This window comes from Xenopus tropicalis, chromosome 2 (genome assembly GCF_000004195.4).
Source record: "Xenopus tropicalis strain Nigerian chromosome 2, UCB_Xtro_10.0, whole genome shotgun sequence".
In the NCBI taxonomy this organism is placed as follows: domain Eukaryota; kingdom Metazoa; phylum Chordata; class Amphibia; order Anura; family Pipidae; genus Xenopus; species Xenopus tropicalis.
Window position 1 is genome coordinate 142,121,988 of NC_030678.2, and position 59,317 is coordinate 142,181,304.

The 59,317-nt window shown below is 40.6% G+C and overlaps 2 protein-coding genes across 2 annotated transcripts; one reads left to right on the forward strand and one right to left on the reverse strand.

Annotated features, from left to right (window-relative positions):
* The first annotated feature begins 3,323 nt into the window (after nucleotides 1–3,323).
* letmd1 (LETM1 domain containing 1) lies at nucleotides 3,324–14,915 on the forward strand. Its single transcript, NM_001016022.2, has 9 exons — nucleotides 3,324–3,460; nucleotides 4,885–5,036; nucleotides 6,381–6,496; nucleotides 10,545–10,627; nucleotides 11,011–11,197; nucleotides 11,833–11,934; nucleotides 12,651–12,803; nucleotides 12,962–13,058; nucleotides 14,117–14,915. Exons 1-9 carry the CDS (start codon nucleotides 3,381–3,383, stop codon nucleotides 14,188–14,190), a joined length of 1,044 nt encoding a protein of 347 aa, NP_001016022.1. The 5' UTR covers nucleotides 3,324–3,380; the 3' UTR covers nucleotides 14,191–14,915.
* A 9,502-nt stretch (nucleotides 14,916–24,417) lies between these two features.
* Nucleotides 24,418–55,154, reverse strand: csrnp2 (cysteine-serine-rich nuclear protein 2; the record flags this gene model as incomplete). Its single annotated transcript, NM_001126767.1, is given in 5 exon segments — nucleotides 24,418–25,877; nucleotides 27,627–27,923; nucleotides 31,983–32,242; nucleotides 33,971–34,145; nucleotides 54,660–55,154. Coding segments are annotated over 4 exon segments (1,563 nt in total). The 5' UTR covers nucleotides 34,131–34,145; nucleotides 54,660–55,154.
* Nucleotides 55,155–59,317: the final 4,163 nt, after the last annotated feature.

Sequence of the window (59,317 nt, forward strand, 5' to 3'; positions counted from 1 at the left end):
GCACCGTACTGTAGTGGGCAATCATCATGAAATATGTAAGAACGCACAAAGCAAGAAGTATATTACTCAGAAAGGGAATCCACAAGAGAATGTTGGGTCCTTGAGTTCAGATACTTCCCCTGTAAGCTCAACATGGCAGGGATCTCCTTCATCTTGTCTATTTGACACTTAGCACTTAATATTTAGCGTAACCGTACTGCGTATTTATTTGTATTAATTATTGTATTGATCCCTGTGTTTTTTCTGTTAATGTATTGTTGTGCTGTATAGTAGCATTATAAAAATAAAAATATATACAAGCCCTGTTCATTGATCTCATGTTGAAAAGGTAGTAAACTGCCCCCATTAAGAATTTCTCTTTAAAGGGGAACTCCACCCAAATACATCTTAAGCTTTTTAAAAAGTAAACATAATTTTAAGCAACTTTGCAATATACATCAATTAAAAAATATGCAGCTTTTTCATGAGTTTTAGGGCTCTGGCACACGGGGAGATTAGTCGCCCGCAACAAAACTCCCTGTTCGCGGGCGACTAATGTCCCCGAGTTGCCGCCAGTTGCCATCCCACCGGCGACAATGTAAGTCGCCGGTGGGATGGCACACGCGGTGGTGCAATTTCGGGAAATTGCTGAAGTTGCCTCGCAAGGCTTTTTCGGTGATTTCCCGAAATCGCGCCGCCGCGTGTGACATCCCACCGGCGACTTACATTGTCGCCGGTGGGATGGCAACTGGCGGCAACTCGGGGAGATTAGTCGCCCGCGAACAGGGAGTTTTGTCCCGGGCGACTAATCTCCCCGTGTGCCAGAGCCCTTAATGTTTGGAGCAATTACCTAAGCCCATTGTTCTCCTGCTGATCTGGCTGACTACTTTGAAACTCAGAAAAAAATGCCTGCATCCTCCCAATCCCACAAATCTCTGCATACATGATGTCAATAAAGAAAGGAACATCATAATGCAATGCATTGTAGCTTATGTAGTTCCTGCCTGCTGTCTGTAAGCTGCGAAGTAGTTACATTACAGTAGTTAATTACAGAGATAGGTATATTAGGACTTATGTGTTGTGTGGGGCTATTTAACAGATTTTGGTTTAGAAGAGTTCCCCTTTAGCAAAAAGTTAAGCGCTATGTTAGTGTATAACATAAAAGAGGGTAAACCACTTTATAATCTGAACATAATACCAATAAAATACAGAGTACCTAATATTATTGTCAATTCAGACTATGTAACCTTCTTAGGGTATCAAGTGGAATAAACAAAGTGAATTCATTTTTCAAACAAAATAGAAATTAGCTTCATGCACATTTAGGCTAAAACTACAGGGCCAACACTACATGGCCCACCACACTCAGGCAACTGATACAATACAAGTTGACTGCTTTACATCCATCCGAAGTCTGTTTACATTGAATATATTACAAGAGTGGAGAACTCCCCATGCTCAACCAAATCTTTAAGAAAGTACCACGAAGCCACTTACCCCAATTGTTGACTGTCACAGAGATCCTGCAGGTACATAAAACATTTGTTGGATTTGAAATGATCTCAATGGAGTGGTAAGATAAAACACTCTACAGCAGCAATCACTGATATTTTTAATTAAAACACCTTTTACAACTCAAATATCTTCTACGTGTGGGATGCTGGTCCATACTGTAATGTCCATACCCACTAATATGTATGTTATGTTTATCACATAGTTCAGAAACAGTAATCTATATTTATCATACAAGAACTTATCTTGCAGGAATATTGTCCTACTAAAGTTAACATTTTTAAAAGCTTAATGCTAGTGTTAATCATAATATTCTAGCATAATAATTCCTGAAGCTGTCCTGTTGATCCACTACTACCTATATATATACTGCTTTAGCGGCCTGTGTGTTTCTACATGTAGCTTGCACTTCATTACAACAACAATCTCTTTATCTTATTAGGTCTCAATGGAAATCTAGTTTAGCACTGACCTAAAGAATTTCATTTAGTTCTAAGAAATTAAGTTGAAAGCAGTCCTGCCATCTGGTGGCAGCTATGATTGTTTTCTTATTCCCGCTGATAGTTTCTAATGTAGCCAAAGAGGCAAAACAGCAGTTGTTCTCAAAATGTGGAACTGGCCTACAGCAGTGGCTGAAGTAATACAGTGAAAAGGCCAGCTATATTAAGATTGGAGAGAATGCATACTGAGGGGCAGCTTTATAAAAAAATTCTATTAATTCCTATGGGATTTTTAGAAGCATATTTATCAATGGGTGAAAGTTAGAACTTAGCATTTGAAAAAAAACACTTCTAAAAATCCCATAGGAATGAACAGAATGTGGGGTTTTATGCATTAAGCCCTAAACTCACATTCTGATAAATCTGTCCCTTGTGGGCACATTCATTAAAGCACAAATTTTCACTAGTTAAAAGTGGAATAACCACAATAATTTCCGCTGTGCGAAAACTGCTCGAAAATTCTTTTCTTTGGTCATACAAAAATATTGTGGTTGCAGACCCGAACGACCCTGGTGCAACACCCTGGTGTCTGTATTAAAGGGGACCTGTCACCCTAAGAAATAATTCCAAATTGTTTTCTATTGTGTTTGTCAAGTAAAATAACCTTCTCTTACACTATAAAACATATATAAATACACATATTTTTTCTTTTCTTTTGCATTTAAACTTTGTTATACGCTTTCCCTAAATGGCTCTAAGGGCTCTGGCACACAGGGAGATTAGTCGCCCGCGGCAAAACTCCCTGTTCGCGGGCGACTAATCTCCCCGAGTTGCCTTCCCCCTGCCATCCCATCGGCGACAATGTAAGTCGCCGGTGGGATGGCAGACGCGGCGGGGCGATTTTGGGAAATTGGCGAAAAAGACTCACGAGTCTTTTTCGCCGATTTGCGCGAAATCGCGCCGCCGCGTGTGCCATCCCACTGGCGACTTACATGTTCGCCGGTGGGATGGCGGGTCATGGCAACTCGGGGAGATTAGTCGCCTGTGACAAGGGAGATTTGTCGCGGGCGACTAATCTCCCCGTGTGCCAGAGCCCTAAGGGGTAAGTGGGTAATTTCAAGAGTATCTACGGTTGCAAAGGAAATAAATCATTCTACCCTGACCTATATAAGGTTTGTCCAACCCGCCCCTTTAGAGAATAACCCCACCCCCTTTCGCGCCAGCAGGCCACTGACTGTATTCCTGCCTGTCCTACCGTGATGGCAAACCTGGAAATGTATAACACACAGTACAATTAAAATGTAGCTCGCCTCATTCTCACTGACTTGAGACAGTCTCTTTAGTGCCCTTATCCAAAATGGCCGCTCAGCTCTTGCATTGACGTTCCGTATCCCCATGTGACCTCTGCTTCCTTGCCCTTGCCGCTGTGTCGGGAAGATGCTGTCAGGCATGGCGCTGTGCAGGACAAGAAATTGCCGGTTTATGATGGGCGAGGATGGCAGGCGTATGAGGAAGTGTGTCCTCCTGTTGTGAGTAGCTACACGCCCCAGTTAGCTTTAGCTCAGTAATGTGAGCAGTGCAGGGATTCTCTGTGAGCCTACTTAGAATGACTAGGTCTGTCTCTCTGCTTCACTGACTGCCGGCTAATAAGCCCCATACTGTGACAGGCACACTGCAAGTGTCAGTGCGTATTTGAGCTAAAGCGCAGTGACCTTTTATTGTATGGAATAGGCTTTCTGGTGAACTGTAGGGCCTGGTGTTTCCCCTATAGACTCACTAATTTGTTCTTATATGGAGCTTTCCCCTTACACACTGTTCTACATGTGAGCCGATACACTGAGCCGCTGCGACATCTGATAAGGTGCTTTCTGCCGCCAGGCCTTGTGTTTATGGTAGATACGTCATTTTCCTGCACCGAGCAAGCAATACAGAGCCCTATAAAAGTATCCAGACCCATGATCAATTCTAATACGCTGTATCCCAGCGTGGGATATCAGTGTAATCACTGGAGGTTGCCTAACATTTGGGTCCCCCAGTGATTGTACCATTCTTTCTCCTATGATGTAGAGAGTGTTAATCTAAAGGTCCCCATACACGGGCCAATCCTACTGGTGGGCGATATCGGTAGAATCCAGGATAATTCGAATTAAAATGACGGGTATAGGAAAAGTCGGTCAGGGGACCGCATCAATGAGCCAAAGCAGTCCCCGATCCGACTAGATTTTCTAACCTGTCTGATCAAGATCTGGCTGATTTCAGGCCAGATATCGGTCGGGCAGGCCCGTCGGTAGTGCCCATACACGGGCCGATTAGCTGCCGAAACGGTCTAAGGGACCAATATCGGCAGCTAGAATTGGCCTGTGTATGGGGACCTTAAGATAATATGCAATTGGTCTTTTTTTTTTTCATATGTCCTCTAGCTACTGCTTGGCCTTAATTTTATCCTTGCACTGCTTGAGCAACAGTATTCCTGGCACAGCTTGTTTTTATATCCATTAGGACTAAACTACATGGGAGACTTTGATCAGACACAAATTTTGATGCCGCACCTGTAAAGTAAAGTTTAATCAGATAGTTGGATGGTGAGTTTTGTTCATGCGTCTACATCCGACAGTCGATGTATTTCCTATAGAAAAACAAGTCTGTCAGATACCATCAGTTTTTATCTCATTGAATGAAGACGCAGCATGCAGCACTCCCTTCCAACAGGCGTGTCACATCAAACAGCAATGCTTCCATGTACTTTACACATACCTGTCATTCCTACTGTCTTAAACTATGCAACTACAAACAGCTACACTTTACACTTGTAGGATGTGTTCTCTCGATCCAACACCATCTTACAAAAAGCTCCAATGTAGTTTAGCTCTAAGGCAACAAATACCTGTTAATTTCATTCATGATGGTTTTTAACTTTATCATTGCACTTGTATATATCGTTTTTTGTTTATAGGTACCAGCCATGCCATTTATCGACAAACTCCAAGCCGAAGAGCATGCTCTCCTTAATAGCTTCCAAGGCCAAATATGCCAATGAAAAATACGAGCATTTCTTGGAAAGAAAGTTCCCAAATTTTTATCTTTTGTATTCCACCTTCATGAAGGGTAAGTGATCCACACTTTTATGAATGCACATCCTGTCTTGTATCTACAATATAATCTGAAAAAAAAGAACCATCTCAATTAATGTGATATCTACTTTTGTGCTTCACTAGAAACCAAAGTCTGTTTGGTGCAGCTTTTTTAGCGCTGGGTATAGTTGCACCGGGGCAGTCAACTCATAGCAGCCAATGAATCTTTTGCTTGGTTATCTTTGGGTTACTGCCCCAGTGCAAATTAGCCCAGTGTTATCAAATATTTTGATATAAGTTTGTGAAGCTTTCAGTGCAAGGTAATAATTATACATTAAATCCAAAAAAAACGGGTGTTCAATGAGCAGCTTAAAGAGATACTGACACAAGAAATTAAACCCTTTTTTTTTTTTTTTTTTTTTTTTTTTTACATCTATCATAACATTGTCTTTGTATGACCTTAATAATTTTGCCATAAATGTATTTGCCTGATGCTTTTACATTGTCTGTCTGACCCCCATGATCCTCTATGAGGGGGCTGCAATATTTGTGCAGCAGTAGGCCGTTAGCATTAGAAGCTATAACTGACAGGCTGAGAAGGGACAGTCATGTTTAGGGACTCCAAGTAACCATTGCTTACAAAAGCAGCCCTATCAGCAAAAACAACATGACCTATAGGCAACTTTTTATGTACATTCATATTTTAAAGAGTTGTTTTTTAGTGTCAGTATCACTTAAGTGGCCACATGCTGAAATTATGTTTCCAAACTCCTGTTTGCTATATATACTGCAAAGTGTATGAGTATGTAAGTGTATGCATACACACAGACATTGGGAAGTGTAAAAGAAAATAAACACTTGACCTTAAAGGGGTGGTTCAACTTCAGATAAACTGTCTGTTAAGTACTTTTAAGAATGTGCAGTTCTTCGCAGGTCTCCAGTTGGTCTTCCCTGAATTATTTGCCTTTTTCTTCCAACACTTTTCAGCCTTTGAATGAGGGTCACTGACCCCAAAAAGCCAAAATGATTGCTCTTTGAGGCTACAATTCTGTTGTTATATTTTATGACATATGTTTCTATTTAGGCCTCTCCTATACATTTTTCAAACTATTACTCACACCACTGCTTGGTTGCAAAGGTAATTAGGACACTAGCAACCAGATAGCCCCTGAAATTCTGATCTGGAGATCCTTTGAACAAAAAGCTAAATAATTCAAAAACTACATATAATAAAAATGAAAGACCCATTATGAATCAGAATATCCCTCTCTGCATCATCCTAAAAGTTAATTTAAAGGTGAACAACCCTTTTAAACTCAAAGAACTGACCATGCAGGTAATTGTAAAATCCAACCAATTTGTTCTGAATAATGTCCAGGCTTTAGGATGCTTATGACAGAAGCAAAAGAAGTAGGCCGCATTAAGCAAAGAATGAACCACCAAGGAATACCGTTCCACCAGCTGCCTTATCGGGAAATGGAGAAATTAAGGCAGGTATGTTTTGAGAGGGGCTACAACTGTTGCTTAGTTAAAATGCCTTTGTTACGGTGCTCTGTTTTTCTTAACTCAATGTGTGCAGGCGAAGAGTGAACAATTTAAAAATTTCCAGGTAATGCTACAACTTGATGTAGAGCTCATAATACCTGCATGAAAGGGACCCGTTATAGCTGGGTGTTACTGGAGGGAAGGAATTGAGAATAAAGCATGGAGCAAGCCCATAAATAATGCATATACAATTAACAAAGTTGGATGTATTAAACAACCTGCTTTTCTCTGTGGCCTCAGTCAGGGTAAAGCATCAAATTGTACAATAATACCTTGTCTGTTTTCTGGCCTGATATTATTCTCTAACCTCGGGCATTTTTATTATTATAGCATGTCCCAAGGCAGCTGTTACATAGTATGCTACTGGCTAAGTTTGAAAAAAGACATTCAGGATGTGTGGGGGATGGTGGGGGTTCTGTTCAGTTTGGTATTTGACCTGATATGTTTTTACACTTGGTTACACATTTATTATTCACATGATTTTACAACATGGTGTAAAGTGGTGATTTTTGCTGTAAATTAACACCACTGGACCCATGGCATCAAGACTGGCTTTATCAGGGGCTATTTTATTGCCACAACACACTTTGTAAAACTGTTGCATAAAAAGAGGCTATTGCTTTAGGCTAATGCCAGGCTGATTAAGCCTTTCCCGTGCCTGCACTTGAAACCATTGCGTTGGCCTGGGTGCGGGTATACGGAGGGGATTTCAGGACCAAAATGCATACCTGTGTGTTTCAGAGCTGAAATCCACTGTGGGTGCAGGCACAGGGAAAGGCTCATGCCAGCATAGGGGCTGATTCTCTATTTGTGTTTATCCGCAGGGTGAGAATCAGCCCTGTCTGGCATTAGCCTCAGAAAACACATATTAAATACTGTGATAAGTGGTGCCATATTTTACACCACTTTTCAAACCAGAAATTATTTACTGCCAAGGTTCATCTGGTAGACTTGGGGGGGACAATATGCCCTCTCATGCAAGTAGGAATGGAAAAAAATTGTAAGTGAAATAGTGAAAATTAAATGACCACTTGCTTTGGCAAGTTGTGTTAAAGGAACAGTAACACCAAAAAATCAAAGTGTATAAAAGGAACTACAGTATAATGTACTGTTGCCCTGCACTGGTGCAACTGGTGTATTTGCTTTAGAAACATTACTATAGTTTAGTAAATGAAGCTGCTGTGTATCCATGGGGGCAGCCATTTAAAAGAGAAAAGACACAGGTTACATAGCAGATAACAGATAAGTTCTGTACAATACAATGGTGTTTTATCTGTTATCTGCTATGTAACCTGTGCCTTTTCTCCTTTTTCCAGCTTGAATGGCTGCCCCCATGGCTACACAGCAACTTTTTATAGAAACTATAGAAGTGTTTCTGAAGCAAATGTGCAAATTTTACCAGTGCAGGGCAACAGTGCATTGTATTATGATTACTTAAAAACATTTTCATTTTTTGGTGTTACTGTTCCTTTAATGATACAGATAGAGGCAAAATAAATATACAGCATCCTCTTAATATTTCTATTAGTAAAGAGTAAATAAAAAGATAAAGTGCCCCTTTAAAGTGGACCTGTCACCCAGACATAAAAAGCTGTATAATAAAAGCCCTTTTCAAATTAAACAAGAAACCCAAAACCATTTTTTTATTACCACATTCATACCCATTATATAAGCATTTAAAAATCCCAGCTGTCAATCATAAATTGCCTGCCCCGCCTCTATGCCTTAGGCAGAGAGTTACTTTCACTTTCAATTCAGAATTTCTTAGATGTTGCTGCACTTCTCACATTCCCCCTCCCTCCTCACCATGTAATTGTGTAACCAGCGCATGTACATGGGTATCAGGTCCCCTCATACTGGCACAGAAACAAGAATTTGGCAGGATGCACAGCTTGCCTTAATAACAGTGTCCACAAAATGGTGCCTGCCTACTTGCTACAATTGTGAATTCCAAGGCTGAAGAAAATAAGATTAAAATCAATTATATAGTGTAATTAAAGTTTATTTTGCTTGATAAACACAATAGAAAACAATTTGGAATTATTTCTTAAGGTGACAGGTCCCCTTTAAGAACCTGCAGTCTTGTAAACTAAAATTAGCCAACCTTTCTGGGTCACCTGACAGGTGTTTTTTTCTTAGGGTCAGTAAGAATAATCCACCCCTCCCCACTGGAGGCTATGTGTGCCTTCTCTAGATCACCATGCAGATAGAGATTTTCTCCACTCCAGCTTACTGTTGCTTTGAGTGAAATCCTAAAGGGAAATCATCTTTTGGCTTAGTTATACAGTGGTGTGAAAAACTATTTGCCCCCTTCCTGATTTCTTATTCTTTTGCATGTTTGTCACACTTAAATGTTTCTGCTCATCAAAAACCGTTAACTATTAGTCAAAGATAACATAATTGAACACAAAATGCAGTTTTTAAATGAAGGTTTACGTTATTAAGGGAGAAAAAAAACTCCAAATCTACATGGCCCTGTGTGAAAAAGTGATTGCCCCCTTGTTAAAAAATAACTTAACTGTGGTTTATCAATTTCAATTTTCAATTTCAATATCAATTTCTGTAGTCACCCCCAGGCCTGATTACTGCCACACCTGTTTCAATCAAGAAATCACTTAAATAGGAGCTACCTGACACAGAGAAGTAGACCAAAAGCACCTCAAAAGCTAGACATCATGCCAAGATCCAAAGAAATTGAGGAACAAATGAGAACAAAAGTAATTGAGATCTATCAGTCTGGTAAAGGTTATAAAGCCATTTCTAAAGCTTTGGGACTCCAGCGAACCACAGTGAGAGCCATTATCCACAAATGGCAAAAACATGGAACAGTGGTGAACCTTCCCAGGAGTGGCCGGCCGACCAAAATTACCCCAAGAGCGCAGAGACAACTCATCCGAGGGGCCACAAAAGACCCCAGGACAACATCTAAAGAACTGCAGGCCTCACTTGCCTCAATTAAGGTCAGTGTTCACGACTCCACCATAAGAAAGAGACTGGGCAAAAACGGCCTGCATGGCAGATTTGAAAGGCACAAACCACTTTTAAGCAAAAAGAACATTATGGCTCGTCTCAATTTTGCTAAAAAACATCTCAATGATTGCCAAGACTTTTGGGAAAATATCTTGTGGACCGACGAGACAAAAGTTGAACTTTTTGGAAGGTGCGTGTCCCGTTACATCTGGCGTAAAAGTAACACAGCATTTCAGAAAAAGAACATCATATCAACAGTAAAATATGGTGGCGGTAGTGTGATGGTCTGGGGTTGTTTTGCTGCTTCAGGACCTGGAAGGCTTGCTGTGATAGATGGAACCATGAATTCTACTGTCTACCAAAAAATCCTGAAGGAGAATGTCCGGCCATCTGTTCGTCAACTCAAGCTGAAGCGATCTTGGGTGCTGTAGCAGGACAATGACCCAAAACAAACCAGCAAATCCACCTCTGAATGGCTGAAGAAAAACAAAATGAAGACTTTGGAGTGGCCTAGTCAAAGTCCTGACCTGAATCCTATTGAGATGTTGTGGCATGACCTTAAAAAGGCGGTTCATGCTAGAAAACCCTCAAATAAAGCTGAATTACAACAATTCTGCAAAGATGAGTGGGCCAAAATTCCTCCAGAGTGCTGTAAAAGACTCGTTGCAAGTTATCGCAAACGCTTGATTGCAGTTATTGCTGCTAAGGGTGGCCCAACCAGTTATTAGGTTCAGGGGGCAATTACTTTTTCACACAGGGCCATGTAGGTTTGGATTTTTTTTCTCCCTAAATAATAAAAACCCTCATTTAAAAACTGCATTTTGTGTTTACTTGTGTTATCTTTGACTAATAGTTAAATGTGTTTGATGATCAGAAACATTTTGTGTGACAAACATGCAAAAGAATAAGAAATCAGGAAGGGGGCAAATAGTTTTTCACACCACTGTATTTTCTTAAATTATTTCACATACGGTTAATGATGTATTTTCCTTTTTCTGTTTTCCCCACCCCTTTCTATCCCACTCAGTTCCGGAGAGATATTATAAAAGCTGCCCCAGTTGTTATCATTTCCATTCCACCTTTTGCCAACTACCTTGTCTTTGTCCTGATGTAAGTATAAATTATAAATTCTGTCTCTTTTGGGCTCTTTCGGGGCTAATTGCTATGGATCAACCTGCATTGTTTCACAAGTGGGTATTACTTATTAATACTGTGGGCCATATTAACAGTCCCCTGCTTCACTGACTTATATTTTAGTTAAACCCCACCTCTACTATAGAATTATCAGTGTGATTGAATGACCTATGATGGGTAGCAGCACAGTTAGCGTAAGCCTAGTATCTGCCATGTAGGAATGTTGGTGGAAACTGGAAGCCATACTTAACCCATTTATACTTAATCCACCTCTGCTCTCCAGTTTAGTGGATGTCTACTCTGCGATTGCTTCTCACAAGTGGGTAGAAAATAAGGCTTCTTTCTGCTTTTTCCTTAAGGTATTTCTTTCCTCGGCAGCTGTTAATTCGGCACTTTTGGACCCCAAAGCAGCGAGAAGAGTTTTTAGATATTTATCACAGAATGAGAGTTGAGGCATACCCTGAAATCTTGGATGGCTTATTAAATGCAGTTCCTAAATTATCTGAAAGGAATCTCCGCAATCAGATGTTCCAGCTGTGCACACAGGTACATGGATTTCACTGAACCCTCTGTTTTACCTACCGAGCACCTCTTACTTACTCCAAATCCTTTCTACCCAATCCCCATGCAGAGAGCACTGCTTGCGTTACTGATCTGCTTGTACTTGTGTGTGTAGCTACTACATCCTTGTGGATCTTTGTGACACAGCATATGGCGCACACACAGTTTAGGAGTATTTCATTTAGCTAATTCCCATCTCAGCCTTTTCCACACTCGCTAAGATTCAGGCCCGGACTGGCAATCTTTGGGTTGTGGCAAATGCCAGAGGGGCTGCTGTAAGATGCCATAGACAGTCACTATTGATTGGGCTGGTGGGGGGCTGTTTGGGCCTCTGTGTACTTGTAATGCCAGGGCCTATTTTGAATCCTAGTCCAGACCTGTTATGATTTAATTTTCTCATAATTAACTATCATCTCTTGCTAATTTTCATTTAGTCATTACTGTCCATGTATTTCTACCCATTATTAATGTGGGTTAATGGTATATACATCTGTTGAGTGTTATAAATCTGTTATAATTCTGTGATTCACAGAATTCTGTAAATCCTGTTGCTTTGCCTGCAGTTGCTTCACAAATGCCCACATGTTCCCTACTGAACATATCTTTGTCCTGTTTCTTAGGTGCAGCACGGCACCCATCCACAGGTGGAAAATCTCCATGCTGTTTGTACTGCATTCTCAGGTCCGCCTTTGGGTATGAAGAGACTTGATGTTCAGCAAATGGTAGGAGGTCCCTGAGGCACCAATGTATTAGTGGCAGCTGAGCCTTTGGGGGTTAAAAAGCAGAATAAGCACACAAGAACATTCCTATATTTTTATATTGGCTATTAGGCAGCCTCTATGCACACTATCAGCTTACAGGGGGCTTTATTTGGTAGTAAATCTTGTTTTTATTCAACCAAAACATCCAAAGTGTTGGTGAGCAACATGTTGCCCCCGAGCCACTGGTTGAGGATCACTGATATACATATACCGCCTAAATGGGTTTGTAGTGTAAATGTTTTCCTGTGACATCACTGACTAGGTATAAGGTAAATTACTGTATGTCGCATCCTTCTGACAAGCAAACAACTTTGTTCAGGTATAAGAAACACAACTCTTGCCATCCCCTATAACCATTACAGAATTCTGTATTGTAATATCCACAAATACTAAGTATAAGCTATTGTAAATTTGCATTTATTTCCTAGTGTATTAAGCACTGATATTTGTGTTTGACTGTATCTAAATAGGAAACAATATGCCTGAAAAGAATGTGTACATTTTATATTAAATGTATATTATATTTATTATATTTTAAATTATTATATTTAAAATTGTATTTATTATATTTTAAATGATAATTGTTGTCATATCAAACAAATATATTGCCAACTGTTTTTGTTATCTGTGAATGTTTTTTGAACTAACATGACTGATCCTACCACTGTTCCCCACAGAAAGCACTTAGCCGCGTCATGTTCCTGACACCCCACCTACCAGCTTTCCTCCTACAGCATCGCCTTGGGAGCCATATTTGTGAGATACAAAATCTTGACTGTGCCCTGCTCAAGCTTGGTGTGAATGAGCTCTCGGAGGAAGAACTAAAACGGGTAATACATTTATTGCTTTATTCTAATGGCATATATAGGGACATAGCATTTTCTGTATTAGTGCAGGACCAGTCAGAATATCCATTGTACCAGAGGCCTATTGGTATGGTAAAATATTGAAGCAGACAAAAAGTAATTTGTATATTTTCTATCTGCAGGCTTGTTATATCAGAGGGTTAAATTCTACTCATCTTAGTAGGGAAGACTGTGAGACATGGTTACATTGCTGGCTGCAGCTATCTAGCATGTTAAAAGGTATGAATATCATAGACCATTTTACTAGTACAATGTAATAATAATAATTTTTAAATGAGTGAATAATAAGCGTTATACCATTGCTGTGCATTTGGATGTTTACTTGGCAGGTGAAGCCCAGACTCTCCTAGTGTTCTCCTAGTGTTCCTTAGACTTATAGCTTATAGACAAATAGCTTATTCACTTTCATGAGAGCCAGGCTGGAAACAACTGGGTATGAAAGATAACTTGTCCATTAAATGGAAGAAGGTTCTTTAAAGGAGAACTAAACCCTAGCTGCTCTCCAAGCTCCATCCCCGCAGCATCTCTTCTTTTCAGAAGCCTCCCTGTGTCCTGGAGGAGGGGAGGCTGAGATAGGGGTTTGGTAGTTCTCATTTAAGCTAAGACTGATGGATCTGCTTTAGCTGCTTTCTTATTACCCACAACTAAGTAACCATATTCTGTTGAAGCATGCATTACCAGGAGCACCATAGCAGAGATCACTATTACTGAGTGCTGTTGCTGCACCAATACATAGGTCACTATTACTGAGTGCTGTTGCTGCACAATTACATAGGTCACTATTACTGAGTGCTATTGCTGCACCATTACATAGGTCACTATTACTGAGTGCTGTTGCTGCACCAATACATAGGTCACTATTACTGAGTGCTGTTGCTGCACAATTACATAGGTCACTATTACTGAGTGCTATTGCTGCACCATTACATAGGTCACTATTACTGAGTGCTATTGCTGCACCATTACATAGATCACTATTACTGAGTGCTATTGCTGCACAATTACATAGGTCACTATTACTGAGTGCTATTGCTGCACTATTACAGAGGTCACTATTACTGAGTGCTATTGCTGCACATTGGGTCATTGTACACTGGGATTTACTTGTTGGTCAGCAACTGGGTGCCTGAAAATTCAGATCACACTGATCTGTCAAGCAGTCAGCTGTATGTCACCAACTGTCTATAAGTTTTGCTTCCAGAACTTAAATTATGTATGTGCTGTACATGTTCTAAGAAATTTCAGTTGCAGGTTAACAGCCACTTTCTATATTTCAGTCTCCGAGGCATCGTTGTTGCTGCATTGTATGGTCTTATTATCTGCCAACTACCTCCAGTCCATAAAACAATGATGGCAAACTAGAAGGGGTCTGTATTTATCATGCACAGTTGCGACCTTCAGGTATCCCAACTCACAGCGAGTCCTTTATGATGCTGGGAACATTCAGTTTGCAGTATTTTGTTTCTCATTTTGTTTTATGGTTGCTTAAAGCCAACCCTGCCGAGAAGACCTGACCCAAATGTTCCTACTCACTGAAGCAGCGAGGAATGTGTCCTAGAAGCAAAAGAAGAGGGGACCAAACTATGACTGACCATATTAAAATTCCACCAGATATAACTTACACATCTTCAATGGTAGAACTTGTTATGAACGTGGCAGCAGCAGCAGTGCCCAGTAATGTTTACCCAGTGAAATGGCTCAGGGATGTGTATATAGAAGGAGGCAAAGCAGTAAGTTTTCATGGGAATATTTTAGCCTTCAGCCTTAGCAGTGCACGTGAGTCTGCCATATACACTGAGCTCTGTAATGAGGCCATTTGCTCGCCAGAGCTTTTCAAAAAGGGCCCTTAAAATATTCCCACTTTTATTTTAAATAGTGAAGTAGCCAAATGGCTACTGTGTTACTGAAGGCAGTGGGTCAAGTGACTATTGAGTGTGCTTTGGGGTACGCATGAACGTTTTTTTTTTTTGTTTGTTTTGTTTCCTATTTTATGTTTTTTATATGAAATGTTTTTTTGGCAATGCATGGTTCTATATGTTTTATTGGTGCAACTTAAAGTTGTTTTTGTTTTGTAAATTCAACTGGACTTTTTTTTTTTTTAAATGACTGATTCTATACTGAGCATGTATTTTTGGAAAGCCTCCCAAGCATAAATTTGATAGGGTCATGTCCATGGTAGCAATATTATTTCCTTTCTTTGCTTTACTAAGCAGATGGATGACATCATATCTGACTCCCCCTCCCATCTGTGCTGTGTGGTAGGCTTGCCTGGACTGGAAACATATAGTGGCCAGTGGCGTAACTACTCTGCACCAGGCCCCCCTGCAAAACAATCATCGGAGGGGCATGGCACAAAGTAGCAAACCCTGCCCAGCTGTGTCCTCCCAGCCTGCTTGTATAATAATCCCCACGTGTTCTGTCTATGAGCTGACTGAGAGCAGGGATTTAAAAGCAACAATAGTTGAATCAGACCCTATGCTCCCCCCCACAACCGCAGGGCCTGCTTCCTCTATTGTTATGCCACTGAGGGGCTGCTGTAAAATGCCATAGGCAGTCACTATTATTGGGGCTGTGGGGGACTATTTGTCCCTCTGTGTACTTGAAATGCCAGGGACTATTTTGAAGCAAAGTATGATCACGGTGGCCTACATCAGTACATGCACTGTTGGAAAACTCTGAAAAACTGTGTATACACAGGGTCGGACTGGGCTGCCGGGACACTGGGAAAAATCCCGGTGGGCCCCGGCGGCCCAGTCCAACTCTTGCTGGCGCTTCCCAACTGACTGTTCCTCCCCTGACGCATTCAATTTATACGCGCTAAGGGAGGATGTCGGGGGGGGTGGGGTTAGGGGACACGGCTGGCTGGGGCACCTGCAGGGCCCTGCACCCCCCAGTCCGACCCTGTGTATACAAACCAGGCTAAAATAAGGGCAAACGTTACTACTGGAATTACAGTGGGGGAAATTGGAAGTAGAGGTTGAGCCTGGACCTAGAATTTGGACAAAGTAACAATAATGGTGTACTTAAGCAATATAATATTGGCAGTATGTGTTGGTCTATCATATACTTTGTATTCATGGTGAGCTGTGTTGTACTAGATGAAATTTACTTCAATTTTAACCTATCCAAAACTCCGGATTAAGGCAAATCCATCACACAGCTGCCAAACAAATTCCTTCTTGATCCCAAAATGCCAACCTGATAGCAACTGAGATATATCCCTTTGGATTTATTTTGAAGAGGAAATCAATTCTTTGGGTTTTCATCTGAATTCTACACAAAAGATTACAGATATAAAATACATTTTGGAAAAGAGAAGCACAGTTAAGGTGGCCACCTACAGGCCAATAAAAGCTGCCAAATCAATTGGGCAGGTTTGATTTTCCCATCGGGCCTTGGACCGCATTGTCTTGTTGATGTGATCTGACAGTGCCTATGCCCACTGTTTTCATTTGATCGAATTAGCCCGATATTGTCCAGGTGGGCATATCAGGAGATCTGCTTGTTTGGTGACCCTGCCAAAGGCAAGAAAAATATCAGAACAATAATTCTGAGCCCACACACACGGTCCGAAAATTGTACAAAACTAGGTTTCTTACAGTTTTATTGGTACGTGTATGGCCACCTTAAAGGAGAATGCAAGTCAAAATGTAAAAAGCATACTGCCCAATAGTCCTCCTATTGTTTAGTAGAAACGCCACACTTTTGGCTCACCTAATCCAATATTTACTCAGTCACACTTCCTTCACATTTTCTAGAACAGGCAGCCATCTCTAAAAAGGTATTCTCCCTTCATTTCCCTCCTTGCTTCATACTGCACATGTGTTTCATTCCCTCCCCTCTGCCAGATCCGCTTCTGATTGGCTGGTGGGCATGTGTAGCTCAGAACAGGAGACAGGATCAAGTTACACACATGCTCAGCGAATAGGAAGGCTGCCGCTGGCACCTACAGGAAGGGGAGAGAGATTTCAGTGATGTCACTGTAGGCTTCACACTGCTGTAGGCTGCCAGCACCATATCACAGAGATGCAAGCAGGGATCTGGGAATTTAGATATGCAGTAAGTACTTAGAAAGAATGCCTTTAGACTTACTTTTAATTTATATTAACCTTTCATTGTCCTTTAAGTCAGTAGTTTATTGGCCTGAGGGCCAAACAATCAGATCAGCCTAATATCATCAAGATCAATGTGGAAATATCCATTAGTTTGGTGACCTTACCAAGCAGATCTTAGGCAGCTGAAAAACTATAGCTATAACTTCCCAGGTGGTAAATAAATATAAGCAGTTCCACTTATAAAAGAATATGAAGCTTAAAATAGGATCACTAGAACATTTATTTGTGTTTAGCCTATAGCCCTAAAATGTATGAATGGAGATTCAGCTGTAGCATGGCCAGGGTGGGAAGTAAGGGTATATCAGACTCTCATCATTCCCAATTGGAAAGTCAGGGCACTTGAGGCCAGTCCCAAATGCTCTCTTAATCCACACTGAAAGGACACCCAATTTCAGGTCCACAAATGTGCCACCCTGTTAAACAGGGAAAGCGGAGAGTTCTGTTAACCTATAATGCAGGGTCGATCGAACAGGGGAAACACAGCTCTGCTGAGCAGCTTACTTGTCAATTTTGATAAAATACAGTTCATCAAAGTATTTTAGTACTTCAGCCCAGGTTGTACATGTTATAGGGTGGCCACTTCATGCCTGAGACCTATAAAGATCCAGATACTCTATGGTTGGGGTGCAGCCAGCATGCTTGATTTTATTTTTGGTATCACATTCCCAACATTTTGCATGTATGCTTTAGTACTAAAACCATGTTCGCAAGAATGCGGTCACTTTCTCCAACGTTTTTGAATCAGAAGCACAACAAGCAGCAATCTGGTGTAATCAAAGGGAGGTAATGTCACATGGTGGGAAATACATTCACCCTGGAGTACAACTTCAGAAAGATTGAAGTCAGAATGAAGAAAAAAAAAAAAAAAAGTCCAGCCAATTGTAAATGTCGTTAATTGTTTTGTGGAGTAAACAAACATTTTATTGCAAATTAATTAATAAATCGCCTTAGTGGTGACAGCTGCTGTCACTGCTCCACGTGCTTTCGATTCAACATTAGTGACTGGGACAGATGGACATTAGACTCTGACTAGATGACAGAAGTGGTGAAAATCCCTGTGTGCTGTAGGGTTTAGCTGGTAACCATACCAAGGCCTATGTTTCTTGTGGGAACCAAGAGGGTGATGTAACAGATCACACAAAGGATTCCCTATTAGCCAGTATGGCGCACTTACTGACTTGGTTTAGGAGAAAACTTCCAATTAGTCGCTATGTGTAACTAGACCTGGGCAACATTTGTGCTTGTTAAAACAGATCTGTTAAGGAGATTTTAGATCTCTATGTTTGTGCATTATGTATCAAGAGACAGCAGGAGCAAAATTCTTTAACAAATATCACAAGACAGGAAACATTTTAATAAAGGTTTGAGCATAGTTTCATTTATTTTTACATTTAAATATTTTCTTAAATATGGAATTATCACAATTCAGAAATCCTAGAAAGGCAAAAAAAGTGGCAAAGAAAGAAACATGGCAAGCTTTGGGTCTTATACTGCATCATGGGAAACTGAGTATAGACTGGGGAGAGAGGCAGCATGGGATTGAGTGAGGAGAGCCGGGATATTCACTGAAGCAGACATTGCTATTCGGAGCAACAGGAGATAGGGAAGCATTCTTTCTATGTGACATGTACGCAATGGCATGAGTCTTCACTGGGGAGGTCTCACAGTGTATATGGTACAAAACATAGGGACATTTAAAAAGAAAAAAGAAACACCAATATCATCTGATGATTTTAGTTGAATCTGAAATATTGAGGACACATTATACACAACTCACCAAATGATATTCCTTTTAGGCTGAAAAAGTTAATTGTACAGTTATTTATAGTGGGTTTTTTGGAGGCATAGCTTTCCAACGATAAACATCCCATTATTGGTCATTTACTCTCCATTGTAGTGATGCACAGGAAAGGAATCCAAAGATTTGTACAGATATTTTCTTGGTGAAATTCTGGATGCTTTTTTTGTTAGTCGCATCACATGCCAGTCATCTGAAGCCACTTTAGTGATGGGTGGGGAGGGATCATCTTATTTGAAAATATTTATTTCAAGTAAAACAAAGGAAAAATACATCAGGCACATGGCTTCATAGGTCTATTAGGGATAATGCCAGTTCCTGTCCAGGCAGAACTAGTACACAATACCCCCATGTAAGAAATGATCAGGACCAGGTCAAGAAACTTGTATTTATTAGATACATAGAGGGGACCATAGCGTGCATGGTGTCAGTTGTCGTTAGAAATTGAGGATAACTAAAACTACACATATATATATATATATATATTTTTTTTTTTTTAAATGAGTCCTGCTTTTATTGCAGTGTGTCTTATCTGCTGACATCTTTCACTGGTTTCTGAACAAAGCTCCACCCACTCTACTGCATTCAGTGGAACCTTAGGCTACACCCGCTCTACTGCATTCAAAACATTGGGCCCCATACACTTGTGCATGCAGTAGAACTTTAGGCTCCACCCACAAAAATGTTTTATACCAATAATGAACAGCATTACAAGCCAATGGACATAGGACTTTTCTGTCCTCACTGGCCCATTAAACAAATGGCAACCTACAGTATTTCTTGTTTTAAAATTTCTGGTTGAACCAATGGCAAGTATTTTAATAGAGAAGCTGCAGGTCATGTTTGAAATCACTTCTCCAAAGCACCCCAAGTCTCACGTAGACGAGATGTATTAATAGATGCCATGAAATAATGAAAACAAGCATGCATGCATTTGGACTCTCGGTACTTTCCTTTCCATTAAAAGGAATAAAGATGCAAAACTGAAAACTCCCTTGTGCCACAGTTTTGCCCTTCCTTCTCTATTTTATATAGGAAAGCATTTTGAATGTTGTACTAGCAGTGAAAAGCTCGCACAGGGGCAATAGCATTCATATACTAAAATCGGGGAAATAAACACATAACTGGACCTTGTACTAGGAATATTAAAGAACAATAACGGTTTACTTAGTATGGCCGCTGCGCAACACAGATCAAAGCAGCCTTACCTTACAATAAATGGGTCGTGATAAAGTGGATATTCAAGGAGCACTGTATTCACTAGGAGACTGGCCAGAGCATATCAATGTACCAGCTACCACAACATTACTACATCTGCACATGGACAAGAGCTCTTTTGATTCATTCCCAATAGCTTATCATGTGTCTATGGTGATAATAAGGCACTATCAACCATCTTGTGATGGGAGGCAGTCAATAGAACACCTAAAAGATGCCTTCACATTGAAAAATGACAGAACTGTCCCACCAGCAGCAATGCATATTCCGCATTTGTGGTCAGAGTGACATGTATTGCATGCAGATATAGACATTTAGAACCAAGTTGGTAGCCTTATACATACCTGCATAACCCTGTGCATGTCATCCCTACAGGCCTTTATTAGAGGAGAAAGTTTCCACAAACTTCAAGTAGCCCTGGCCAAAACCTTCCTCATCCCCAGCCATCAGCCTGTTATTATCTTATAATCCTAGATGTCAGGAGGTTGAATGTTGCCACTGGGGCCTGGCTAGACAAATGGGGCCTAGAAAGAGCCAAGGTCCATTACAGGGAAGAGCTTTTTATGTTAGTCTCCTAGTCTGTACAGAGTACTATTATAAATCTATGCCAGCATAGGTATCCCCCTGTACTAAGGAACATGTAGTTAATGTGGCACATTAATGCTCCACAGGCACAGGCTGTGGGCCCAGCACAATACCCACACAAAGTGCCATCAGTGGTTATTTATATTATGCTCTAATAAAAACATCTCTAATACATATAAATCAATGCTGTAGCCTTGAACATGAATAATACAAACTGAATGGAAAAAAACTCACAGCACCTAAAAACAAGAGTTTACTCTGTAGAACATCGATCCTTCCCACTCAGTGCACTGCTTGTAGTGTGATAGCCGCCTATCTATAACTAGAGGCCCTAAACCTACACCAGGCAACCTTTGGCCTTCCAGCTGCTGCAGAGCTACACAATCCACCCAAACAACTGGTCACCACCACCTCCTTCATGGCTCAAGGCGATAACTATGTGCCTCTCTTTCATTCGTGAGGGTGAGAAGCACTGTACCCTCAAACCCCCCACAGCTGCATAGCCTAAAAGTCCTAGCTCAGTTAAAGAACAACTGGCTGGATTTAGAGACTGCAGTGACCCTATTTCGCAACTTGGCCACATCAGAAAAGACCGAAGAACCGGTGAAAAGAGCATGCGCTAACACAAGGTCAGCCAATAGCACTGTGTACCGATATGTGCAGCACCTACGTTCCCATGTAATCATGCCTGTTAAATCTCATTATTGGCATTTTCAGGGCAATATCTGGCAAAACTACCCTATTAGCCTATATTTAAGTCATGTGACAAAAGAATGACCTGGTTGCTGAAACAACAAACCTGGCCATACACTATAAAATCTGCTCCTTTGACGAGGTTGCCAAATGAGCAGATCTTTCCCCCCAATTTGCCCAACTAAGGTGGGCAATATCGGGCTAATTGCATTGTTTGGTTCTAAGGCCAGTAAATCAGATTACAATAACAGGAATATCAGCCATCATAGCAGGGACTGCATCGATGAACAGATGTGGTCCTCAATCTGATGGAAAAATCAAACTTGCCCTATTTTTGACCAGATATCAGTCAGGTAGGCCTTTCAGAGGGCCCCATACACGTGCAGATAAGCTGCTGAATCAGTAGCTTAAATCTGCCTGTGTAATGACAGTGTTGAGGTGCAGATCCCCAACTTAAAAGTAAAAATACTACTTTGTTTTTTTTTCTTTTTAATTTTCAAATACACTTTCCTAAACTATTACTAAATGATTATATGGGTTGTATAACTTCTTATTAAAAATATTGTTTCTCAGAATTAATAGCATAAAGCTCCATTGGTTAATTAAAAGCAGGGGCCTGCCGTTTCTGAGAGATGCTTTGTTCAAGAGTTAGTGAAAGCTAAGCCAAGAATAGTACTTGCAGTACTGCATTCTCACATGATCCGGAAACCAAGTGTCCCCCATGGGCAGCAAAAGAGAAACCCCCTAAACTGATCTGTGCTGCACGTATGTCAGTCTGAAGCTGAATTTACTTCTGAACCAATATCTCCCATGAATAGGAAGGGCAGGTTTTTATAATATGGTAAAGGTATGGAATCCCTTATTAAAATATATATATATATCCAGAAAGCTCTGAATTGCAAGAAGGCCATCTCTAATAAAGTCCATTTTAAGCAAATAATTCTGAAATGTAAATTTAAAAATGATTTCCTTTTTTTCTGTCATAATTAAATAGTAATGGATGCATACATCAAGTACAAGCTAAGCTGCATGAATCCATACTGGTGTCACACACCACACAATCCTACTGGTTTATCAATGGGGTTTTTTCCCTCTAAAGGTTTTTATTATGCTTTTTATGGGTTTATTTAATGTTTAAATGATTTTTAGCAGACTTAAGTATGGTAAGCCATATTATGGAAAGATCCCATATCTGAAAGCCCCCCATGTTCCAAGCATTCCAGATAATAGATCCCTTCCCTATATGCATCCTTTAACCAGACCTAATTTGACTTGGTCCATCAAGCACAAAATGTTACCTTTTTGTGTACAAAATCTAATTATACATGAATTAGTTCTCACTTCTCCGCGTTAAATGGGCAGTTGTTAAGGGAAGATCACAAGGTTTCCCATTATAATTTATGCTCCATACAGAAGTATTTTTTGTTTTTAAACAAAACAAATACCCTGTGAATAGGAATAGTGTTATTCCTGTGTTTCAAACACCCATTTTAAAGGCTGTATGATTAATACATACTGTTTGTTTAAACTACACACAACATATCATGTGAATGAACTATAGCAAGTTTTTTTTTTTTTTTAACCTTTCAATTTCTAGTACTTGGCCAAGTCACATTCATGATCACATTGGGATCCACAGTTTAGAAGGGGCCAGACACAGAAAGAAAGGTTTGGAGAGTACAGGAAATAAACCTAGTGCAATAAAAACTAGAAACGTCTGCTTACAAGAAAGAATTTTCCTATGTACTGGAATTTATATACAGCACTCTGTCTTTATAGCAGTGCCCTTGATAAATGTGCAATAATCAGTTCAGTTTCTTAACCGCTTTCTATTGCCAGCCCTAGCTGGAGCTATGGAACCGGTAGGCCTTTTCTAATGATCTGGATCCTAGAACCAGAGGCTACAGGACTAGAACATTTTATGATCATGTTGAGTTTTATGTTTCAGAATTTATAAATCCCTTTCTATATGCATAGCATACAGTCTGAGAATTAAACTAGCTTTCTCTAATAATTTCAGGCAGTACAGTACATCTTTTTAATAATATTTTATAAAGTCTCCACTTACATGATTATAACTATAACAGGGCCGGAACTAGGGGTGGGTAGAAAAGGAACCTGCCTAGGATGCAACCTGGCTGGCTTGGCCGGCCTCTGAATTATTACCCCTGCCCAGGAGGAGTATAGCTTTAGGTTTTTTTCATTTTAGATCAGTCAGTGCTAAATATGTGTATTTGCTCTATGGACAGTTGGCACCTATCTGCTTGCTGGCTCAGTGCCTACTGATTGTCGAACAGCCGGCGCACCTACAACTGGTGCAGAGGTAAGTGTAATCGCTCTCTTTCCACTAGGCAGCAGAATAAACCACTATTTGGCTCAGAAAACACTAGCCATATAAAATGAGTTTACTATAAAATGGGTTTTAATGCAATGAACTAAAAAGCACTGGTTTGCTTTGTCGGCAACTGTAATTCTGCTGCGGACTGAATGTTGTCATGTGACCAGCTCCCTGGACTTGCAGTTCTCTCTCAATAGAAGGAATCCTTTGTGCATGAATACACCATAACAACTCATTTACTCGCCACACAACAGTATAGTTCAGCAACTCCTAACATGTAATGAAATTATTTAAATATTAATTAGGAAGAAAAAGGCAATCAGTGGGGCCTAACCAACATCAATGAAGCCAAGCATTATATTTCAGGATTAAACACAACCACAGATATAGTTAAAAAAAAAAAAAATCCTGATAATACTGTTATTTAAATCCATGTACAGTCTCCTAATACTAAAAATTCTAAAATTCCAACAGGTGAACATATTTTATGCCTGGAGATAATAAATAATACCAATTGACCATATTTTAGGAATTTACTAATTTACACATGATTGAAAGGGAAATTTAAGGTAGCAAACATCCTTCTATTTTAATGAAGTGGGAACAGCACTAAGAAAATGAATAAGCCCAGTGTCTCCCACTCACGCACGCACGCTCACACAAAAGACGAGCATCTGAGAACAGAAATGTCCCACCTACTATGTCAAGTTGAAAACTAGCAGCTTTAAAAGGAGGGCTTATCCTCCATCATTAGTCCAGGTGGTTGGCCTGACCTGAAGTATCTTTGCACCAGAAGCCCAGCTCTATGAAAGTGATATTCCACACTTCTCATTAGCACCATAGTGTATGTGCCTGCCTGTTTGATCTGCCTTGGGCAACAGATTAAACACAATTGCTTACGTCAACGGCCTGTGTGTACCAAAAAAGTGTGACGGAGCCACACAAGTCAAATCCAATTAACTTAGGAAAAGCATGCACAGAAAAACTGCAGATACAAGGAGAAACCTCCTCTTCTTTGGACGGTTAAACTACTTCTGCAGTGGATTTGTAATCCTGGGGGCAGGGCTGATGGCATTACCACCTGAACACCCAGAACTTGTGACATTCAAAAATATTGCAACAAAACCCCTAAAAGATGCCAATAGATCCCGATTTAGCCCACACAGGATTCATGGCTGTAGTATGTTCCTTAGACGTCAGATGGTTACAACCCTGCAAAGATCATTCATGCACAAATCTCAGTATTAGAGATCCCCAAACACTCAGATCGCCTATTTTCTGCCCTAAAGGATATATACCCTTTATATTGAATGGAGGCAAAACCAATTTAAAAAAGAAAATCACGGGCGTGCTTTGGGGAAGTAAGATGAAGCATAAATGTGATACTAAGTTATTAAAGGGGACGTTGGAGTGGCTTGTGCAAAATAGCTGCCAAAAAGTGTGTGTCATATAGTCAGGGTACCTCCTGCAGGAAAATGTTGGCCTTGCCAAATGGTTTGGCTGTCAGGTTTCCCCTCCAGTTCCCCCTCCTCGCAAACTGATGCTTTTGTTACCCTGTCTGTATGTGCATCAGATGCAGAGGAATTCTCTGCTATACTTGGGGAGGTACTAAGTGCCTCTGTGTGTCCCTCCTCAAAACAGGAGGGCACTGTGCAATCTTCAGCTTCTACCTTAACTAAACTATTTGGCTCTGTGGCCTCAGAGTGGACAGATTCTGTGACCTTAGGCTCTGCTTCCAAGCCTGGGTGGTTGTGATCATAAATAGATACCACATTGTCATCTGTGTATTCTGGAGGGGTGGCTGGTCTCCCTGAGTCCTCGTCAGTGAAGCAGAGGACAGAGGAGCCAGCAGAAAGTAGGACAGAATCATGACAGGAAGAGGGTGATAGGGACATGGGTGTCTCCAAAAGACAGACTTCTAAACCCTCCACAGTTGAGTCCAAACTGAGGCTAGAACCACTTGAGGCCTCATCACCCTCATCCAAAAGCCTCTGGCGCTCCTCTGCGCTTTGCAAGTGTCGAACGGCAGCCTCATTCTCCAGGTGATAGTTTTCGGCGATGAATTCTTGGAAGTCCTGTGTTTCCTGATGAGGTGGAACCACGATGGAGCCATGAGGAACTTCTTCCTCCACTGGTTGTGTTTTAGGCTGCTGGCGCTTCTTTTCCAGTTCAAGTTTCATGATTGTGTGAAGGTAATGAGTTCGTACTCTGATAGGATTAAATTCTATACGGCCAGCTATATTACTGCAACCATCTCGAGAACAGCCGCATGGAAAGGACATTCGATCCACCTAGAAAAGATGTTTAGAGATGAAAAGAGACAAAGGCAAAGGGTGGGGAAAAATAATGAACAGAGTGGCAACGAAAATTTTAAAAGCAATACTGTGAAAAATGGAAAATAAAATGCACAATTGAAAGGAAAACCTTAGGAATACAGTATCAGGCCAGATTTGACTTGCTCTACTTGGGAAATAAACCATTTTTCAAGCCGTGGCTCACTTATATTAACCACCAAATTTGATGTAAATCTAATTATTATTTGTACTTCACTGATACATTATGTGCTTTTATTTGCTTTTTATGAGCACAGCAAATACACAAGATTATTTACACAATATGAAGCAATTATGTTATTTGATGCTTTTTTCTTTGTAATGTCTAGCAATGCATGTGATTCAAGCCCCATGGAATAGGTAATTGCAGTGCTGTCCAACTGGCGTAGGGTTACCATCCGTCCCCATTCCATGGGGATCTACCCTGTCTCAGAACCTCTGTCCCCATAGCAAATCACCTCCGTGAAGCCTCCTCACCTTATAATTTTGCCCCCCTTGCTCCCCTTTAATAGCCAACGTCCCCCAGCCAATCACATTGCAGTCTCTAGTTCTACCACATTATGAGCTCAAGCAGACTATCCCTGCCCAGCGTGCCTGTGCGAAAAGCTCTCCAGTAACTTCAAGCACGAAAAGCGTGCCGTGTTTGCCTTTACTACTGCCTTCACTAAAGGAGTGGGAGCTGGAGAGGAGCACTGCAAGCTCGGTGTGCTGCCTGTATTGCACAGCTGCTCATTCCAGAAAGACCTGAGAAGCAGAGTGGCAGTCTGATTTAGTACTGAAGGCTGTGAGCTGTGGCAGGATTGTTTGTTTTTTATATGGAGCCCCTCTGACTAAGGCTGAGCCACTGTGTTGTTAGGACTGCCCTAATGATGAAAGTCCTGCTGTATATCTTCTACTGCCCTGGCGAGTTCCCATTCCACAAATTCTTGAGGGAGAGGAAAGTGGAGATATGTTGTATGTGATAAGTCTACAATAAATATACTGTTACATGTTATGGAGCATTAAATGTACTGTTATGTGTATTATTGGGCCATTAAACAAATTATATGTATAATATATATTTTATATAGTGCAGCTGTGCTGGGGGGAAATATACTGAGGAGGACATTTGTGGGCATGACCTTTAGTGGGTGTGACCATAAAAATGGGCATGGTCTCACTAAAAATTGTGTGTGCCGTAGATTTTCCACTGTCCCCGGATTTCATTTTTAAAATATGGTCAACCTTAAACTGATGGCCCACGAGCCCAGGAGTTTTTAAGCGAATAATTGTTTGGGGGTCCCTAAGGTGTGTAATTATTATACGCTGGGGGTTGCTGTGCTATCCCCAGGGAAGGAGGAGGCATATAGATTTAAGGGTGTGGTTTAATATGACAATAAACTTCTTTTACACATAAGTGATACATGATATCCCTGCAGTGAGCACCAACCATTTGAGTTTTTTCTGTGCTTCCACCATTAACGTGGGTATTGTCTTAAAAGCCCTCGGTACCACAGAAGTTGGACAGCACTGGGCTACTGGAATCTGTCACTGTTAAATGTCTCCCTAGAGGGTATGCTTTTTTGGTACCCATGTATATACTGTACTATGATAAGATCAGGTTTGATTGTTATTTAAGGAACCTCCTGTTGTACATAGCAACATAAACTGATAATATTGAACACTATAACATTGCTGTAAAGGAATGGATACAATAGGAAAGCCTACCTGGCACTTGATTCCAGCCTGACTACAAGGGCAAGCTTCTGGATCACAATACAGCCTGCAGTCACATCCACATTCTTCCCTTGAAAGGCGAATAGCTCTAAGTTCCTGCTTCTCCTCTGCATCTATACGATGGACCCCAGCTGCTCGGAGGAGAGCTCTGCGCCGTTTGGTTGGTAGCGGTTGAAGGAAAAAGTAATCATCTACTTCCACACTATCTACATCTATGTCCTCGTCTGACACATCCTCTAGGGTCAGGCCTTCCGCCTCTTCAGATTCTACAGTGCCATTCTTGGTCAGCTGGTGGAAATAAAGCAAGAGACTTGAATTTAAAAGGAATAGCTAGAAAAGCAAATATTGCATGTTATCAGCAGTACTCTCATGTGTGTTTGTAGATCTCTTCTCTCATTGGAGTGTGAGAAATGACTGCCCATGACTGGCAGCAAAAGGAAACAGAAAAAACAAAATTACATAAAGCAACAGGCACTCCAGAGACACAACTTCATGTGTTATTATATATTATATTACATAACACTGATCTGTGCTACTAGGGCTTGTAAGCATCCAGGCCCTTCTAAGGAACTGTATGGTTTGACTCCCATGATGCTCTCACCATGGCCAAAACATCCTTTCCTGTCAGCTGACTGTAAAACTTGCTACCTATGTTAAACACTGAAAATACCAGGCATGGCTAGTACAGTGCCATGACAACCCATAATTATATTGCTGGATAAGAGATCTCTCCGTAATTTAAATCTCTATACTATAATTTTACTAAAAGTCAATTTAATATTAAATTAAACCTATACAATGGTTTTGTAAGGATTGATTATATCTTAGTTCGGATCAAGTACAAGGTTATGTTTTATTACAGAGAAAAATAATATTTAAAAATTCCAATTATTTAAAGGGATTGTGTCTTGATTTTTATGGTATACATTAAATCTCTAAATTATGCTGTTTACAATGAAATGAATTAACTCTACCATTTAAAATGTTATTTTTGAACCAACAAATGTATATTTGCTACCTTCCCATTGTTCTGCTGATCGGCTACTGGAGGGAAGGGGGGGGTTATATCACTCCAACTTGCAGCTCAGCAGTAAAGTGTGACTGAAGTTTATCAGAGCACAGGTCACAATGACGAATATGGCTAGCCCCAAGTGAAATTTCAAAATGAAATATAAAAAAATCTGTTTGTGTTTTTGAAAAATGGATTTCAAATGCAGGATTCTGCTGGAGAAGTCCCAATTTAACTGATGTGTTTTGAACAAAAACATTTTTTTCCATGACAGTATTCCTTTAATTATAATGGAGTATATGGGAAATGCCTTGCCCGTAATTCAGAACTTTCTGGATAATGGATCAGAATATATAATATACACTTTTCAATGTTAATTAGCATGGCTTGTTACATTAGTATTACAGTCCCAGCATTGTTTGATATAAGGAATTTGTGACCAGCCAGACAAAGGCATCTTACGTAGTTAAATTCAAAGAAATAGACCAGCACCCAGAGCTGCTGTTTCACAGGTTGAATTCCTGTGTTTATTGTGTCAATAAACTGCATACAGGGGGTGTGCCCCTTTGTCAGGTGATGGAAAGGGCACGTCCCCCCAAACACTATTTGCAGTCTGTTGTACAAACACAGGGGTTCACCCTGTGGAAGAACAGTCCTTGTGAAGGTCTGTTTCTTTTTAATACAGGTGGGTGCTGTATCCCCACTCAGTATGGAGTGCCAGGGTGTCCTTTTATTATAGAGGCCTTATATTTGCCTTATAGAAATTCCTAAGAAAAAGTTCAAAATTAAAGTGTCATTGGTCATTTAAAGCAATAATGATCCACCTGCTGCCTTTTTGATTGAAGTGCTTTGTTACTGTTAAAGCAACACAATTTATATCCTTGGATATTTTAATCAGTAGCAGAAATATACAAGTACCGGTATTTGTCCCCAGTTTCCAAGAACAATCCCATTTTACTGCCGTCACGAGCCCAACCGTATTTACTACTGCTGTACTTCATTTCCTCCCACCTAAACCAATGAACTAAACATGAAGTCAGAGGAAAACACTCTGTCAATATAGTGCACTCTCTGGATGGACCTCTCTTTGCCTACTGATTTGGCCTTATTACAAGACCGATTACGAATTGCATAGTAAAGTGGGTACATTTAGTGTAAATGTAGCCCTGCGTAGAGTTTTAGGCACTGTGCATGGCACAGAAGTGGCAATCAGAGGTCCATATACTACACAAGCCATCGGGAGGAAGTAGAATGTACTGATAATAGGCCTGTAATCTGTGCTGTGCAGCAGAGGGCACCATGGGGCCATGGGATGTTCTGATAAGGCACTTGAGGGGACTAAGTAAATATATAATACACAGTTAGTGGCAACATTCACAAACATGGCTTTTTACATTTTCTGCATCAAGTTACAACTGACAACTGAAGATATTTCAAACATTCATGCATCCATAATGCAGAAAGTTTAATTAGTTGAACAGCAAAGTAACAAAAAAAAAAGCAAGAGTAGGATTCTTTATTTTCTATTATCCACCCCACAGAAGCACTAAAGCCTTTCCCAGATAGCTACATGTAGAAAGGAATCTCCTTGTCTTACATTCACCTACCATTTGCTTTTAACACACACAAAACATGACAATTTATTTGGTTAAAACTGGGAACAATAAATTAAACAGGGAACACAAAAAGGAGAGGTTAAATAAGAGGGGGTGCTAAGGAACTGTATGGTTTGACCCTACAGTGAACACAAAAAGGAGAGGTTAAATAAGAGTGGGTGCAAAGGCATACAAGTTTACCATTTAATGCACAGTATACTTAGAACTTAGACTGTTAAGGATCAAACGAGGTAATTTGGTAACAACTATGTTTACAATGTTTGACATGAATGGAACTTGCCTGTCACTGCTTACACTTGGTGGATTCTGGCTCCAAAAGGAGTGCTTTATTGTTATCAGGTCTGCAATGGGCAGAGCTGGTATTGGCATTGTTGCCATTGGCAGAGATAACCCCTAGTGTGACACTGCTTAAACTTGGAAAACTAAAGCGACGTGTATGTCATCCCACTGGCGATTTACTTTTTGACAGTGGGATGGCACAACGCGGAGATTAGCCATCCATGGTAGCAAAGTTTTATCGAGGACAACTAATCTTTCCGTCTGCCACCTCCCTAACAAGTATGAAACTATTCAGAACTTCATATTCTCTTGCAGTGATATAAGGCTGCTAAAGCATTGCAGGACAAGGGGAGGCCAGGTCACGGTTATTTACTAGAAGCAATCTGAACATTTTAGTGCTGTTCATATATGAAAATGTGTGACAAAAATTATTCTAATTGTTAAAATTCTAACAGGAGCTTGTATTTTTGCTGCAGATTCCATAACATTTTTATAAAACAAAACATACAGATCAATAAAGATCATAGCAACAGCATAAGATAAAGGCAAGAAAAGGATTTGTGCTGTATAGGTTGGCTATATAGTTCTTAGGAATACATTGCACTAGTCAATGCAAAAAATCCTATGCATAACATTGTACTGGATGGGAGAATATTGAAAGTGTCTGGAAGACAAAATTGATTAAGCAGTTCTTTCATCATGGTGCAAATAAGGTATTTGCTGTAGAATGTCCCTCCAGAGAGTGGTTTCATCATGCACAGCCTTAGGGAGAGAATATAATCACACTGTGCAGATAGATGATGCAATTTGCAAGAGAGCGTAGTAAAGGATTATTTAAAAAACAAACCCACAACAGAAACATTGTATATAAGCAGATATCATTGGTATTTATTTCTGTCTCTAGGTCCCCAAACACCAGCCCACAAGGGAACCCAAAACACTGGATTGGGAGGACCTGTCTGAAGGGCAGTAAAGATGAAAACTGGGATAAATGCTTATTTACTATAGCTTTACTATAGCTATTGCTGAATGTTCAAGCTTTAACACAATTGAGATATAGGCAGACAAACTGCTGCAATACACAGACCAAATTGTTGTGCATGGAACATAACAAAACCAGTCTTTGCTAATTTGGCCACCCAGGTATGCTGATCTGATTATTTGCACCCTGGATTGGCATAGAGTGAATTGCCAAAATACCACACACAGGCAGATATGGTGTATTGCTTTTATTTATTAGCTTTATTCACAGCAGCTTGATGCCAATATGAGACAAAGGGTTAGAAGAACTAGGTTTGATTCCTGTCATTTCCTGTCAGACCATGGTTTATGCCCCACTTCCATTTATCAGAATTACCACAAAGCATAGAAATATTGTGGTAAAGCCTTATGTTTATTTAAATAATTTTTACTATAGACTATAAAATAACTGTATGGCTCTACCTTCATTTTACGTGTGTGCAGCTTCTCCTCCTTTAAGTGCTCACGTAGAATTTCACGGTGGGACACTTCCTGTTCCTCGGCAAACTCACACAGCGTGTACTTGCGCACAGAGTTGTGGTGCTGCGCCATCCCCAGAGAGCTGCCGCCCTGGCTGGGTACACTAGTGAAACCTTGGCGGCGGGAGAAGTAGTAAACCGTTACCTGGTCAAAGCGCACATTCTTCTGCCTGAGCTGTTTCTGCCGCTTAAGTATGGATGTTGCTGGGAAAAAGAAAGAAATTCATTACATTTATTGTTTTATGCGAGACCTTTAAATACCCCTTAATGTACCAGAAGAAACCAATAAGATTTGACCAAGGTGGCTTGTAAGGAAGGTGGGCAGATTTTTGGGCTTAAGAGAAGTTTCTACATTCCCTAGTCCTTTTAATAGTCAGTCTTCAAGGGATGGTTCACCTTTTTTCATTTAGCTTGTTGTAGATAGTCTAGCCAAGAAACTATTGCACTGTGAGACTCCGATTTTATTGCTATTATCACTTTTTATAACTTGTTTCTCTATTCAGGATCTTTTTTATTCATACATCAGTCTTTCATTCAAACCACTCCTTGGTTGCCAGGGAAATTTTGTCCCTAGCAACCAAATAGCTGACAAAATTCCAAACTGAAGTGCTTCCGAACAAAGTCAATTAAAAACTACAAACAAATAAAGACCAACTGCAAATTGTCTTAAGATATTACTCTCTACATGATACTAAAAGTAAAGTGAACAATCCCTTTAATCTTTTTATAGTAACATTAATATCCAACTCTATTTACACAACAGTACATCAATATTAGGTGGGAGAAAATTATACATCTTTTATTTCTCTTTATGTATAATTTGTTTGTATTCGTAAATGCAACCTCAACAACAGGTTAAGGCCAAGCCCATGGGAAGATTTGTCGCCCGCGGTTTAATCTTGACTACTGCAAAATCCCTTCCCGCCTGCCCCAATGAAGTGAATCGCCAGTAAGAAGGTATACACGGTGCTTCATTTTCCGAAGTGCCCAAAGTTTCCTGCAGGAGGAAACTTCAGTCGAAGTTTCAGTTGGATTATATCATACATACATACATACATACATACATACAACAGGCCATACAAGTTATAATGCACTTCTTTGTCCTTCTTGCTTCAAATGTTAGAAGCATTTGATTTGAAAGACAAAGTCTACAGACATGCACAGACTGGCCTGCCAGTGTCAGAGGCTCTCCCAGTGTGCTCAGACCGTAATGGGCTCTAGCCAAGGAAAAATCCCAGCAACCTCTTCTTATTCCCACCATGGGCCCATATAAAACCTATAATATTTTGCAATAGCTAAGACGGTTAGGTTCTCTTGTGGGCCCTAGGTGACACAATTTCATTGTGTAATACAACAACCTAGGAAACTATCTTGCTTATAAGAGCTAAGTAATTTATTTTCATTTATAAATACTATACATTAAAGGTTTGAATAAACTGTCATAATATCCCAGTTTTCATAAAAACTATGTAATTACATAAGTTAGCTAAGTAGTTACTTAGCCAAGTGAAAAATGCTTAAATGGCTTTTAGTAAGGGTTTTTTTTAATCTTGTAATGGCCAAAACAAAAGAGAAGCCATTGTGGTGGCAAACCTGACAACAAGTATGGAAAAAGATTTTGGCCATCTATTCCCAGGGACAGGATATTTCATACAGAATTTTTAAAATCCGGACAATTTATTGGCCAAAATAAATTATTTGAATTCTTAAACCCTTTATGGTTCTGAATTCTAATATTTCGTACTAGGTTTGCTAAAGTTAGAAAAAGACAAGGGCTAGAATGAACAATAGAGGGAAAAGGAATGCACAACTGGATCACTGACCAAGCATACAAAGGCCCAGCTGCTCAAGCCCCCATTACTCAGTGGTCACAGGACTAGTAAAGAAAAGGCTATCTAACTGAAGAGAAAGCATTACATACAAATAACTTACGCATAAGCTCATTGGTGGTCGGTGCATTGATGCTGTCACAGCTTTCCGCGCTATCGCTGTTGGAGATTTCATCATCAGAATCTTTGGGTGTAGAGATGGGAGAGCCAACATCTACCTCTTCGAACCTTCTTTTCAAACTCCTGCTCGTGACTGCATCCATTTGTTTCAGGGTGGCCTGCAGGGAGGATAAAGTACATACATAAGCAGAGATACATATGGATGGACATTATTGTTCTACACATAAGGTATCAGAGGTACTTCCAAAGAATAAGTTAAAGAGATAGAATAGCAAATAAATTAAAAAAAAAAAAACCACAACAACAACAAAACAAGGTACTAGATGTGAATGCACTGAACTCTCCTGGCTCTCAAACAGAAGTTTTTTCATGACAATCAGTAGAAAAGCCTAAGCCGCCCTTCCCCAGCCTGTCTAGTCAGTGTGCTGCCAGGGTAGGCCTGCGTTGTCATTCTGCTTGCCTGATATCACTAAGCTTTAGGAAGCTGGGAACTGTTGCCCTGGCAACTAAAGCAAATGATTTGATGTGAGGGAGGAGGTGAGGGGGAGATGACAGAAAATAAAGGGTATGCAAAATACGGAGCAGGAAAAGTAGCCTAAATATACACAAAATCAGCACAAATGGTATAAATATTTATATGCATAAAGATAAGCCCTTCCCTTCTCCATTGGGTTATGTATGTGGATATATACAATATCTGAAAGTATCTCAGAAGACGCCTAAATTCTGAACGTGTATGGGCCCTGTTTAGAGGCTGTAATTCCTAGGAGATGAATTTTGTTTTGTATATGCTGGTTTGTCCATCCAGCGCCGGATTTGTCTTGTGGCCGCAAACGTGGTGCGCAAACGTTTAAAGTCCCATACGGAGCAGTGGGGAGAGGTCCCCATTGCTCTGTATGGGAGCCAAATGTAAAACTTTTGTTGCGGCGGGGCGCATGCCGCCCCTAAATTTGTGCCGCCCTAGGCCCGGGCCTTTGTGGCCTTGCCACAAATCCAGGCCTGTGTCCGTCGGTTGGGGAAACCATTCAAAATGTGAGGGATAGGTTCTCCCAACATAACCAGGGCTGTATTTAGGTCCGGTGCCACCCTACGCATTGGGCCTAAATGTATCCCTCCAGGTTGCTGAAGTGACTTCACACACATGGTTGTGTGTGACATCACTTCCTGTCTCTGATCACCCTCTGCACCCTCACCCACCCAGCTCCGCCACCAGATCTGCATAGGAATCATCTGGCGCAGCTCGGGAGGGTTTATATTTATTTATTATTCTTTTTATTCAGTTATATAGGCACCCAAGAGCTGCTGCCCTACGCACAGGCCCTTGGGTGCCTATATATACACAAATGTATATTTATATTTAACGTAACGATAAATATCTGCAACAATATCATGCCATTCTGGAGACACTGTCTCGTGATGGGCCATATAGCGGATGATATGCGGTTCTGTGTTCTTGAACATATATCCCCACTACAAAGGGGTTCTGTTTGTGTATTAGATTTGAAAAAAATAACACACACAAAAAATTGAATACATGGGCTGAATTTATTAAGCTTGTAGCAGTTAAATATTTTATGCATAATTCAAATGGTGTTTCTGCGCTTTGCATTTAGATATAATGCTGATTGTGTAGCATCCCTATTGTTAGCGGTGATATCACTTTTTTCATGTACGCACACAGTTACCATGTAACGCCTTTTTCTCACACACACCCCCTTTCTACTAACTGAATGACAGCTATGTAACAGCTATACTTAAATAATAGAATATCACTAACTCTACATTACTCATAGCACTGAGGTAACAATGCTTGTGAATCCATTCTATAAATACTACTTCTAAATGTTCTGTCACATGATTGATGACAGAGGGGGAGCCAGGAATCGCTGTGCGTAACAATGCAGACGTTATACTTCGGACAAGCTTCCCTTTATGGGATCTGGCACATTGGCCCCGCCCACTGCTTCCTGAACACGACCTTTCCGCAGAGCGAACATCACTGTGAGGCAGCCGTATCTTGCTACATCCTACTATACTCACAGGCAGAGAGAGAGATCTGGTTTCTTTTTGCAAATGTCACTTCACAACATGTGTTGCAACAGAGAGCCTGTTCCCTTATACTTATGTATTTATTGACCCCTCTGTGACTCAGCCGTTCCACGTATTAACGCCATTGTATGAGTCACATAACAGCTAATAGGTTTTGTATGAATCAAAATTCTAGGTAAAGAGGTTCACAACTGCGCAGATTAGGTTTATTATTTGAGCCAGCAGGGTGAGCAGCGTTCCCTCTAGAACAACATAGGAAAAATAAACCTTTTATGGTAGACTATACACATATTAGAAGCAAGGAGTTTCATTAGACCCGGTGCTTTTATACATTTCATACTGTACTACCTAAGGAAAACAATATAACAACTCCTACATATAAAATACAAATATAGAGAGAAGGCAGTCAGTTATAAGTGAGTTTTAACTATGTACCAGTTTTGCCCCCCCATACACAGTGCCCCCAATGGCCCCCATACAGAGTACCCCAATACACAGTGCCCCCCAATACACCATGCCTTTCATACACAGTGCCCCCCAATACACAGTACCCTTCATACAGTGCCCCCCAATACACAGTGCCCCCCAATACACCATGCCTTTCATACACAGTGCCCCCCAATACACAGTACCCTTCATACAGTGCCCCCCAATACACAGTGCCCCCCCAATACACAATACCCTTTATACAGCGCCCCCCAATACACAGTGCCCTTCATACACAGTACCAATACACAGTGCCCCCCAATACACAGTACCCTTCATACACAGAGCCCCCCCAATACATGCTCCTACTTCTTCGCTTCCTCTCCTTATGCGGCTCCATGTGCGGCGGTTCCAGGCCCTTTTATAAGGTTGCGCCCGTGTGTATGTGTGACGTCAGTACGCACGGGGCGCAAACTTATAAAAGGGCCTGGCACTGCTGGATAAGAAGCCACATAAGGAGAGAAGCAGCGCAAGGAGCAGGAGCGCTCAGCTTCAGCAGGTGGATCCCGCTATCGCGGATCGTTCCATGAATGTTACGGAAATGCGGGACATTCATGGAACGATCCGGGACATCGGGATGCACTATAAAAAGCGGGACTGTCCCACCCAAAGCGGGACAGTTGGGGGGTATGTATAATCTCTTACACTCTATTCATAAAGTCACATTATACACTATGGCAGGTTCAAGCAGACCAATTGCCCAAGGCAGGTCGTGGGCCATATTTGCCCCCTTCTCAAGTCACTGTCTCAGCCTCATTAGTGACAGCTGGGGACGGCACTCACATTTAGGGCAGTGGAAGGTGGGAGATTGGAAGCCCTGCGACAAATCTTCCCCGCAAAACCATTCCACCGCTGGTGGGATGGCATACGCGTTGCTACCATTTCTCAAAGTTGCCTGAAGTTGCCTTGAGAGGAACGTGGTAAAGAAGATTTGTTGTGGGGGCGACTAATCTCCCCGTCTGCCACTGCCCCTTATACTCAAGCTTGCCTCACCCCATTCATTAGCATCATATATGGGGCTGGGCAGGCACAGGTGGGATGCGGCTGGGTGGGGGCTAAATTATTTTTGACCGTGGATTATTAGTGCCTGCATATTTTGCAGAACTTTACAGAGATTATAAATTGTTCACATCAGTCCTTGTCCTAGAGCAGTGGTTCTCAACCTTCCTAATGCCATGACCCTTTAATTCAGTTCCTCATGTCGTGGTGACCCCCAACCCTAAAATTATTCCTAAGACCATGGGAAATATGTGTTTTCCGATGGTCTTAGGCGACCCCTGTGAAAGGCTTGTTCGACCCCCAAAGGGGTCCCGACCCACAGGTTGAGAACCGCTGTCCTAGAGGATCTTACAATCTAAGGTCCCTATAACATTCACACACACACACAATATGGTCAATTTTATCAGCAGTCAATTAATCTAAGTTTTTGGAGTAGCTGGAGGAAACCTACACAGACACAGGGTGAACATACAAACTCCTAGATGCTCTAGGTGGGATGGAACTTCACAAAGCATGGATTATAATGGATGACAAATAAGAATACATTTTAAATAAATGTAAGGATATAAGGATACATTTTAAAAGGACATGCATAGTGTAAGTGCAGAATTTCACAAGAAAAGAAACAAACATCTCTTTAACATTTCTTTGTATCCAATTACAAATTGTCTCAGAATATTTATGTCCAGATCAATATTAAAAAGAACATGCCCAGACGACAACCAATACAATTTGTTTTAAATAACAGAATATCAGGAAAGGCTTTAAAGGGGTTGTTGATTTACCTACTGATTAACTAAGTATAATCTGGACATTAATATTCTGAGACAATCTGTAATTGAACGGATACAAAGAAATGTTAAATACAGTGTTTCCATGTACTTTTCTAAATGTAAGTTTTTAATTGGGTCTCTGGGGTGATTTTCTTATGGTCCCAAGATTTAATATGGGAACTAATCCCATCACCCTTTAAAGAATAACCATTGAACTCCATTGGGCACATTCTCCTTGGGATAACCAGACCACAGCAGATCTAAACATTAATTCCAAGGATGTTCAACCTATGGGCCTTCAGGTGTTGTTGCACTAAAATTCCCTGCATCCCATGGCTAGATAATCACTGACTCTTTTCGCAATTGTAAAATATCTATATTATCGATAACAGCTTGAAATTCATGATGAGCTCTTTACAGAAATAAAGTTTATCATGTCCCCAAGTGACCTTATTCTACACAACTGCAATGTACTATGGCACAGGGAGGGTTTATACTTTATGCCAGCAACGTAACGTAAGCGCTGCTGCACTATAGACTATATGCTTTTTATATAGAAATCTTTTGCTTGTGTTTCATTAAAGCCTGTAAGTGGCAAAGAGATTTCATGCGGAAAAATGATTAAAATAAGCAATGACCTTCTCCTCCTGTAAAATATATGCCTCTTATCTTTACCATCTTGAAATTAATTGTATGCTCTTTGAAGTAATAAATGTAATTGAACACATTCATTACAAGTTTCCGGAGAACCAGATTGGAACAATTTAAACAGTGGCTAGGGATCCTTTGTGCTGAAGCAGTTTACACTCATACAAACAGAAGCCGGGTGCGTGGGCAGTGCATAAGCCCCCCACCCATACAAATCAGAACAAGCGGCAGAGTATATGGGTGCAATTTATGCTCCAATATTAAGCTAAATCATCAATATTTAACTATATGAACTAAATTCAAAGACATTAAAAGAATATAAAAGTCAGTTAATATCCAGAGCAATGAGAACTTAAAGGCAATGTAAACCTAAAGCTAACCTAACTTTCTCATATATACTGATTAATATTTATGATTTTTAATGGTTTTAAAATTATTCATGAATGTAATTGCTACTGAAACAAGTATTTGTGTCCCTTTCGGCACTGCTGATTCCTTCTCTTGAAACATTGTAGCAGAAGTCAGCCTTGCATGTTTCTTTACAGGTTTGTTAATCAAAAGTAAGAATCTCCAAGGCATGAAATCAGAAAGGGGCAGACAGTGCTTTCAAGTAGGAATTATGTGTAATTGTCTTGGGACTTCAAGAAAAAGGGATTCAGATCTTTATTTAAATCTACAAAAAAATAATTTAAACATAAAATAAACCCAATAGAACTGGATTTTCCTTCAATAAGAATTCATAGTAGCTTACTTACAAGGAAAAATTAAATATTTTTTTCAAAAAAATGAATTATATGATTAAAATGGAGTCTATGGGGCATGGCCTTCCTATAATTTGGAGCTTTCTGGATAACAGATCACATACCCGGACAGTTGGTCAGAATTACAATTTTTTTAGTTCAAATTTTATTCTTCCATTCTTAACTTTACATTCCCTTTAACACACACAGAAAAATGGGACTAATAATAGAGCTCCATATTACCCACAGGAAGGACAGGCGAATTGTGTATCCACTTCTCTCAGCCCTGCGCTTTTCTGCCTGACAGAGAAGGGGAATACGCCGCTCTGTGTACCTACACTAAAAGCTATGGCAACAGCCTGAGTGTGCACAGAGGTTGACCTGGAACGTTCACTTTTGCATTTTCCAGGCCGATCTCTGATCCTTTAATGTGTGAATTGCTTCTAACTCCCATTTATGCTACAAATGGGTGGAATGTTCTATAGATCACAGAAATGGAGGCAATTTAAGAAGCACATCAATAGAGGACATTGTGCAAAGCTCTAGGAAGAATTCAAGATACACAGATCAGTGTTTTAGTGTACTGAGAAGGTAACTATAAAATAATGTTTATTGGTGCAAGCAAATATAATGAGACAATGTCTAAAATAAACACAAACCCAGTAGCGTACCTATAAAGTCCCACAGAAAAATCTATAGTGCTCCTGTATGTTCCAAACCTCAGGGTAGATGAGCTGTTTCACATACATAATTTGAAATTGCATCAGACAAACACCTTTGTGGAGTCTCTACTCTAGGGCCCTGGCAGCTGTTGGGTTGCTGTCTGAGTATGCCCAAGAATAAATCCAGGTGGCACGCCTGTTCTGTACATCTATGTAGTATCAAACATAGAAATACAATGGCACACAGGTTGCCCAAAAACAGTGGGTCATAACTGGAGACAGCCCTTAATTTGTAAAATGGCAATTTTCTATTTAGGATTACCCAATAGCACATACTAGTAAAAAAGTTTATTTTTATGAAAATGGTTTATTTAGATGAAGCAGGGTTTTACATATGAGCTTGTTTATGCAATATATTTTTAGAGAGACCAACATTGTTTGGGGGTATAGTTTTCCTTTAAGGGCTCATACTCACGAGTGTCTAACATGCAGCATTCCACCAATATCCAGCACTTACATGTGCCTGTGTGAGTACAGCACGATAGGAAAGAAAGGGCTGCATTTTACCCTGTGTTCTCCTGTGGTGGACATAGACAGTAAGCAAAAAGTACATGTGAGAATTGTATTTATTACCTATGCAATTACACAGATTTGCAGCTATTCTAAGGGCCATGACAGACGGAAGCACAGAATTGTCATCTGACCAACATGAACAAAAACTGCCTCAAAGAATGGGCAAAATCTCTTCCAACCATTGTACAAAGCAGATACCTATTGATGTTTCCAAGCCATGTGAACAGGATTCTGATAAGACAGCTCCCTAAGGGCTCTGGCACATGGGGAGATTAGTCGCCCGCAACAAAACTCCCTGTTCGCGGGCGACTAATCTCCCTGAGTTGCCATGACCTGACATCCCACCCGCGAAAATGAGCCCTAAATATATATGACATAATCCATGGAAATTCTTTGAACAGTGTATCAGGAGATATCATACTTCTGTTTCTAAGGGAGAGTTAAGGGAAGGTAAACCCAAGCCATGAAATGTGTATCCCTTTAAATAATCCTGTTTTCTAAAGAAAAAAAATAAATAAATAAAAAATTGGGAGCCTGGTACTGAGCAGCAGGCAGGGCTGTTGTTCTGTCAGTCTGTAGGAAGGGACAATCGGCAAACTGGGTTCCACACCAGAAGGAGTGGGTGGATCAGTGGGTTAGTGCAAGGGAATGCAGCTCTCGCCATCTGGAAATTCTGCAGATTTGTGAGCAGAGTGTAGCTGGAGATGGCCTTATAGCGCCAGTAACCTGCTTCTTCAATATTAGTTCAAAGGAAAGGGCTAGTGCCATATTTTTACTAAAATGTGAAACTGAAAGTAAAGTCACAATCTACTCCCTGTTTCTCTAGCCACAGTCAAAACAAATCAACACACTACTGACAAGACCCTTATATAAATAAACCTCACCCTTTCTTCAGCTGCAGCCTGTTTGGTTTTTAGATAAGAGCAGTTTATTATACAGCAGGCTTCTCATAGGACTGCCGATTTGTTTTGTTCGGGCCCTGTTTAATGCAAGAAAAACCAAACATATTTCCTAATTAAAATGATTTCCAGAAAGAGCAATTATTGGGAAAACCACAGGTGCCAAGCTTTCTGGATAACAGATTCCATACCTGTACTTATAAGCAGGCCAGATTCATTCTTTCTAGGCTTGTACATGGAGGGGAAATACAGTTTGTATCAACTATCCTTTATCTGGGCCGATTCTGTTATTACATGATTTACCAACACTAATATCAGAACTCACAACCTGCCGAACCCTTCATCCTGCAGAGCTACCAATGACAGCTGTTGGAGGGAGGCTGTTTGTGCATCACTGCCTACACCAGACAAGGCCAATGAAAGCAGATTGGGCTTTTTTCCTGCTGGCATATTTACAACAGCAGCGAAAACGCGAAGCGTGATACTGCCCTTAGTCGATTGCTCTGCAGATGGGAGGCTGCTCTTAGGCAGTGCGGACTCATTCTTAGTCTTGGAACGGTTTAGATGCATCCAGGTGTCATAAAGGATGTTTCTGAGAGAGGCAGTCAGACACCCAAACAACATGTTTACAAAAATGGAGACAAGACATCCTGTGTTTCTTTTGATAGAGGACTCAGTGCAGCATTTCTGTGAGTGCTTATGGCTGTATTTACAAAGAGCTTTCTGATAAAGCTTACTTAGTTTTTACCTTTCCTTCTTCTTTAAGGGGCGTACTGGGGTGTGTTGAGTCGGTTGGCACACTCCAGTAATATCAATATGACGTTATGGAAAGGATTGGTGTGACAAATTGTACCAATATAATGGCAAACTATTGCTCACATATTTAATTCCAGCATTGGTTGCTCTTAGTAATTGACATCAGCACCAATTACATACTGTAAGCCACTTTTTCCTGGCACTTCCCAACTTTATAGAAGGAAAACACTGCAACAAAAAAATGGTGCAATCATGTAATCATCTCTTAGGGCATCTTCTTCAGTGGTGTTATTTTAGCTGGCAAACACCTGAAACTCCTCCTGAGGGATGATCTCGACTGGGATTCAAAATAGACCCTGTCATTTCAGGTACACAGAGGCCCAAAAAGGCTCCCACCAGCCCAATCAATAGTGACTGAGTAGACTGATGTCTACAATTTTTTCTAGGTAGCCTTAACAAGGCAGAAAACCCAAAATTACATTCATAAAAGAAAATTCTAAGCAACTTTCCAAAACAAGTTAACTACACATTTTCTGCAGTTGCAAAGTTATTCGCAAATAAAGCATATTAGAAATAAGTTTAGAAGTTTATGTTTGGCGACCCACATTACAGAATCAGGAAAAACCCCTCACACATTCTGGGTAACAGATTCCATAATTGTTCTACAGCACAGCTTCTAATTATATAGGTCTAGTAAAGAAATAAAGGCACAAAAACAAAAAAAAAAAAGGTTTCAGCATGATTAAAAACAAGTACAGTTGACCTGTACAGGTAAGAATGGTGTGTTCACAGAAACACTACTATAGTTTATATAAATAAAGCATGGGGGTAGCAATTCAAAGTGAAATAGGGCTAAATGGCACAGGTTACATAACTGATAGATAAGCTCTGTAAAACACCACTGTAGCCTACAGAGCACATGCAGAATTCCAGCAGAAGATGATGAATTATAAATGGATTATATCATGTCCAAGACATTGCATAATGACTTGGATTGCATAATAAGCAACTTTCCTGCCAGAATGGATCTGGCCTTATTTATTCTTATATTGCAAATAAAGCCCATTGTACAAGTGGTCAGAGCAGCCATTGTGACCAGGAAATTGTCACAAAGCGAATGACTCTGCCGGTCAGTGAAAGAGGCTCTAGTGTGGCTGCCAGCAATGCTTACCCGCAGCTCATGCCAACAATGACATCAGATGGACCAAGCCTTACAGAAAACAAGCTCTGCCAAAGAGCCAGTCTTATCAGGTCCTTTATTAGACTGCAGGATATCTGACCTACAGAGAATCACGACACTTAACACAATCCACACAAACTGCAGCAGCACCCTTTTAAAATAGTGCTAACCAAGGAAACTTAAGGCGACCATACACAGACTTATACTAGTACGTATCCAACTGATCGGACCCTGGGCCAAACTGAAAGATGCCATACGAAGGGCTATGCGCAGCATGGCCACCTTTCTATGATTCAATTCATCGGTCAGACAGCCTGAATGACTGGAAAAGCAGAAAATGAAGAGGAGCTTCCTATTTCACTGCTGCATCATACACTTGCACATATGGTGCACTGGCAGATTACATTTTCTAACATGTCCAATCCCCAAACTAACCAATATCCACATAAAATGGATATCAGTCGGCATTGGTGGGCTGCTACACTACCAAAAATGGTACAAAACTATATTATTGGTTTGTATGTGGCCAAAACTGAGCTGTTTGGACTGTACTGGTGTCACCATCAGAAGGCATATCTATTTGCAATAAGCTACAGTAACCCTTTCTCTACAACTTATAAGCAAGGGCACCCAAAGTGTGGCATCATTAAATACCTACCCCCCAGTATAATCTATTAAATGACTCTTAAATGGACATATTGGTTTACTGCATACAACAGGGATCCCCAACCTTTTTTACTCAGATTGTGAGCATGAGCTACACAAGCATGAAAAAAGTTCTTTAGGGATGTCACACATGGACTGTGATTGGCTATTTGGTAGCCCCATGTTAACTTGTAGCCTGCATGAGGCTCTGCTTGGAATAAAACTGCTTCTCTGTGCTTCCAAAACTTCCCTCCAAGCCAGAAATTTAAAAATGGGCATCTGCGTTAAGGCCACTGGGAGCAACATGTTGCTCACAAGCCACTGGTTGGGGATCACTGGCATACAGCATAGCGATCCTCACCCAAAGTCCCAACTGGCCTTCAGGCTTACCCCCTGCCACGGTTTGAAGTCTCCTAGTAACCGCAGTTTCACAGTTTGAAAACCATTGTTCTCTACAAGGCATCTTGATTTTTAACAGCAGACCAGTAAATATTAGTGACTACTAACTGCAGAAAAATCCTAAATTCCTCCAGTAATGCATCAGCATCATACATCTCTGTTCCTTTACCACCTCAGTCACAAACTAAATACATAGAGCTACATACTTTTAAACCTTGTGTCTCATTTATCCCCACTCCCTTTAAATTGTAAGCTCCTGCAGACAAGTCTCTCATTACAGCTACTAAATCTGTCTGTTTGTATTTCAAGTAATGGATCCTTATGTACATTGTTGCAGAATATGTTGCCAATTGTTTGTAATAACTATACAATGCCCTAAGCAGCAGGGTAATAAGTAATGCAAAATACAGTGGTTAAAGCATAGCTTCATAAGTGCCAAGTCTGAATAAGATGTTATACCATGTCACTGGCAGGACAATATGCTTCCTACAAATTCCATTTGTGTGTTAGAGTGACATTGGCCAAAGGCCTTGTGTAAAGTTCTCATGTAGTACCCAATCCAGACAACACATGCAATGTTGTTTCTTTATTTCATTGCACTGTGTGTGCTAATTAATATTATCATTACTATTTTGCCATAAGATCAGGAACAAACAATCTAACAGTTCTCCTGAAATTGGTAACTCCCAGAATCACTTGAGACTGCCAGAAGCTGGCGGTGGTGGTGCAGAGCACAGGTAGGGTTAAACAAGGACAGGCATTCCATAGACCTGCTCTGAATGTGCACTAAGCAGCCATGGATCCAGTTACAGTTGGACTCCTTCACATCCGGCCTTTCACATGACTCCAATCATTGCATTTTCTTTCTCGGGTTTTCTCCATCCTGCTACCAGCCCTTTATGGTCTAGCAGGAGCAGCACAAGAGGTGATGAAAAGAGAGGCTGCTATGGGGACAACTAGTGACAGAGCAACCCACGCTACCAATACTAAACTCTGCAATGTGCCGCAGTTCAAAGGGCAATGCTCCGCTGCATCCTGAATTACCACTGCTTCCTGAATTACTAAAGACTGATCCAAATATATATCTCCTATATCCTTCCAGTTTTAGTTTTTATATACCAAACACCATATCTATATGCAGGCTAAAGGCACAGAGGGTTGCATTTAATGAATATCCTCATGTCTGATAGACTATACTTGCAAACTACCAAATAAAACATGTTGCTTATGGTAAAATGAGCTTTGAGGGCTTTAAACCAAATTAATATTTTCCATTGTGGCACATCTCAGCAAGTCTAAGTTTAAAGGAGAACTACACCCCCTCCCCCAAGTGCCTAGTGAAACCTCTGAAATAACATTCAGAACTGTGATTATCTAAAGGCTGTGAATGGGGTACAGTAAAGCAACAAGTCTCAGTTTAAAGAGCCCTGAAAAATAAATCATTTGTAAGAATCAGATTTTGGGATTCTAATTACTATGGTGTAGTTTGTATTGCTAAATTACACTGTTTACATTGCAAATAACACATTCTACCATTTAAAAGTTTATTCTTGAACCACAAAAAAATTTATTTTTTAGTTGTAATATTGGTATGTAGGCACCATCTCAGTGCATTGTGTCTGATTCTGAGCTTTCAGAAGCGCTATACAATGGAATTGGCCAAACTTGGGTGATTTACTATTGAGTGCTATTCTCATATCTACCACTAGGTGGGGCATAGAAGCAATTTTAGCAATGCAGGTGTCACTAAGCAGTTATCGTCCCATTGTTGTGCTGATAGAGTGCTTGGGGGGGGGGGGGGGGGGGTGGTAACACTCCAACCTGATGCGCAGCAATAAACAGAGACTAAAGTTTATCAGAGCAATAATCACGTTACTGAGGACACCTGGGAAATTAAAGGAACAGTAACATCAAAAAATTAAAGTGTTTTAAAGTAATTAAAATATAATGTGCTGTTGCTCTGCAAAAAACTGGTGTTTTTGTTACAGAAAAGCTACTATATAAATAAGCTGCTGTGTAGCCATGGGGGCAGCCATTCAAGCCGGGAAAAAAGGAGAAAAGGCACAGGTTACATAGCAGATAACTAGTAGATAAGCCCCATATAATAGTGGTTTGTCTGTTATCTCCTTTGAATGGCTGCCCCCATGGCTACACAGCAGCTTACTTATATAAACTATAGTAGTCTAAACACACCAGTTGTAGCAATGCAGGGCAACACTACATTATATTATAATTACTTTTATACACTTTCTTTTTTGGTGTTACTGTTCCTTTAAGAATATGGCTAGCCCCATGTCAGATGTCAAATTTCAATATAAAAAAATATGTTTGTTCTTTTGAAAAAAGGAATTTGCAGTATGTTTGCAGTACAACTATATGGTTGCGGCTTTTTAACAGGCATCACCCAGAAAGCAATTCAAGGAAACATGCTCCCCCCAAAATGCCTTTCCTCGGCAATAAAGTAAATTGCTGGTGGAAAGGCAAATGTGTTGCTTCGTTTTCCTGCATGAGGAAAATTAACTGCTGGCAACTAATCTCCCCGTGGGCCATCACCTGCGTGCACCTACCATTTAGGCAAAGGCCTACACACAGTAAATGTTACTTTGTTTCAAGCAGTGAACTGGACATTTATTTGAGCATAGTGCAAGCAATGGCAAGCGCACAGACCAAACAATGGCAGACTCATGGACCTGTAGCTGGTATCAGCCACAACCCCCAGCACAATAACAGCCCTATTCCACCCAGCATGGCTGTTTGCATCAAAAGCTCTTTTTAGCTATGCAAACACACAGTAAGCACAGGGTAACAATACAGCATATTTAAATGTATGCAAAGCTGGTTTTTGATGTTACTGTCCCTTTAATGACACAATAGGACTTAATGAAAGAAATGCAAATGTATTTTTACTACAGCCATAAAACTAATTGAATGTTTATAAAGCTATAAAGGCATGTTAAAAACCTCCAAGTAAATGAGTTTATATCTTACTTACCAAACCAAGAGGCTAATGTAAAAACTTTCAAGTTTTTCAACTTCACACAGCTTTTGTACACATTAGTGAACATAATGTCCAGATCCAGAATGTCAGGCAAGGGCTGAAAGCTCAGTTGGCCGCAATACTAATTGTGCCATGCTCAGGAAACCAGCTCCAAGGGACAACATAGCCTTATTTAGAATAAGATGCCAGTATCCCTTTAGCTTCCTTCCGCAGGGATGATATGATGGTGCAGTGCAATTGGTATCACTAGGCCATGTGACTACCTGCTCCATCTGCAGCTTATTTTGCACCAGCACCCCGCTGCGCCAAGCCCCCAGTGACACCCTCCATGCAGGCATATAGAGTGGCTAATTTCAGAACATCATAATGGGATGCTAAATATCCCATCAATCCGTAAGACATAATACACACTCTAACGGATGAGAAAATAAATACAGAGTTTTCAGACACCAACTAGAGATGGCTTTTTTTTTTTGCCCTCCTCTAGATCCTTTATATAAAACAGATTATGAGCAGTGGATTCAATTGAGTGGATATGTATCTATTTCAAATAATCCAGAAAAATGGCACTCACATTTCAAGGAAAACAAAGCCAGGAACCCTCAAGGTCACCAAGGTAAAAGGCACACTTTCCAATAGCACAATCAATAGCTTGGCCAGCCAGAGAGAAAGCTTTGCTGCAGGATTGGTGAATGTTTCTTACAACACTAGCAGGCAACTGCATCTGACTAATGTGGCACTACTAGGAAAAGACAAGTCCATACACATTGGTCAGTATTCTTTTAATTACTGTCAGATCAGCAAAGTCTGCTAAAATCATTGGGCACAACAAGACCCAATCTTCCACCAGGGCCTTACTGTATGTGAAATAAAAATAAAAGATCATATTTGTGGGGTCACGAAATAATAACAGCACGGGCAACCCCAGCAGTGTTACTATAACCTGTAGCACTGTATCAGCTGTCAGCCAATATGGTATGTACATCAGGCTTCTTGCAAGGAAGATTCCATCCCACATACTGTGTGTGTTGTTTCATGTGTCACATCAATCATGGGGTGTAAATGACTACTCCTGAACGATCCCTAAATATATTACACAACCCAGACTAGCGCATTTCCCAGTCCGTACTAAATAGGGATGCACCAAGCCACTTTTTGGGTTTGGCCGAACCCCTGAACCCACCCTGACGGTTTCTGCCGATTCCCGAACCGAATCCAAATATAATTAATATATGCATATGGAAGGGTTAACATTTTCCCCCTAAAATTTAACCCTTTCTGGATGCTAATTTATGCTAATTCGGATTTGGCTGGGCCGAAACCAAATCCATCAAAAAAAGCTGGATTCGGCCCGAATTCTGAGCCGAATCTGGGATTCGGTGCATCCCTCATACTAAAACAGAACCAACCCAGTCAGCCAAGCCAGCTCACATCCTAACCCCAGTAACTGCAAGGTCCCAAATTCAGGCATTCTTGTATATCGGGGAACAGATATTTTTAGGTGCAGCACAGAGTCCAGACAGAAATCCACAACAAGAAATTTCGGAATCTCAGGCCAAGGGAATTTATTGCAACAATAAAGGCCTATAAAGGGGTTGAAACAATGTTTGTAAAATACAGATTTCACTAAACTAGAGAAGTGCCGATATTAATTTCCTATTAATTTTAATACTGATTAAGTAGCGCTTTATAAATAAAGATATACATACATACTGTAGAACCCCCATTTTACATTTTTCAGAGGAGCTTGAAAAAAAAAAACAGTGTAAAGTCTGGAAAAATTTTAAATCAATAAAATGCATTGTGCATTATATGTTGGCCGTGAACACAAAGAATTGGTGTAAAATGCAGTAAAACAATCAGGGTATGTATTGAGGTTTCCACTGTACAGGTATGGGACCTGTTATCAAGAATGCCAGCAACATAGGGCTTTATAGATAAGGAATCTTTCTGGAAAGCTAGTCATACAGGTTTAGATTTTAGTTGTCTTATGTGGAACGTTTGAACATCTATTGTACATTTTAGACTAACAATCTAAATCTAACATTCAAATTAAAATTGTAGTATTGAAGTCCTAGAAAATAACAAATCTGACTATGTTTCGGCCATTATTAATTGCCAGACAACAATTGTATACTGAGTCATACATTATAAGTCATCTCCTAGAAATACATTATAGGTCACCCATGGATATCGTCAGTGCCTGTATGGCCAGCTTAATTTGGATCTCCATAACTTAAGTATACTAAAAAGTCATTTAAACATTAAACCCAATAGGTCTGTTTTGCCTCCAATAAAAAATAATTATATATTAGTTGGGATCAAGTACAGGTATGGGATCCCTTATCCAGAAACCCTTTATCCAGAAAGCTCTGAATTACGGAATGGCCATCTCCCATAGACTCCATTTTAATCAAATAATTCAGAATTTTAAAACCGATTTCCTTTTTCTCTGCAATAAAACAGTACCTTGTAATTGATCCCAACTAAGATATAATTGTTTTGGATGCAAAACAATCCTATTGGGTTTAATTAATGTTTTATTGATTTTTTAAGGTATGGAGATCCAAATTACAGAAAGACCCCTTATCCGGAATACCCTTGATCCTGAGCATTCTGGATAATGGGTCCTATACCTGTTCAAGGTACTGATTTATTGTTACAGAGAAAAAGGAAATCATTTGTAACAATTTGAGTTATTTGATTAACATGGACTCTATGGGAGATAGCCTGTAATTAGGAGAGTTCTAGATAACAGGTTTCCGGATGATGGATATGTATATTTGCAATTCCCCTTTGGTACTTGGAGAGGTGCCTATTCATGGCTTTGGTAGAGTTTTCCTTCTTATTTAGCCTGTCTTTTCAAACAGAAATTGAAAATGCTATCTCGGGTCAGTGATTCAGATAAACTGAAAACGGATAAGCTGTAAAACTACATTTTTATTGCCTTTCATAACCTTTCCTTCTACTCTTCATTTTCCAGTGTGTGTGTACCTGCTGATGGCTTTCTAGGGACACTTACTGACCACTACATTTGCCAGCATAAATTTCAAAGCAGAGTGTTGCAGAATTAAAATATTTAGGGTGAAGACACGCTGAGCTACTTAGTAGCAGCTACTTGTCATGGCTACAGAAACTGACAATGCTGATCATTTTCTGCTAATTGTCTCTACATTCTCAGTACTGTCTATGGCAGGGTATTCTCTGGCGTTTAGTAGCCATGACAAGTAGCTACTACTAGTAGCTCTGTGTGTCTTCACTCTTAAGGGTACCTCATCTTAAAATTAACTGTTAGTGTGATGTGTGGTATTTTTTTTTTTTTTTTACTGTTAGTGTTTCTTTGAAATTTCTCTTTGAAAATTTGCAACCCGTCTGATCCACAGAAATGTAACTGCTATTAAGATGCTGGTCGTCAAGGCCAGTGACCCTTAACAACCAGACAGGCTTTCAGGTTGCAGGCCCACAATAATTTTCAAACCATAAGAACATCTTTCCATAGCATACTATTTTTTTAAAAAAAAAAAGCTGAACTTCCCCTTTAAATATAGCAAAAGCACCATGTTCTCCCACCATAGCGTCACATGCTCATCACAGTCAGCACCTAGGCCTCACCTATTTTAATCATCACTACTAAAACAATTAAGGTTACAGGTATCAGCAAATGCGACTTCTGTATGAATAAAATTTACATACAATCTACTCAAGTATCACTGTACACACACATATACACACACACACTTGGCTGTCAGAATGTGTCAAACATGTTTCCGACTCACAGACATTTGTATGCAGTGAATATTCATTTATATATGGCCATTCTTAGTCATTCACATATAATTTCATGAGAGGTAAGCATGAATCAGCAGGCGAGCCGGCCTATGGGAGAATGCACACTCACTAATTACACACAATGTTCACACAAAGCAAGAAATACTGCAGTTGTAGAAGCTGCCTTTGCCATTCTACATATTAAGGCCTGGCAAGCATCCAGTGTACAGGATATAAGGGCTTTGTGAGGCTGCATTTTACAAGGACTGCTGGCCAAGCACAGAAGATAAAAGGAAAATACAGAAAAACGGGCAAAACACAATTCTGCTAAGGGCATTCAGACAGCTGATATTTTGTAACATTGCCTGTGCAGGAGAGACTTGCAGGTGTGCCCTGGATATAAAGGAACTCCTGAGACCTACAATAAAGGAATTCAGGGAGAGAAAAGCATGAGTTAGGCATAACTACCAAAATGCTTATTCATGGGGCCTGAAGGCCTCGACTAATAAGGTCTCTGAGAATCTTTATACACGATTGGTAACAGGGAACCTATGGAACACCAATGGAACCCACTAAATATTTCTTCCTCCAAACCACTTCTCTACTCATAAATAACAAACATGTGAATTAAGAAATGTAGTAGGCAATAAGGGCCAGCTACTCCCTATCTTGACCAAGTGGCTTTCAGACAGAAAACACAAGCCTGGCTTGTACAATACACGTGTAATCATAACTGGTCCGACTAGGACAATCTCAGTACTGCTTTCATCAGAGGTCATAGCACTAAACGGCCATCAAACTTAGCTCATCGTACACATCAGCGTTAGCCCACAGGCAACAAACTACCACTGAGCCCTCTCATTGTACAGAGAAAGAACCGGTATGTCAAGTACAGGGTGGGCAACCTACAGCCCTATGGATGATTTAAACTGCAGCTCCTGGCACAAGCTGACAGCATTAGCTGACTGTGGGATTCTGGGAGTTGTAGTTCTACAGGTTGGTCAAACTTGATCCTGTATGAACTTAGCGTTACGTTAAGCTTGTGAGCATAGAAAATCCCCAAGAGAAGACAACATTTCATAACTCTGAAGCATGCAGCCCAACAACTGTACAACTGCCATTATCTAGCAAATAAAAAAGGCATTAATTATTATAACAAGGTCATGGAATGTCAGTCTATTATTTTATAATAATTTTACACTTGTTTCCATGATAGCAGGTTGCTGTAAATACATTAATAGAATAAAAGGTCACATTTACTGAGAACATCAAGCAGTTAAATCACAAGAGTAACAACAATAAAACAGTTTTCAGCTATTTGTAGGAAGTGTTCCTGTAAGTCTCCCCTCCCCCGTGACATCCCGTACGTCACTGTGTCAATCCAATAATTAAGCATTCCCCTTCTGAACGAGGTCACACTGAGCAACAAAACAGCAACAGCGAAACACTGAGGCCCTCGCCCAGTGCAGCTAATCCTGAAAACAGCAACAAAGGCTGCAATCCTGTTTATATTCCCTTTAAACTTGCACAGCCAGTAGAAACAGGCTGGGGATTAATTAATGCCCTCTATGTACTCTCTGGAATGTTATTTCTCTGCATACATTACATACAGCCTCCGCTGGGAAAAATTGAGGCTGGCATTGAACTATTTATTTTTGCAAAAATGACATGAAATCTATTACATACACAAATTGAATTTGTATCATCTAGATTGAAACATTTTGCCCCTGAGCAAATTTTATGCCATCCGCTGCAAGACATGTTGTACATATAGCAACATTAATAAACTCCTATTCTACACAGCCTGAATTCCTGGGCCCTACTGTGCTACCTGCACCCCCGACAGTAAATAATGGCTACTGACTGATAGCTCAGCTCTGGCTTCCTTTCAAACAGGACTAGAGCACCACAAGTCTACACAGTACTCTCCATCTAAACACTATGGGGATGGTGCAATGCATAAAGGAGCAAAGAAAGTGCATAATGACACTAGGTATGGGGTAGGCCATGATCAAGATGCTATTGCTCTTTATTTTCCCTATATGTTAAAAGGAAGGGGACAGCGCTGAAATATATGCTATGATACTAACAATATAAAAATATTTATGAAAGTATTTAAAAAGCTCAGTAAACTTTTTAATTCATGTTGCGACTTGGTGAGTCACCTAATTTCCCTGTGCTTTAGGTACCAAGTCGCTATGGCAAACTGTGCCAACTTGCTATGCTGCAAAAATTGTGTGTACAGCGCTATGTAGAATTTTCTGCGCTGTAGGAGACATTAAGCACATCTGCACTTGTAGGCCACAGCCTTCCCAACAGCATTCTGATGGTCTGACTGGCCAAGCCATCACACTGCCCGCATCCCTAGGAAGTTGCACAGGTACATGCCCACCATGCAGTCAATCTGAGGAACTTGCACAAAGCTGCAAATTCTATATGATCATTTGCAGGAGAACAGGCATCCTTGCTTCTCTTTACTGAGTTGCATGGAAAGAGAGTGATTATTTCCATGTGCCAAATGCAATATTACCATTTCTCTTTAAAATCTACATAGAGAGCAGCTGCATGAAAATCATACAATGTGCATAACAGCTGCACCCAAGTGGCCTCTCTATTAGACATAGGTAGTGACATAGCACTGTGGCCTGTAGAGAACATAGCTGTACAGACTTTGCTGTTGCTAGAGTGGTTGAATGTAGCAAACTGATAGCAGACTAAATGCCAGGCAATAATAGAAAAAAAACCAAAGTCAACGACTAGGATAGAAACTGTGCTTTTGGTAAGTGCAGCCTAGAGTGATATCTGACTTAGCACCTTCCAGATCTTGTTAAACTACTCTCTCAGCACCTACACAGAGCCTTTTGTTTATAGGGGGGATGCTGGGAACTGTAGTTTGACAATAGGTAGAAGGACAAAATTTCATAGCCCTGGTCAAAACAAAACCAACACAATTCTAAAGAGCCCTACATTGACACCCACGGATTACTGAGCGATTCCTAATAAAACGAGAATAGCTGGAAGGCAGCCCTGTAGTATAGCTAATGGCACCGTGTGAGCAGCAGTACTGGGGCAGAGCCACACAATCCCCGCACCATACCTAATGAGCAAGGCGTCCTTCCAGCAGCGCTGCCTCCTACGGATCCCCCAATCTGCACAGCGGAACGGGCCGAGCGATGCGATCAGGATCCCCTCTACTTGTTGGTCGCCCGCTGTCAGAGCAGATCGCCGCGGAGTCAGGGGAAGGGCGCACCGGCCACCAGTGGATGAGCGGATCGGCTTTGCCGGGGCATTGGCTTATAGGGATCGGCGTGAGAGGAAAAGGGGCTGCATTAAAGGATTCGCACAATAGACGTGAAACGATCCCTCACAGTCATCTCCCTTGTATAGTCCTATGGGTAGTCAGGCAGTCTGGGCACCTCCTCGATTCCTCCCTCAATCTGTACCCCGAAACCAGCGCTTCATATATTTATTCATAAGTGGAAGAAGAAGAGGGGAACACAAGGGTTATTCCCTTAGAACTGTGGGTTTCGTGCACTGAAGGGAAGGCATCAATACAGTAACAATCCCCGTAACCTCCCTCCCGACCCACCCGGCTTCGTACAGCGGTAACAATGGGCTCCCAGCTCCAGCAGATGACCACTTATAGGCATTGTCACATCACGTGACACGCCAGAGAACTCCGGGAGATGTAGTTTGGTGCTGCGCGGGGCATGACGGGAGATGGTGCAGTGTGGGAGGGGCTTGGTGCCGAGCCAGCCGGCGTTAGGCAGTGATTTGCAGGGATCGAGGTACAGTTCTACTTTGTCGACATAAAGCAGTGTATTACACGCTCCTCAGTTGGCCGAAATAGTAGAAGTTATAACAGAGGTAGAAGGAAGGTGACTCTGCTGAGTCTCTCACAAAGCAGGGGCGTAGCCGCAGCCCAGAGCAATCGCTTGCTTCTCGCGATACTACCTGTGCTGTGTCCCTTGGTGACGGGCTACGTGCTGCTTGTGAGGGGGAGCTTGTTCCTTCAGCCAAATACTGTGTGTGGGAAATGGGGCTGTTTCATGCTTATCTTTGTACTGAGCGGATATGGCTGTGCTAATAGCGCAATCAGCACAATGTCATCATTCAGCCTGAGATGGATAAACTGACCCCCAGTTCATAAATATAACACCCTTATCACCACTTGTGGGCAATAATCCTTTTGCTATTTATACATCAAATCCGCTAATTGTATTAGTAATAGGTAGATTAACCCCAGTCATAGAAATCCAAAAAATAGGAAAAAAGCTTCAGCAGGTTTACTGCAAAACATTTATTGCGGGTAACACGACATGTTCAATACCCTTTACCCCAGTCATACCATTAGTCTGCCCCACTTTAATGGGAAGAGAGTCATGGGAAAACTGTATTTCCCCAAAACCCATCGATTAATAGAGCTCCTTCAGCAGAAACCTGCATTGAAATCTGTTTTTCAAAAACACAGATTTTATTTTTAATGGACGTCAACCCAGAAAAATATTTTTTTGCCTAATAAAGAAAACATAATTCTAAGCAAACTTTCTAATATCAATTTATTAAAAATCACCAGTGCTTTAATAGTTATTTGTAAATGTAATTGATATAGAAAGCAACATTTGTTGAACTTCCTTTTTAAACAATGTTGCAATGGTCGGTCTCCTCCAGCGAGTCAGGTCTGTCAGTCTGCTGCTTGTGTTACATTGTTTCAAACACCAGAGTCACCAGTGCAGGGAATAGAAAGGACAGACAGACACTGCTTTTAATAGCAGTTATATATACAAATAACTAAAAAAAACCACTACAAATATGTAATGAATGTATATTCACATGGGGCTAGCCATATTCTTCATTTCCCAGGGTGCCACAGCCATGTGACCTGTGCTCTCATAAACTTCAGTCACACTTTACTGCTGCGCTGCAAGTAGGAGTGATTCAGCAGCTGATCAGCAGAACAGTGGGAAGGGAGCAAGATAGCAGCACCCAGTAGATATGAAATAGCACTCACTAAGAAACTTAAACGGGGGTGAACATTAGTTCAGACTGAAGAAGAAATGCCCAGTGCCCCTCTAGCATTGCACCCTAGGCATGCACCTCTTATGTCTACCCTTCGTTTCAGCCCTGATCTGTCAGGGAGGGCCCCATACACAGGCAGATAAGTTGCTAACTAAGTCTGAAGGGGCCAAATAGGTTTCTCAAATCTGCCTGTGTATGGCCAGCTTAACTTTCACCTCTTGCACCCACCTTCACATAAACTCTAAGGGGCTGATTTACTAATCCACGAATCCGAATCCAAAAGAGAAAAATTCGGATTGGAAAACGAACATTTTGCGACTTTTTCGTAACCGGTACGACTTGCGCGAATTGTCGCGACTTTTTCATAGCCATTATGACTTTTGTGAATTGTCGCAACTTTTTTATAGCCATTACGACTTTCGCGAATTGTCGCTAATTTTCGTATTGAGCGCTCAAAAAATTTGCGACAATTCGCGAAAAAGTCGCAAAATACCGATCATTACGAAAAAAACACATTCGGACACTTTTCGGACGTTCGTGGATTAGTAAATGTGCCCTTAAGTGAAAGAATTCCCCTGCTCTTCCCTAGGACAAATACAATAACAGTATTTTGACCACTATTGTCCTTCAGAGAACAAAATGATCAAATGCTCCTGTCACTGATTGTAGTGTGTTACAATGAAAAGCTCCTTGTCTGGCACCCCTGGAGTGGAGCACAGTGGTCTGCAAGTGCCCCATGTGTCAAGGCACATTTTATGACTAACATTACAAGTAGCATCAGGCAGATGGGTGTTTTGACTGCCACGGTTTTCCACCAGCTGTCAACGCCATGTGTACCATTAGCCTAAAAGGGAACCTGCTCCTTTCTTATTATCATGGTTCTGTCACACAAATGTTTCTGCTAACTTTTCGCCCGCATTACATTTCTGCACCTCACTACATCTCTGCAGTAGTGCCTTCATATGTTCTTAGGCATCTTCTGTTTTTTTCCTGGCAAATGCCAGACGGGCTGCTGTAAGATGCCATAGAGTACACTGACTGTTTACTGGGCCTGTGGGGTGCTGTTTGTGCCTTAGACCCTGGCATTTGCAGTACACAATTTGAATCTCAGTCCAGACCTGTCCAATATCACCCCCTGCATTAAGCTTTTCTTTCTTGCTAATGACAGACTCTGGTATTTTATCCCTAAATTCATCTCTAAGGAATTCTCCCTTAATCTAAACAAACTCAGATACTACATGGCACATATAGCCCAACACCATCCAATGCAAATAGCAGCACCATTTGTTCTTCTTATTAGATTGTAAGCTTTAGGGGACAGGGACCTCTCCAGTCCTGTGTCTCCTAACATGTCACTTCATTTTTGTTACTGTATATATTTTTTTTTTTTAACTAGGCACATTATTTAGCTATATTTGACTCTTTAGTATTACCACTGTATAGTTTAATTGTATAGGGCTGTGTACACAAAGTACACTGGCCTCTCTGTACTTGGTTAATTACTGGCACCCTGTCATTAACAGCTTTCCTCTCTTCTAATCTGTTCAAATGATTCTCCACTCCCTGGTGCTGGAATATGGCCTGTGTGTACTTGAAATGCCAGGGCCTGTATTGAATCTCAGTCCGGACATGATCCCAAAAAAAAGTTACCATACACAGGTGTATGCAAATACCAACATGGTTTTGCATTGTGCTTCCTGGTTTTTCAGTGTGATAGAATCTTTAATGCACAATTGTAAACTCTTTTGGGCAGGGTCCCCTTTTTTATATTGTTTATTTATTGCTTTGTATACAAATCGGGATGTTCAATGTATAAACGCATTGCTAAATTGCAAGGAAACTAAGAGCAACTTAGCAACGCGTATGCCTTACTACCAGCAGTTCACATTAGTGCCAGTGGAAAGTCATTTTGGGAAGATTAGCCACCCCCAGTAGCAGAGATTTACTAACCTCCCCCTGGGAGATTAGCCCAAAGGGTGGTTAGTAAAAGCTAATCAGAGTTTAGCAGTGGAGAAGGAGTAGATGCAGGAAAGGAAGATATAGGTACCCAATATACACACTTTAATCCACTGCAAACAATGGACATGGGTGCAATTTTTTTTTCTAATCTCTGCATTTGTGCTTGTAAATTACCAATTACATTGTTACTGCCTCTTTCTTTTCACAATATTATAACTACTGTTTTTCTATTTTTATAGGAGTGATCTTTCTGACTTTTAAAAATAATTAAAAGTTGTTTTAACATCTAAACATTAACACAATGTACTGTACAAACTAAACTTTAGGGCCCTTACACCTTACAGGTATTTCAGGATGCGTTCCACTGCACGTGTGCATATTGCGCCTCATCTGCGATTCTATTGGGTTTATTTAATGTTTAAATATATTTTTTTTCAGTAGAGACCCAAATTGTCTGTGAGTGATGTACATATCACAAAAATCCACCCGGCCAAATCATCTCCAGTCACATATTGCACATATTACTGTGATCCAGTGTGGGCAGCACAATGGAACCAGTACAATGAACTGAATCTTTCTGCACCCACAGAAATACTTACACTGCTACTATAGATGCAGCCTAAAAGCATACAAAAATATACACAGCTATGTAATGCAGGGACTGCAAAATTATATGTTGAATGGAAAGGGGCATCATCAAAAGCACAGAACCTGGAACTTGCCAGTCTTGCATTAAACAATCATTCTGTGTACACGCTGTAGCCTTTATACTACTCA

Bases quoted from the DNA above. Each gene is read 5' to 3' on its own strand.
- letmd1 (NM_001016022.2), top strand. From the start codon at position 3,381: ATGGCGCTGTGCAGGACAAGAAATTGCCGGTTTATGATGGGCGAGGAT. The intron at 12,804-12,961 runs GTAATACATTTA...TTCTATCTGCAG, and splicing joins CGGAGGAAGAACTAAAACGG to GCTTGTTATATCAGAGGGTT. The intron at 13,059-14,116 runs GTATGAATATCA...TCTATATTTCAG, and splicing joins GCTATCTAGCATGTTAAAAG to TCTCCGAGGCATCGTTGTTG.